This window comes from Arvicola amphibius, chromosome 9 (assembly GCF_903992535.2).
Source record: "Arvicola amphibius chromosome 9, mArvAmp1.2, whole genome shotgun sequence".
NCBI lineage: Eukaryota > Metazoa > Chordata > Mammalia > Rodentia > Cricetidae > Arvicola > Arvicola amphibius.
Genome location: NC_052055.2, coordinates 77,539,765 through 77,611,853, shown reverse-complemented (window position 1 = coordinate 77,611,853; position 72,089 = coordinate 77,539,765). Strand labels below are relative to the sequence as shown.

The 72,089-nt window shown below is 41.7% G+C and overlaps 1 protein-coding gene across 3 annotated transcripts; it reads right to left on the bottom strand.

Annotated features, from left to right (window-relative positions):
- Positions 1-40,813: 40,813 nt before the first annotated feature.
- Positions 40,814-67,785, bottom strand: Tfap2b (transcription factor AP-2 beta). Of its 3 annotated transcripts, XM_038343206.1 has the most exons (8): positions 67,705-67,785; positions 62,740-63,198; positions 57,994-58,054; positions 50,553-50,772; positions 48,581-48,699; positions 46,273-46,414; positions 43,179-43,435; positions 40,814-40,836 (listed from the first exon to the last, which is right to left on the bottom strand). In XM_038343206.1, the coding sequence occupies exons 1-8, from the start codon at positions 67,783-67,785 to the stop codon at positions 40,814-40,816; spliced, it is 1,362 nt and encodes a 453-aa protein (XP_038199134.1). The 3 variants fall into 3 exon arrangements, with proteins under 3 accessions (XP_038199134.1, XP_038199133.1, XP_038199136.1); XM_038343205.1 differs by lacking the exon at positions 40,814-40,836 and having other exon boundaries at positions 43,138-43,435; XM_038343208.1 differs by lacking the exons at positions 40,814-40,836; positions 67,705-67,785 and adding an exon at positions 64,445-64,471 and having other exon boundaries at positions 43,138-43,435.
- Positions 67,786-72,089: the final 4,304 nt, after the last annotated feature.

The window sequence follows — 72,089 nt, the reverse complement described above, 5'->3', positions numbered from 1 at the left end:
ATGAAGCAAAATGGTCTGTGTGGTACTAGAAATAAAAGAGTTGATAACGACGTAGTGTAGCTTTCTGCTATTATCTTAGTGCTTGTTTCAAATTGCTTGCATGGCGTGTTTGGATTGCGAGAAACTCCAAACCATTGATTTTAGATTTTAGATTACTGACCTACTCCACGGGGCAGGCAAGTGACAAAGACTGTTTTGTTTAGATGGCTTCTAAACACTTTATTCTTTGAATGGTTAGCTGTTATAAAGATCCAAAGACCCTTGATGAGATTATTATTTATTCCCTCGGGTTTAGTAGAGCAAACACCCTATCCCCAATTCAGCTCCTCCCACCATCCTAGCCTCTTCACCCTCTTAGTCTGCAGGAGGCTAGTGATAGTTCATTTTGGCAGGAAGAGCAATTTTCATTATCTTGCTTTCCGCCACTCTATCATTATCTGAGAGCAACCTCTCAAAGGTTGCAATCATTACAGTTCTTGAGATGAATAGAGCCTGCATCACAGGGAGAGAGATCAGGCGTAGCAGGTAAGAGCTCTGGCTGCTCCCCCAGAGGGCCAGAGTTCAGTTCCCAGCACTGGTGTCCACCAGCTCATCATCACCTATGACGCCAGCAGGAAGAGATCTGACACCATTTTCTGCCTTCCACACATACGTACTCACATAAAGATACACAAATAAAAATATTTGTTTTAGAAAAACCTGCCTTGGAAACAACCTTTCTTTTGAGGCCATGACATATTTAGAAAACATCAACTCCCTATTAAAATTGTAGAGAAGAAAGTAAACAAATGATAAAATTATAGCACGGCTTCTATCTTCTGCATTTTTGCAGACAACTGATACATTTTAGAAGAGTTAATGGAGGGAAAACTCCCACTTCTACAGTAGGAAAAACTATCATAAAAGCTACTTAGTGACCAGTGTTGCAGGACCCCGGACCGAGACAACGGTTATGACTTGGATTGCCCCAACATCCACCACATCTATGATCTGCTGGATTCATGAAAGGGCCTCATATACAAACCCAAAAGTTCAGGATTTTAACAACAGGATATTCAGGAAGAGCCCAGGGAGGCCCCAGCATCAATACTGTAGAAGAAACCAGACACCTCAAACCAGACCAATGGCTCTTTGGAAGAACACTTACAAATAATGATAGATGGGCAAATGGGGGTCAGGGAGAGTTATTTAGCATTATTGTATCAAGCAAGGTTTAAAAAAACATTTTCAGCTTGATTAATTAAAGTAACTTGTTGTATACATTATTATGTCAGTATTTTCTGTCTAAATTTTACCATTGGTATTCCTATTATACAAGGGCTTGGAGCAGAGGAAGGGTTCATGTTGACAGAGGTTTCTGTCCCATCCAGGCCCACGCCATTTCATCCCTAAGGAGCACACAGAGGTCTACATTAATCATAAACTGGATGGCCTTCTTATTAACTTCTTATTAACTCTTACATCCTACATTAACCCATAATTCTTGCCTGTGTCAGCCATGTGGCTTGGTACCTGTTATCAATGAGGCATTCTCATCTTGCTTCCTCTGCACATAAGTTACAACTGCAGACTGAGTCTTTCCTCTTCCCAGAATTCTCCTGTTCTTGTTGCCCAGCCTATACTTCCTTCCTGGTCATCCTGCCTATACTTCCTGCCTGACAACTGGCCAATCAGCAGTTTATTAAACCAATATAAAACCATTGTCTCACAACAGGTTCCCTCATTCATTATTTCAGCAAAGGTTTATTTAGAACCTGCGATGTGCTGGCACCAGATATATTTGCTGGATTTAAAATGTAGTGCTATGAACAGACAAATGAGCCATTCTCATATGGTGGGATACAGGAATGTGAATAAGTCAAAAGGTAGTACAAAATGCAATTTTTCTCTTTAAAGGGATTTTGCAAATTTGTTTCAAGCATACAAGTTGCTTTCTTGCCTCACACAGAATAGTTGCCCTTAGAGGTGCTATTTTGTCAATAAGAATTGGTTATGATTTTTCTTTTCTTGTCTATTGTGGATTAACACTGCAGTGAAATAAAAATGTAAACAAACAAATAAGCAAACCTGGGAACTGTTGAGAGCTAGATCACTCTCCTCCGCAGAAAGGTCCATGGTGGATATTCCTCCTCCACTTAGTTTCTGAGGTTCATCTCTTGCCACATTTTGCTCCTGGGGCTGGCTGAAGTTAGTGCTGTCATCTATTATGTTTGTCATCCTGCACCCCCAAAATACCCTCTACTTCCTGCATTCATTTATTGCAGCATGAAGTCTAAAACCCACAAATCTTTCTGTCTTCAATGGCCCTTTCCATAACACTGTGACCTGTACAGAATTAGAGCTAATAATACAAAAAAAGGATAAAAATCATAAAGCAGTTGTCTCGCTTCCAGATTTCACGTGACATTTTTAAAACTCAGATTAAATATTTTAAGCAGGGCCCTCTGTGGAAATAACGCTGCCTATGGCTCCAGCAGGAGACAGCCTTGGTACTAGTTTTGCTTCTAAAAGCAAAGATCCAAGGCAAATAATGGGTCCGTTCTGATGTTTGGTTCTCTCATCTCTAAGTGGAAAAAAACATGGATTGTAAGATCCGTAACATTAAAGTCAACTCCAATGTTCCATAAAGAATTTTAAACAAGATTGACTTTTTGTTCTTTCAGTGTTCAAATTCTGCATTTCTTCCAAACCCTATTAAGTACCCCTGTGGAAAAGAGTCCCTACATCATCAAAACATGACGACAACAACAACAACAACAACAAAAAGGAAATGGCACACTCTCCATTTTTCCAAAATAAAATTTCTGAATTCCAGAGAAATTTAGTAACTTTCCCAAGGATTTACAGTGACTCATCGTATCATTATCTTCTCAAATTCTAAAAAGGAAACCAAAATATTCCATAAACAAAAAAGGCATTTAGTTTTTATTTTGTTTTATTTTCTCTCATTGCCTCTGCTTCTGTTAATAATATGATATTCAGTATTACTTGGCAAAACATTAGCTGTATTTGGCTGTAAGACAAATAAAGTCCTCTTATTGGCCAAATTTCAGATTTAAAGAAATTAGCACTAATGGACCTCCTTGGAGGCACTGACGGATGCTCCAATGTCTCCATATTTGATAGTGACAGACACTGCTGGCAAACAGCAAAGCTGGAACAGAGGGATCTCAGTATTAACTCTTTGATCTTCCCTGCTAAAAACTAAGTATCTGAGCATCATTTGCTCTAAATACTTGGAAGTTACTCTGAGCAGGCTGACAAACCAAGTGCATACCATACAAAAAATGAGCAGATGTAGCCCCAGGCTGGGATAGGATTTGTCTTTCCAGTAGTACACTAACAAAGTTCAGATTCTTTTAAATGAAGAACCTGATGATCTCAGACTTTAGGATCATGGGATCTATAGAGGTAACATTGGCTGTTTGGCATAATTTTATGTCCCTTACTTGTATCCTGTCTTTGTAGACTTTCTAAAGTGAAGACAATGCGCTAACAAATAGCCAAGAACAGACTCTAGTTGTTGCTGTCTTGCTAGATGTCAATCACAGTGATGCTTGTCTGCCAGAAGATGTTCGAGCAAAATCAAATTCCAAATAAATATCTCCGTTACAATATTTCTCAGCCACGGTGAACAATGGGACATACAGAGAGTCAAATATTTTAATTCTTTGATGTTGCAAGCATATGGATCATTTAAAGTCTACATCTCTTTTATATCAATAACAGAAAACAATGAAAGTTAGAGGTTAACATGAGTTTTAAAAGACCTGCTTTAGAAAACAGTTTATTTTCATAGACTGGTAGGATGGTTCAATGGGCAAAACAACTCACTGCTCTTGCAGAAGATTGGGGTTCTGTTCCCAGTACCCACATGGAAGCTCACAACCATCTGTGACTCCATTTCCCAAGGGTCCAACAACAATGTCTTTTGGTCTATGCAGGCACATGATACACATTTATACATGCAGATTAAACACTTATATATGTGAAATAAATATAAATTTAATTATTTTATTTTCAAGAACAAAATTTAATGTAATTCTTTAATACTTTATAGTACTTGCAACTTGAAGTTATTTAAAGTGCTTTGTAAATGTAATGTATCTTAAAGTCCTAACAGCCCCATGTGGCTTCGTGGTCATCCTCATTTGGTGGGTGATAAGGAGACTAAGGTATAGTAAACGTAACTTTCAAGACACTTGCCAGGGCCTGGAATAGTTAGAATTTTTAAATCTCCTTTAGAATTCCAACAAAACCATGAGGTGAGCTGGAGTGTTCAAAATCTGATGCACTGGAAGTCACTCACAATCTCCTGACCCTCATTCCTTCAGCTCCAAAATTGTGCTCCTTATTGAACCCTTTTAAAATATCTGAGAGGAGGATTGGGGAGACAATTGGTTCAGTAGTTAAAAACATTGGCTGCTCTTCCAGAGGTTTGAGTTCAATTCTCAGCACCCACATGGCAGGTTACAACTGTCTGTAACTCCAGTTCCAGGGAACTGAACATCCATAGCAATTCACCAATGCGCGCGCGGGTGCACACACACACACACACACACATACACACAATATATATATATATATATACACACATATATGCATATATATGAAAGAACATTCTGGAAAATGTATTATTGTTTTTCGGAAGCAGTTGTACTAGCTTTCTTTAAATATATGAACACTACCTACCTATACAACCACAACTAGACAATGTTTGGGAACTAGAAAACCATGAGTAAATACAACTTCCTAAGTAGAGGAAGAGCTACTATTTTTGTAGTATTATAAATAAAATAAAACCCAGAACCTTGAACACACTAGGCAAGTGTTCTTCCACTAAGCTACATATCTAATTGAATAGCATCATAATTCATATAGTTACAGTAAGAAAAAGAGAAATCTACAACATCCATTCAATTAGCTATCCTTAATATAAAAAAATAGAAAAAAGAGTTCATTATCTTGGCACTCTGTACTACCCAATCATGCTGTACTTTAATTTTTCCTTTGTAAAGTGTATCCAAAATGCCTACCTCGCTGTGTTAGTATGAAGTAACTTAAGTAATATAAAGCACCCACCACGACTACTCCAACACTTTACAGTTTATAAACAAAGGCTTTCCATTTTGCAAATATTAGAAGAGAATTGTTAAGCTTTTTTTTTAGAATCAATCAGAAAATATTCATTTATTTATTTAAAAATAGTTTCCAGTACGTAAGTATATTCTAATAACTATAGCTATTTCAAACACAATGTACTAGAGTTTCATTAAAATTAAACATCCCCTAGATATTCATTTCAATACTTACAACTTTAACGTACAAACACCTTTGTAATACATAACACCTAATTTGATTATAGGCACTAAGATATGTCTTTTGAGTTTGCTCTATTACTAGAAATCAAAGATTTAACTTCTTTTTTAAAGTTATCAAGTCTTTATTTTTGAGTCTCTAACAAAACTATGAATGTCATTTCAGCTCTGTGAAGTGGAATGGAGGAAGTGAACTGACTTAACTCTTTTTTCTAGCTGCTTGACTTGCAATTAGAGTTGGAAGCAGCTGTCACTTGTCTCAATACCTAAGAGACTACACTTTGCTTCTCATAAGGATGGGTAGACTGAGTTCTGCTCACAGTCACTGTGCGTATTCTCAGACACTAACTCCAATAGCTCAACCCTTGCCTTCTCCATAATTCTTCCCTCTTTTTTTCTAACTCTCAAAGGTCAGAAGAAAAGATCCCTTGATTATTCCCAATAGCCTTACACATCATCACGGCACCAAAAACTATTGGGAAACTTCTATGTGCTCAATCCAGAATACTGTGGAGAGAACCACCACAACGCTTCAAATGGAAATCTATATTTTAGCTGTAAGAGAATACTTGGCCCATTTAAGTGTCTCTCAATAGTACAAGGGTATACATGGTTAAGGGCCACTACACAGTTGAGCTGCCTGGTTCCCAGTTCTACATTCACATCCCTAAAGTCCCTTCCAGTGATATCAGAAAGCATTCTTAGGTCACACTGCTAAACACTCCTCACTATAACATCAGGGACAATCCTCTGCACAGGAAGATGCTGCTGTACAATCCTTCATATTCTATCTAAATTCCTTTAATAATATAATCTCTCTGAGTTGCCCTAGGGTTTCCAATGTCTTCATTTGAACTCCATGATGAACCCCTCAAATTTGTTCCTGCTGCTAAATCTGTCAGTATTTTCAGACTCCTTGGAGGGTTATGCCACCTCACTTCAGAGTGAGATTTAACAGGAAGATAGCACACAGAGACCTGTTAAATAGATAATGATGTGCACAATCTTTGATTGTATATTCAATAAAGAATCCATTTTTAAAAAATAAGAAAATCCTAAATCTTAGAACCAAAATAGGTCCAAAGAAATTAACTAGAAACAAAACACTTAAGACTCTTAGTCTTCTTATTCAAAACTTGCTGAAGGCTTTTATAGATGTCAAATTATTTCTAGATTACTAACAATATATAAAACTGTACATGTTATGTAAGTAGTCTAGTTAAAATCAATAACAAAAAGACCATATTTACTCAGTATAGGTGCAATTTTCCCCAAATATTTTCTATTCAAAGTTGCTTGTGTCCAAGGATACAGGACCTGTATATACGAAGAACCAATTGTATATGACTCCTACAGATTCTTTGGTTGAATCTTGACTATTGCACATAAGACATGAAAAGAACAATTTCTTGTTTTCAAAACTCCCACCACACACAGAACCGAACTCTTCTACACACACACACACACACACACACACTCACACACACACACACAAAATTGGGCATTTAGCTAACATTGTTCAATAAGCCTAAGATATAACATTTCTGAAAAATGATTACATGTATAAAAATATTCTAAGTAAAAACACGGAGGGAAGTAATAAATTGCTGGGAGGATGAAAAGGACAATTATGAGAATAAGTTAATGTAGATCACAGAAATCATCTAAAAACCTTGAATTGAATGTGGAGTTGTAATGAAAATAATTAGAAAACAGAGAGAGCATGATTGAAACAGTGGCTTGAATTCACAGGAGGATATTCATTAGAATTTTTTCAACATAAAGATTTCTAAATAATTAAAATGCAACAGAATATAATTTTAACCATCCATGTTCTCATTTTTAGCTTATTTTACCAAGCTGTCATTGTGATCACCATAATTGATGTTTGCCATTTTAATATTAAAGTCTTCTCACTAATGGCATTAGATATAAATGACTTTGATTTGTGATTTTCCCCCAACACTGATTCTAGAATACATGGCATGATTATGTATGAAATGGGAATTGAAAATTCCCCTAATATCCATGAGCATGTATTTATGCAGTCTTTAAATTTTAGAATTGTGTAGGTTGCCTAAGCACTGGATTCAAACATTCAAATATAAATGATTACATATATATGATAATCTCCCATGTATGAAGAAATTGCACTGATTAAGAACTAGGGATAAGAGTGCAGAAGTTCAAGGTTGCAGGTTTTTGACATCCCATGGTTTACACAATGTGCAGATTTTAAAGGCTATGAAGCTGCTAGTTAGTTATGCAGTGGTTCAGACTTGGCATGCAATGTCACTAAAACCAAAAGATGTGCTTCGGGTTTGGAAATTGGTTTCTTGTGTCAGTTAAAACTCAGAAACACATTTTCTACTCCTTGGCAACCTCACTCTACCCCTCCCCCCGCACACATACACACAACAACTTTATAAAATCATTTTAACAAAATGGAACTATGTAGGTCAAGCTCAACTTTTTACAAAGTAATATGCCTTAAATGTAAGATGTTAGTAAATGGAAATATTGATATTCTACCCAGGCAAGCAGACGTGACAGCCTTCTCTTACATTATATTAGAAGCTAGAGAAAGAAGTCTTGCCCCCTGAAAACACTAAATTTAGTTCAGATTCAATTTAGCAGACATATAGCAAGTGCCTACTACTATTTATTAGGTGCTGAGTTGACAAACGTGAATAAAACACAGTTGTTGCCCTCAAGATGATCAGTGTGTCATGGAAACAAGAGCTATGGAACAATGTGGTAAGTATTGCAGATATGTACTGAGCATTATGGGACCAGAAAGGAAGGGTGGTATGTCTGTGCTTCCTCTTGAAGTAGTTACCCTTGAACCTTGCCTCAAAATGTGAGGAAAAAAATAGGAGGGAGGCCAGCCTTATGGGTAAAGGAGATACCCAAGACAATTGAAGTTTGGAGCTCTGCCAAGTGCAGGCTCTGGGATAGGAGTTGGCGGCTTAAAGGGTGAGTGGAAGAAGTTCTAAGCACAAATGCCCTTATCTGAATCCACTGATGCTACAAACACGGATGATAAGAAAGTCCTTCTGAATAGAAAATATCTACAAGGCTTCTGACAGTGTGAGAAGGAAAAAAACGAAACCTAACAGAGACTAAGAAAACATTGCTCCTTTGTAATTTTGGTCAGGCAAACTTGAACCAGTTGTAGAGAGAGATAAACAACCTTCCCGCTAACACCAACACACACCATCCACAGATGATTAAGGCTGCCTACAACATAAACAATGAAACCACAAATGCACTCCTAGAAAACGTCAAAAAATCATCAATATAATGATTAATCAAAATAATATATTTGATGGCTCAGTGGTTGAGAGCACTTTCTGCTCTTACAGAGGACCCATGTTTAGGTCCCAGCAACTACACGGGGACTCCCAATCATCTGTAACTCCAGTTCTAGGTGATCCAACACCCTCCTCTGCATATACTAATGTGGTAGATTTATATACATGAAGGGAGAGAAAGAGAGAGAAAGTGAGAGAACGAGGGAGCGAGAGAGAGAAGGAAAGAAAGAAAGGAAGGAAGGAAGGAAGGAAGAAAGAAAGAAAGAAAAAAAGAAAGAAAGAAAGAAGAAAAATTCAACATGATCAAGCCCTAGCCACCCCAGGGTTTTAAGCCAATGATGTACCCTGACGTATCCTTAATTTCACTCTCCCTTCATTCTTACTTCAAGCTCTTCTTCTGAACTCTAAGTGCCTGGGACAAAAGCATCTGTACAGACTGCTTCCGTTCAAACTTCTTCACAATCTCTGCCATCAAGAAAATTCAGTTCAGACTGCAAGATGGGCTGAAGGAGTTGAGGCCTGTGGACCCAACCTGAAGAACAGAATCTAAAAGCTTTAGGTTCTCCCTTCATCATATGAGTCTCAAAAAAAGAAAGAAAGAAAGAGGGGGGGGGAAGGAAGGAAGGAAGGAAGGAGGGAGGGAGGGAGGGAGGGAGGGGGGAAGGAAAGAAAGAAAGAAAAAAGGAAGGAAGAAGAAAGAAAGAAAGAAAGAAAGAAAGAAAGAAAGAAAGAAAAAAGAAAGAAAAGAAAGAAAGGGAAAAAACTGGCTAGAAAAGAAAGAGCAATTCAGTATTTCATACTTCCTGAGTTTTGGGGGACATTTTATTTCCCCTAGATGTTTCCCAGCTGTAAGATCCATGACTCTTTGTCCTTGCTTTCCTCACCTTGTCCACAGGAAGGGTAAAAAAATTACATAGCCAGCTCTAGCAGGACATAACAAGCAGTAAGGAAATACTTTGGGATCAATTGTTGGCCAGCGCAGTTGGGCTCCCAAGGATGTGACCATCTTTCCTTATTCTAGACGGCATTGTGTATCAGCTCTATGATGCACGCATGGAATTTCTTTCCCTTGTGAGTTTTACACTTTCCAATCTTTCCCTTCTGCTCTTTGGGCTCATTTCCCAAGTTTCCATAAATCCCTTGAGTCAGCGTTTTCTTTCAGGAGGGCGTACACCAAGAAAACATCTGCTGGCAAATCAGTACAGAGTGCATGTCGTGGACAGCTATCACCAAGATTTTGCCTGTTTCTCAGTTGGATTAAGTGATAAATCTCTTCTCAAGGGTCCAAACCTCCAGGGTAGGACCTGGCCAAGCTTACAAGATGTCATCATCCCTTTAAAACTCATCATCCAAAGCCAAAATGCTTACATTTCCACACCACATAGATGCCGATTTCAAAATCCCACATTACAGGACAATAGACTCATGTGGATGCTCCCCAGTCCTCAGGTATTTTAGAGGCACTCTACTGTCCAAGGTAAAAAAAATATGCTTATAATAAATAGCATCAGTTTTGAGGTACCTGACCACAATGAGGTCCTTCCCTCCCACCTATGACCAAATCAACTTCCTACCCAGCAGTCTATATTTAAAGAAAAGAATCAAGACACATAACTATGAAGAAAATTAACGTCATTTTATTCTACAGATAGTACAGATTGTTTGTTCTTCCATGTACTGTCATTGTTATTGTTTCCAGTGTGTGAAAGACAAATACAATTTCTAATTATGAGGCAGAAATGCAGAATATGGAATGGGGATGATGAAATAAGGGAAAGAAACAGCTTAGTCGGATTAGTGGGTTCCAAGTTGCCCTCCTGAGTGCCTAGCTGATGGACACCTGGAAATAATAGTCCATGCTTATTTAAAAGCCAAAAATGAATGGAATGGAACTGGTTAACTGCTACTCAGGAAGAGATTTATGGTCCTGAGGCAAGAAAACTAGAAGAAGCAGGTGCTGATAAGAAACAAAATGGGTGGGAGATGTTAGAGGCCTTGCCCACCAAGATAAGACTAACAGTTTAAGGATCAATCCATCGGCATTGCTAGTATACCGGTTGACTCAACAATTGTGCAAAGGCATAATCTATAAAATATATTTACTTTATTATGAGGGCATTTTTGCTGGAGTTAGTGTCAGTCAGAGAATTCTGGGATTGCTAAAGTGATATTGGCTTGAGTTCTGTAATTTATGAGCCTTTGTACTAAGTGATTGAGACGTACTCATTTGATCATTTTCAACATTCCCATAAAATAAACACTAAAAACCCATCTTTCAGGTGGAAAAACTGAAGCTCCAGCTTTTTAAATTATATTTATGTGTTTGAGGGGAATTCCATACATGTGTCACAGTGTATCTTGATCAGATTTACACATACCCACACTTCCCTCTCTAACTTCTCCCAGACCCCCTTATATTCCCCTGTCAACTTCACATCCTCTCTTGTTTACTTTATAACATGGAGTCCACCTAAAACTGCTTATGTATGTATAAGCAGCCTGAAGCTTAGATTTTAAATAAAGTTCAAAGTCCCAGTAATGAGTAAATGATGGAAACAGGTAGGTCTGTCTCTAAATTTGCTGCTCATCTGCAGCAAGTTGTCACCTTCATGCTTACACGGGGACAGATTAACATATCACCAAACAGATAGCATCACGTCTTTGACCTACAGAAAAGTGTTTTCGGTATTAGGAGGTCAAAAATACAGCAAGTACCAGCTATCATAATAAGATCTATTCACGTACAGTCCGTTGCTGACACCTGAATCTGGAGATGTATATACAATTCATCACATAAAAATTCACTGAACTAGTCTCACCAGCTTTTAAAGTAAGGGACTGTTAAGAATTATGAGGAGATTCTAAAAAGGAATAAAGAGCAAAGTCTGATATTGGAGGGAAGAGGAGAGAACACACAAAAAAGTGACATTTCCACACAGAGATTGAGCAGAGGGAGGATTTAAGTGCAAGGTCTTCAACGATTCTTTCTGACTCTAACACCATTCTCCAGAGAGCTATCTAGAGGACTCTGTGCTGCAAGCTAGTGTCTTTGGAGACAGCTCTGTGTCTTCTTTCCTACTTAGTTCCTTCTCATTCTAAAAATGTTATCAGCTTGTCTTTGAAATATCTGTGACATTAAAATGCAATTCTCTCTTTCCCTTTTCTTTCTCTCTGAACAACAGTCCATAATTGTTCCCTCCACCATCACCCATAAACTCCTACCATGTCTGCATGTATAATATATCACGCATGTGTTCAGCAGACCTTTTTCTGCAGAGTGAAAGCCTTGGAAATCTGACAACGTCTTCGGGTTTCTCTAACAGAATTTTAAGCACAGTGTCTTTTTTTCTTCCTCTGCCTTTAATATTGACCTCAGGCAACTGCTCTGGCTTTAAAGTCTACAAAATTATTATTCAATTTACATTTTTAGGGTAAGATAAATGCTAGTTTCTCAGAGGCATTGTGGCTGGATTTCTTGGGTTTCCTTATCCCCATTTCTCTTGCATGGTTACTTGAGAGAGTTTTAAAGTTTATGTTTTTTGAAGTTATGTCTCATGGACTGCCTCATCCATGGTGTAAAGCAAATGGCTGTGAATGACCACCGACATCACTGAGAGGAGTAACTTTGCTCAGGTGTCACACCACTCGGAAAAGCTGCAGATAGAGGAGAATTTATCACACCAATAATACAGAATGAAGTTATTTGCAAAGAAATATATTACCAGATAGATACCCAGCATGGATATGAGGGTGGATTAGCACTGCATGTCATTTAGAGAAAGAAAACTCCTCTATAATAGGAAAATTATTTTTATATCTCTTATCTCACCTGCTGCATTGCCCTTCTATTCTACTGATAATTTCATACACTTTTATGAAGAGCAATTCCAGACTCCATTATTGCTCCAAGCTTTGACATTCTCATAGAAAATGAAAAGCGGCCATAACCTTCCCTCCTGCTCATAAAGACCTAAAGGTAGATCCAACCAGAGGCTCTTCCACCTGAAGGTTCATCTTTTTAATTCTTTTACGTAAATCCCCTAGGCAGAAATAAAGAAGAAGTATTTCAAACCTGATTCCAAATATTTCTTGTGGAATCACTTCCTCCGAAGAACTGAACAGCTTGCCAATTAGCAAATCTGTAAATCTTCACAGAAACCCAGCAATCTATTCCCTGACAGACTGACTGACCAAAGCCACTGACTGTCACCTGAGTACATCTCAGACCACTAAAAAATTAACGTTCAAAAATAACAATAATAAAGGAAGCTGTTATTTATTAAAATGTCTTCACACAGAATCATCCACTGAGATGCACCATGGTCTAGCCCAGCTCCTTTACCTGACAGGTGAAGGGGCTAACTAACTCAAAAATCACATGACTACTTTGTAGGAGAGCTGACACTGAGACCAAACCGAAGGCTCTGAACCACTGACAGAGAATTTTTCTCACACTGAAGAAGGGTAATTTTGGATGTGCTATTTCATCATGCTCAAGTCTTAGACAGTTTATGTAGTGGTTTGTTTTCATAACAGCTTAGTGGACTTTGTCAACACCAACCATGGGGCAACTAGTGTCATTAAGTATAAGTATCGTGGCCCAGTTTGCTTGACAAAGAAATGAGAACTGTTGACAGAGGTTTCTTTCCCACCTAGTCCCGCAGCCGTTAAGTCCCAAAGAAGCACACAGAGGTCTACATTAATTATAAGCTGGTTAGCCTATTAGCTTGGGCTTCTTATTAACTCTTATAACTTACATTAGCCCATAATTCTTGTCTGTGTCAGCCATGTAGCATGGTACCTTTTATCAGTAAAGCATTCTCATCTTGCTTCCTCGGCATCTGGGTGATGACTGCAGACTGAGGTTTCCTATTCCCAGAATTCTCCTGTTCTTGTTGCTCCACTTCTACTTCCTGCCTGATTGCCCTGCCTATACTTCCTGCCTGACTACTGGCCATTCAGCATTTTATTAAAATAGTATAAGTGACAGGATAAAAGATCATTGTCCCATGGCAGATGACACCATTACCATGAGATCTAGTCTCTTTTCTCTTTTAAAATTCTCACATTGGTCTAGTATTAGAGTGTTTGCTTAGGATACATAAAGCTCTGGGTTTAATTCCCCAGCACTGAAAAATAAAAATCTCACGTTATGGAAGCGAAACTACAAATGAAAATTTAACAATACTCCATTTTCCTTACCCAGTCTTGTTCTCTATGCCGTTCTCTCCCTTCTCCCATCCTCACTGTCTTATTTATTCTTTTTATGTATCTCTCTCTCTCTCTCTCTCTCTCTCTCTCTCTCTCTCTCTCTCTCTCTCTCTCTCTCTCTGTGTGTGTGTGTGTGTGTGTGTGTGTGTGTGTGTGTGTGCATATGCATGCAGGTACTTTCAGAGGCCAGAGACATCAGATACCCTGGAGATGACATTGCTGTAGCCACTAGACATGGATTACGGGACACAAACACAGGTCTTCTGTGAGAGTAATACATGTTCTTAACTACTAAGCCATCACAGCCTCATTTTCATGCACAGTCTTTGACCTGAAGTAGGTATTCTCTTCTATTGACACAAGTTGAATTCTTATGAGAACTTCACTGGTGGGAAATTAAAAGCAAAACCTCCGCAAGAAAATGTGACTATTCTTAGATGTTTGAGCATGAGAATCGATCAGAATGGGCAAGCCTGGGCTAGAGAGAAGATTGGGTGATTAAGAGAACTGGCTGTTCTTCTGAAGGACATGATTTCACTTCTAGAACCCACATGGTGACTCACAATTATCTGTAACTCTAGTCACAGAGAACCAGATAACCTCATCTGGCCTCTATGGGCACAGAATACACATGTGGTATGCAGACCTACAGGCAGAATATCCACACACATAAAATTTTAAAAAGAATAAGAAAGGAAGAGAGCCCAAGCCTGTGCAAGTCTACTCAGTATCATGGAGGTCAACCATCCTTCGTTCAGTCTCAGAGTCTAGGAAGCCCATGTGAGATGCACCATAGTCTTCCTAAAATAAAGGCTGAGGAGAAAGAAAAACTTCTAAATAAGACAAGTTATATCATTTGATGCTGCCCGTGGAGGTTTAGAATGCTTGCTCTCAGCCTTCCTAATGCTGCAACCCTTTAACACATTTCTTCATGTTGTGGTAACACCCCAACCATAAAATTAGCTACTTCATAACTGTAATTTTGTTACTGTTATGAATCCTGATGTAAATTTCTGTGTTTTCCGACAGGCTTAGCAGACCCATGTGTAAGGGTTGTTCAATCCCAAAAGGGTCTTGACCCATAGCTTGAGGACAAACTGCTGATTTAGATGATAAAGCTAAAGGGACGCTTGCTAAATAAGTGTGAAATGTACACAAACTTTAGCACTAAACCTGCCCTTTAATCCAGAGAGTTACACAGCAGCTTTCAATCCAGAGCTGTCCTACAGTTTTGAGTGTCCATTGCTACCCACTCCAGGGATGTCTACCCTAGAAGGTAGCCCACTAGCTTACCCGGTTACTCTCAAACACACTTCTTCTTCTTCTTGTAATTTCCAGTGCTCTTATTTCATCTAGAAGTAACATTGAGCTAAAACTGTGTGGACCAAAGCTTTTCTGAGTTAGTGTCACCTCCAAGAACACATCTGTACATTCTAGAAAAGACCCTCTGTGTGGGTTCCAGGTTCAAACTGCTAACTCAAGGAGTGTTGTGTTGATTGTTCTGTAACAAGGAAGTGGAGAAACACCTCGCAAAAAATTAATACAAGGAACCATAACAATACAACTTCTTCGAGGGTTTGTTTGCCGAAAGTTGGGGGCAAAGTTTAGAACTGAAATTATCACCCTCCAGAGAAAGAATGGACTAATTAGTATGGCTTTGGATGGCATTAATTTTCTATGTGCTCTCTGTACTATAGCTTGCAAACATGAAAAATTTATTCTTACAAACCTGCTCAACATTCTGGTGGTACTTCAGACAGTCCATTATCTGCTTGTATTTGAAATATTGTTATTTTTATATATTGGTGTAGACAGAACTCATTATTGGCAGGAATTTTTTTTCTTCTCTAGGATAAGAAGTGCAAAGTATTTTATGACCACCACAGAAAAATATAATAAAATTAAATTGGCATATGGTAGAAATTGTATAACAAAAAACAAGAGAAAATAAACAGTGTTGTCCAAAATTCCATCCGTTTCACTCAGGTATATATTTTTAGACAAAAAGTATCTATTTGCACTCTCAAAGAGTTCCTGAATTAACCTTTGATGACAGACTTCAGAGGGGGAACCAACTGACTTTTAGGAGCAGTAGGTACTGAGATGCCATTTAATATGAACAGTAAAGCAGTCCCTTTTTTTTTAACAACATCCTTTCCTTTTAACTTAGTGCCAAATAAACACAACTCCTGGGATGAAGATTTAATGGGAGGGGGGAAAAGAAACGTTTCTCAACAAATAGCAGAAGCATATAAGACCTGTCAGGAGTTAAGATACATCTCTCCCACCAGATCAGTAATAAATAAATAGGACCCTAGATTTTTACTGTGTGGCAGTAAAATGGGCCACACAGGCCTTCTCTCCTGGAATCTGTAAGTGGTACTTTAAAATCCATACGTGCCTTTAACACCTGTAATGGCTTTAGGATGCTCAGGGGTGTCTAGAGGAAACGGCTCTCAGGATTTTCTTACACACACTGTTGAAAATAATTTCCTGGCTGCTAGCTACCATGACCCAGAGGACTGCTTCAGGGCCAAACACCAGGGGTATTATTCTCTCCTCATCTATTCTCTACATTGCCTTTTCTTTTTAATGTGTCTCATCAATTACCCCTATATAAATTCATCCTCCAGCACTAATGATTGATATAAATGTTCCCGGTCCATGATAACATAATATACAGCACTAACTTCATTTCATCTACAATTCTACATAGGTTTTGACTTGCATTAAGACCCCACATCACCTTAATTTTTCATATTGAATTCATTTCAAGAGCTGCACCCCAGGATCTCTGTCACATGACCTCTCATTTTCAGAACGATCTGTAAACACCGTGGCAATTTACAAACTATCTTGAGGAGAAGTTGCTGTGGGTTCGTGCCATTAATGCCAACACTGTGGAGGCAGCTCCTGTGTCTGCAGAGACCCCCAAGAAACCGCTCACAGCACAGGAAGGGGACTCCTTCCCTCTGCTCCAGCCCCCATGTCTGTGAACATTCCTCTGGATGGCTACGTTCTGACTGTTACTGGCTCAGAGCAAACTGCCATGAAGCAGCACTCACTCCCTGGTGGGGGCATAGACAATTGGACAGCCTTTAACAGTCAGAGAACAAGGCAGGACCGGGATTATTTGTTTGGAAGCAGGAAAAGTCCATGTTCCTCTTGAAGTCCCAATCTCCGTTTCTACTGTGCTATCCTGCTCTTTGGATATTATGACGGAATTTAAAATACCTTGTGGTTCTGTGCCCTCATCACTATTAACCTGTAGCTCAACTCTATACTTTCCAATATTCACAACAATGGATATGTCTAATGACTGCAAGCTGAGTCTACGATGTTCCTTACGGTAACTTCCAATGAGATCACTGGGAGTTAAGTGTGTCTCACATATTTAAGTGGTCCTGAAGCAGCTAAGTGGGGAAAGACTCTCAGGACACCCAGTGAACAGCTTTTGATCAAGGGCTTCTGATGTCATGAGGGTTGTTGACAGTACAATACAGGAAAAACATGAAAGTAAATTACTTTGAGGTAGTGGAAGAGACATTCTTTAACTAGAACCGAGTCTGAAGTTTGTTCTGTTTCTCATGCCTAAAACCCCTCAGAATGTTTAAAATCTCTCTCTTGCTACAGTAAAATAAACACATTTATTTCTTAGCAACTATTCAATAACCAAGTGCAAAATGGTATCTGAACTACACTCCTAGGATTAGAGTGAATTCATATAGCATAAAGAAGAAAACAAATAGTTTAAAGCCATAAAGACTACGAGGGAAAGGCTTTGTACTTCAAATGTAGACTCTGATGAAGAACCCAGAGGGGCAAAGAATCCTATGGAATTCATGTGCAAATATGAAGAAAGAAATATGATAAGAGCTACATGGACCAATGCCAGCTGGATGATATCAGTGTGGGCAGGAACATGTAAATACCAGATTGTAACAGAACAAGCAAGCACCCTAGTGACTAAGAGAAGCACCCTCCTAGACTCATCTGCTGCTTCCTCTAGATGATAGTCTAAATTGACAAATAGCATAGACCAATATTTGGGTCACTGTACCCAAATATCTCTTAGAGTTTATCTACAGCTGTGATTTTGCAATACACATGTGGATTTCATTGTTCTTATTGCTTAGCACCCACCTTTATTTTAAATAATTTCCATACATTTACTCTTTGATGTGTGGTGGTACAGGGCCTTGAAGATGCTAAGTAAGCAGTCTAGCACTGAGTCCCATTGGCAGTCTGTATGCTCATTTTCAAGCAGTTCTGTTTGCTTAACATATAATAGGCAGTATGCCACATAGCAAAGGCTATGCATTTAATTTCCTTTATGTTTACAATTTCATAGATGCAGTTTTCCATCACAGAAACCAGATATATTTCTTTTTATATGTATCAGATTGAAAGGGTTTAAATAGTAAATCAGGTACAATTTAATTATATACCATATAAAGACTTTAAATAGGAAAGGGATGTTAAACATTATTGTTTCATCTTATAAAATGGTGAATTTTAAGCAAATTGACATTTCTACAATCATAATTATATTTCCTATACTCTTGAATCATCTAAGCTTAATAAGGAATATAGGACTTGATAGCATTCTTAATTAAATTCTAAACAAATTCTCATTTGTTAATAAATACATTTATTCTTTTGAAATTATTCTGTCCCTACCTCAGAATTAGTCCTCCTGGAAAAATTCATCATCCCACCATGGAAAGAAGAGGGGGTAGAAATACAGGACTCAATTCTTCTGTAAAGATTTAAAATCCTAGAAAAAAATACATGATAACAGTGATACATTTTATCTTGTTTTACAAATTATTGAATAATAGTATTATAAATAAAAGCTACAAATGTCCCCTTGTGCCTCCACTGCTTTAACCAAAAATTATACTAAAAGGTAGCACAGTTGGGCTCATGAGCAGTTTTCCTGTGTCTTCAAGTACGAGGCACATCTATAGTTCCCAATGGGGGAGGGATGAACAATCTACACCAATGAAACTCAGATAGTAGATGGGAGGCATAAGGGATGAGCTGACTGTGACTTCTAAGAACCTCCTGCTGACACTGAAAAGACCGATGGACAACCAAAGGTTGCAGTTATGAGTCACCACTTCGCCACCCACTCTGTTCCAAAGAAGGCAATAGTTTAACTTCCACCTTGCACTCAATATGGAACCTCTTTTTTGTTGGCTGTTTCTTTTTCTCTAGGTGCCTGTGATAGTGTGATAGTTGTACGCTTGCCTTCTGCATAGATCTCATGGGTGATCTCAGTCTTGGCTGTAGTCACAAATGCATAACTTCACCTGGATCCTTCACACCCCGTAAGTCCACACTTTGATGAAATCCTTTCTTTCCTTTCAAGACAGTGTGCCCATTTCCCAGTGTGCGACTTGCTTCTGGTTAGCTGAATTCTGGAAGTGAACTTCAAGCGGATGCTGAAAGGGTGGATTCATCTCCTGTCAAGCCAACACACATGTAATACTTCTTTTCATACAAATGTTGTTTTCAGCTCACATGTGCCTCCCTATTCTATAGCTCTTTTGAACTAAGGCTGCACTAAACTTAGAGGGGTTTACCCTGTATCTGCTCCTCGTAGACAATGTTTACTCTGCAATCCTATGCAGAGACTTCTCTTCTCTTTACCGGAGGTCAGTTTCACCAGTGCAGCTTATCAAGTGCTCTTATGTAAGTAAATATTTAAATCCCAAATGTATTATTGGGTCATTTGAGCCCAACCTTTTTATTGCTCCTACTGACTTGGGGGCTTGAGTGATGTGTTCCTGAAGTCTTTATTTCTAGTCAGATAAAATTCTTTTGAGTAACCTTGCTGAAGGTTGACTGGCGTGGGTGGCTTCTCATGATCATGTTTACCTTTTGTTCAGCCTAAAACACTTCATAATCAGAAAACTCTGCTCTTCTTCTCCCATAGCAAGTTTAACCATTCGATAAACCTATATGGTGTTGGAAAACATCTTCGGATGTGAACTTGGTATCAAAATATACTACACAGCCATTTTTTCTTACCATTATAGGAATGGCCTAAACATGACCACAATAAAGCAAATTACAATCCCATTTAATAATTTCTAAAAAGAGAATACTACACCAAATATTTCCAAATTATATATTTGTTTTTAATGGATAGGTTGCTTGGTTTTTGGTTTGTTTTTTTTTTTTCAGACAAGGTTTTTCTGTGTAGCCTTTGCAGTACTGGAAATCATTCTGTAGAGCAGGCTGGCCTCCAACTTATAGATAATTGCCTATCTCTGTGTCTAGAGTGCTGAGATTAAAGACAGGTGCCACCACAGCCCGCTACTACTTTCTAATACAGTCACCGTTTTCCTAGCTATCTTTTATGTCAATTTGAGAAGCTAGAGTCATCATATAGAAAGAAACTTCAGTTGAGACTGGCCTTCAGTCTGTAGGTCAGTCTGCAGAGCCTCTCTCTCTCTCTCTCTCTGTCTCTCTCTCTCTCTCTCCCTCTCTCTGTCTCTCTCTCTCGCTCGCTCGCTCGCTCGCTCTCTGTCTCTCTCTCTGTCTCTCTCTCTGTCTCTCTCTGTCTCTCTCTCTCTCTGTTGTTGTTGTTGTTGTTTGATTTTTGAGACAAGATTTTTCTGTAGCTTTGGAGCCTGTCCTGGAGCTCACTCTGTATACCACGTTGTCCTTGAACTCACAGAGATCTGCCTGTTTCTGCCGCCCAAGTGCTGGGATTAAAGGTGTGTGCCACCACCGCCTGGCCTGCTGGAGTGCATGTTCTTAATTAGTGACTGATATGTGAGGGCCCAGACCATTATAGTTGGAGCAACCCTTGAGCCGATGGTTCTGGGTTCTGTAAGAAACAGAATGAGCAAGCCACTAAGCATCACCTCTCAATGGCCTCTGCATCAGCTCTTGCCTCCATGTTCCTGCCCTGCTTGAGTTCCTGTGCTGAGTTCTGTGGATGATCAATGGTGATGTGAAAGAAGTCAAACAATCCCTTCCTTCCTCTTGCTGCTTCTGGTCATGATGATTTATCAAAGCAATAGTAACCTTACCTAAGACAGTCATGTTTTAAGTTCACCAATTTCCCCAAAGAATCCATTGATCATAAATTAAACTTAGTCCCACTTCTGTTTAGTCACTAATCTGAATTGAATTCTTAACTAATCTTTATTTTTCGTGGCATTGGTACTCTTTGAAAGGCATAAACAAGTTCTCCATTATGTTTCTAACTGTGGGTTCATACAATGTTTCCTTGTGATTAACTTTGGAGGTATATGAGTTTCTGCATTGATAAAATTCCTGCTTTGGCAATTAAGTAATCAGTGGAGTTGTGCCTTGAGCTGATAAAAATAACCTGCCTTTCGTCTAGTTGAACTCAATAGTTTTAGGCTCCATTCATAACTCTTGCTCAAATCAATTATTTTAACAGTGTTTTTTAACTCTCCCATTCTTCTTTATACATATTATCTGGCATCCTGCTATTAAAAAGAGCTTCACTCTAACATGTATTCTTTAATTGATTGATTTTTTTCAGTACAGAGTTATTTATTCTTATATTTGCCACTAGTTATAAGCTATTCTTATTCTCCTGACTCATTTAAATTAGAAAAGAGTCTAAGATTTGGCCAGTGTGTATACCTTGAGTTAGTTATCTTTTTAACTAAGTCTCTTCTAACTAAGTGTGATGGTGTACCCATTTAACCCCTGATTCCAGCACTCAGAAAGCTGAGATAAACAGGTCACTATGAGCTAAAAGTTCAGCCTGGTCTACATAGTAGTCCCATGCTACTCAGAGAGAGAGAGAGAGAGAGAGAGAGAGAGAGAGAGAGAGAGAGAGAGAGAGAGAGAGAGAGAAACACCCTTGATTAAAGAGAAATTGCCAGTCTTTCTTATTGTAGTATTTTCTCAGAGCATTAAAATGCTAATATGCCCCCTTGATTTTCCAAGAGAACATTTTATTAATGGCTTTAAGTAATTATTTTCCTTCTGAAGGAGCCTGTGGTGGGACCAGTTTTTGCAAGTAATTTTTTATGAATGATAAATCCATTAACTCTGAAAGAATGTCTTATTTATAACTTAAGCCAAGTTCTGACTTTAAAAATGAAGGAAAAAAATAAGAAATGTCGACCTAAATCAAAGATGCTTTGTTAGTCAGCTACTTTTTTAAAAGAAAGAAAGAAAGAAAGAAGGAAAGAAAGAAAGAAAACAACTACAGAAATATTTCTAAATGTCTACTCATTGGCCTATTAATAATATCATCTGATTTCCAGGGATAACATCTCTGTAAAGACATTGTCATGAACATTTCCTTGTCATTATCTTCAGCTGAGTAGATATCAATTGTGTCTACAGATAAGATTGTTTTAATAAAATAACTAAGCAGATATTAAGAAGGGCAACGAGTTCTAGTTGGTGAATTCTTTTTCCTGGGTCCATGAACAGAGAGTCTGAAATATCCCTATGCAGTCAATTCCCTTGGGCTAAGTCTGACTCACATATTCTACATCAAGAGGTTTTAACTATATCTACTTAGGACGGGGCTCAGAAAACTGCATTTTTATTGGAATCCCAATTGATTCCAATACAGGTGAGCCCTGGCCAACCCTTGGTAAAGAGTATTTTGCAGATGCATACCCTCTTCTTACAGAGAGTGGTGTTTCGATTTCCAGGGGCAGCTGTTCTAGGGAGCTTAAAACAACAGAAAGTTATTCCTTTGTAGCTCTAAAATCAGAGTGTTGGCAGGGTCCATTCCTTCTGGAAGTTCTAGGGAAGACTGAATTCACTGTGCAGCTGTGTACTGATTGGCAGCAGTCTCTGACATATGTCCCACTAAAAACACATCATTTCAATCCCTGCCCATTTTTTAATACCCACTTTATCTCTCTTGATCACTTCTTCCTTCTTTTATGATATGTATGCATGTTTTGCCTGCATGAGTGTAGTACACTGTGTGCATGCCTGGTGACCATGGAGAAGGCATTGGCTCCCCTGCAACTGGACTTCTAGATGGTGCAGGGAACCAAATCCAGGTCCTCTATAAGAGCAACAGATACTCTTAAACACTGAGTCATCTTTCTAGCCCCTTCCTGCCTCTGTCTTATATGACTTCCCCATATCTTCGTGTGTTATTATATCTGTTCCTCATAACCATACACACGTTTGAGATTAGGGGAGCAGACATTGCTGGCAATTGAACTCAGGACCTCGAATATGCTAAGAGAATGTTTGATTCACCACAGGACCATAACACCAGGTGTTAAAGTTTAGGGCTCACTCTTATCCAGCATGATAAGCTCATCTTATATCAGATGTGTCTTCAGTAACATTGATACCAAATTAGAGCTCATTCAGGGCCACGAATTAACACACATCTTTCAACCCACAATTACACTAACCATGGAAAGGTCATTTGTTTTCTTCTATTTTCCTTCATGTACAAACTTCGCCAAGTTATTTTCTCTTCCTCTTCTCTTACATACAAAACACAAAACTGGGTTCTTGATTGTTGGCTTCTTTATCCTGCCAGGGTCTCACTATGTAGCCCTGGCTACTCTGGAATGCTGTATGTAGACCAGGCTGGCCTTGAATTCACAGAGCTCTCCCTTCCTCTACTTCCTGAGTGCATGAACTAAAAGTGTACCCTACATGTCTGACTACTTATTAATTTTTAATTTAATTAGTTTTAATTTCATAGGAAGTGCTATTTAATGAGTGAAAAAAATCCAGGTTCCTAGTAAATTAGCATTTATAGCAGTACGATCAAATCCTTTTCCATATAGTAACTTTATTTATCATCAATGCAACCCTAGAAGGCAAGTAAAATTTTATTTGAAGATTTATGCCTTGGTTTTGGCATATTTGAGAAATGCATAAGCCTAGCATGTAATGACTTTGTTTTCTTGATTTGAGAATAGCAACAGGACCACCCTTTCTGAAATTCCCATCACTGCTGAGCTGATGTCACCAGACTATATGGTTGACTGGTTTTAGAGAAGAAAAAAGTAAAAGACATAAAATAAAAGCTTATATCTGTGGAAACACATATGTACAAAAAAAGTAAAGGATAGAAGAAGGAAATGTATGGGAGAGGATGAAGAAGGGAAAAGGGAGAGGAAGGTAGAAGGGAAAAGAAAAAAATTGAACCAACCTAGCTCCAAACTGTACATTATTTTTAAATGTCTCGTTAACCTTCCCACCTAAGGACTAGTTGGTTTGGGGTTTTGTTTGTTTTCAGACAAGTCTCATGTCTCCCAGGCTGGCGTCAAAGCTCACCGTGTGTCTGTGGACAACCTTGAACTTGTGATGTTTCTACCTCGACTTTTGGAGTCCTGAGATTGCACAGACAAGCAACATTTGTGGTTGTCTACAATGCCAAGTATTGAAACCAAAGAAGGTTTCATGAACAGTAGGCCAACCAAGTAAGCTGTAGTCCAGACCCTGATCACTTCTAAAAACACTCACACTGTGCTGCTTTACCTGTGAACTTGTGCTGTGAACATTTAATTTGTGATAGAGAACCAGAAACCTTAGCCTCACTCAAGAAGTCTGGGGGCAAGAAGTAAAGCAGACACTTAGGAAGAAGGGAAAAAAAAAAAAAAGCTCTCCTGCCTCAAGATCTTATTAAATAATTGTTTGATTTCATCTAAATAAAATGATTTTAAAGTCCCAAATATTAATTAAGTTCCCCACAGAAAGAGGTATTATTAATGTTTTTGTTGAAATGTTCACTCTTTAAACAATGCAATCTTTAATTTCTTCCTTTTGCTCTCTTTCTTCTTTTCCTTTTCTTTCTTATATTCTCTCCATTCAGATTTTTTTCTCAAAAATCATCTGAAGTATTCTCCATCTTCCTACACTAGATGACTAACTGCAAGAAAGAGTTACAGAGCATGGCTGCACATTCCATAACCCCAGCACTTGGCAGGCAGATTTCTGTGAATTCGGGGTCAGTCTGGTCTCCATAGAAAATTTGAGGCCAACCAGTGATACATGGGAAGACTCTCTTTCAAAAAAACCAAAGGAATAAAAAATAAAAATAAAAAATAAGAAAAAAAAAGCAAGTGTTGTTTGCAACAGCTCAGACCCCCTGTTTCCTGAGTCCTCACCTTTGACCTGGATTCTCACACATTTCCGCATATGTGCACACACACACACACACACACACACACACACACACCTCTATAATCTAATTGATTTTTTCTGTTTCCCACGTAGGTCACTGTAGTCAAATGGGTAAGTGCATTTTCTATTACAATTTAAAAGACTTTAGTCTAGTAAAATGCCTCTTGGCAACGAAAGGCCCTTCGGAGTGCCAGTTTAAAACCTTATTTAAATGTTTGTCCCTGAATTTTTTCTCAACCTTTTTTAATTCCATTGATCCTATGCACTTCATAATATTTCAAAGAATTGGCTGTGAAGCATTAAGTGAGGGGAAAATAAGTGAGGAAGGTCCGTGAGACGGCTCAGCATATAAAGGTGCTTGCCACCAAGCCTGAGCCCCCTCCATCACCAGAACCCACATGGTGAAGAGAGTCCACTCCAGCCATTTATCCTCCGACTTCCACACGAACACTGTGGCAAATGTGGGTCCCCACCAACACACACATTGATTAATTGGCTGATTAACTAATTAAAAAAAAAAAGCCAAGACACCCTCCTAAGCTGTTGAAAGTTAAAACAAATATAAACATTCTTGTCACTACATTTTTCCACAGAAGATTTTCCAGTCCACGTAAGGCCCAACCAAACATGTGTGCTCATGCATGGACCACGAAAATTCCAATTAGAAGAAAATGGCTGTCTCTCAACTGGAATAACAAAAGTTCAAATTACTAAAAGGATACTGTACTCTTCCCCCCTGCTGTATGTTCTAAGAGTCCTACATCTGGAAACTGAAGACTTAGTTGACTCAAGGACACCTTTAAAGACACAGAAAGGACCATGGATAATAACATGCATATATGTGTGTGTGTGTGCGCACACACAATCTTGATTTCAGCTATTAAGAATGTGTCCGTGGGACTGTGAAACAGAGTACTATGGCATCTGAAATTCCTACCAGTAGGTATGAGCTTTATTCACACAAAGGACTGTTCTAACGCTGCTTCTGGTCTCCCTGCCAGCCCCGCTGTCTCTCAATGTCTGGTGTTAAGCTGATTGTTTTTCTTTCCTAAACAAAGCCCCAAATGCATCTCCTGTGCCTTGCTTTCTCTGATGTACTATTGTGCAGGGATCGACTGGATAGACAAGCTGTGGGAAAGACATGTGGGTATTGAATACAAAGAGGCAGCCGGTCCACGTGCGGGTGGTGGAAGCGAGGCCGTCTCCACACTCTGCAGGAGATGGAACAAAACTGTGTTTTGTCCAAAATTTAAAAACCTGACCTGCAGGTCCTTTGATGAGGAAAGGATTTCCTGCAAAGGAGACATCTCGATTCTCTCCTTGCTTCTGCTGCCACGGTGTTTAACCACTCTTTGCTAATCCCTGTTTCTTTGCTGCAACTTGCTAAGCAATTAAGTGTGGACAGTATTTTACCCTGCCTTTTTGTGACGAATACTTTGAGGAGGAGGGAAGTTTATGATTTCCCAAGCTGATACAGTTATCTGATTTTCATAGGGTTTAAAGGTCCCTCTATTTCTTCAAGAAGTTTTAATAAGCATATAGAAATAGCCAGCTGGCTAATCCTAAGACTATCCCTCCTCCCTGTGCATTTCACAGAAAGATCCTGTGGTCAGGAAATATAAAGCGTCCCGTGCACTGGCCAGTTAGGATTATCGCCTCATATGGCAGAGTTTTCTCCGGCTGTCTTTCTTTTTTTCTTTCTTTTTTTTTGTGGTATTGTCAATATCCAGCCATCCCTCTTATGGGTGTTGAAGTCACCTTCGCCCATCTCACCAGGGAGAACTCCAAACCTGGCTGCACTAATAAGGGAATCTGGAATTGAGACATTACATGCAAATCCATCAGTGTGATTAAACCAAGCACCCACACTATGCGTGCTCCGTCATTTTAAAGAGCCTGACTGCTAAAACGACTTCATATTTTTATTCCTCTTGGCACCCTCATAAAAGAACTGGAGGAAACAGAATTTCTCTTCCATGGCTGCAGACAGACTAAGACAAAACCATGTGAAACAGCTATAAAATAATTTGAAACCTCTTAAATTCACAGATAAATCAACAGCTCTTTAGAATATTTGTAAACATACAAATATAGATTAATAAGGTTGTGTGTATATGGGAAAGCAGATATAGGAAACAAAGCCTATTAAGTTGCAAATAAAGTAAAAGTTCATTAATTCCAACTCACTCAGACTGGAACTTCTGATCTTCCAACGGTGTGGCTAAAGTCTGGCTGTCCTGTATCAATGGAGAAGACCTGCTGAACAAGCTACCAGTGTCGACAAAAATGACAGGGAAACGATACAAACTGAGAAAACTCACCACTTCTTATGCCCTCACACTTGGGTAGCAGCACCCCATTACACACAAATATCTGCAGGTATACTTACAAAGTGTTTTCAGGCATAGACACTTTAAAAACCTCAAGTAGGGGTCCTAAGTTATTGAAATGTACTGTATATTTTGTACTGTAAAAAGAAAAGTTGCATATTTTTAAAATACTCTACAGTTTAATTTCTGCACAAATGAATGCCTGACTTTGTCTAGTTAATCAGATTAACACAATATTGAAATGTATATCATGCTTATCATGTGCTAATGTGTTCATCCTGTTTTTGATATTCAAGGGCTTTGAAAAATTGTATGTGCAAATTTGATTGCTATGTGTAGATATGTATCTACATCTAAAATATAAGCACAGTGCTTTTGGCTGTGGCATGAGCATGTCTTTCATCCCAGTTTTGAGTTTGATACCTGTCTGGTCTACAGAGCAAGTTTCAGGACAGCCAGGGCTACACAGCGAAACCCTATCTTGAAAAAACCAACAAATAATAGTAATAAGTACAGCAGCTTAGAACTTAAAAAAAAATCAGCTACTACTTCACACATTGAAACAGGCTCAACTTCTAGCTTTTCCCACCTATAAAATCAAGAGGGATAGATACAATTATACTCATCTGGCATGTCAGATTTGTTGCAAAAAATAAAACCAAATGACTTTTAGGCTAATAAATGTGCTTTATAAAGTGGGATTCAAATATATAATTGTTTTCCCTTTGATGGATAATTATCCTTAGGAAGGAAATGAAGCATATCCAGGTACACAGTTCAAGTTCACTATTAACTGAAGAATGTACTATGTTCTAAGCAAATAAGGTAAGTTAAATTGAAGACATCTATAAATATCTATTCATTCTATTTACCATCTTCAGTTCAGAGCTGGAAATTAAAACCATTACATATGTTGAAAATCTATATGAATATAATAGATTTCAGTGCTTTTGAAGTTTTATTTTGCAGTCACTAGGTAAAGTTTAAATAAAAATTTCACATCAGGAGCAATGGTGCATGCCTTTAATACTAGCACTCTGGAGGCAGAGGCAGGCTGATTTCTGTGAGTTTGAGGAAAGTCTGTTCTACACGGAGAGTTCCAGGATAAGCAACATAATGGTGAGTCCCTATATCAATAACAACAACAAAATTCATGAAAGGGCAAAGTTTAGGAAACACTGGACAAAAGATTATCCTAACTTCACCTACAAACCCAAGAGCTAGCTACAGCGTAACATGGTGGCAGAAAGGATGGAGATACTCAATAATAGTTCTATGTTGATGCCTTTTGTTGAACTGTTGACCAACCCTGACTAAAATTGCTAATACCAAACCAGGTGGTAATGATGTGGTGGTGGTGGCGGCAGTAGCACATGCCTATAATACCAGGACTAGAGAGGCAAAGGTAGGAGGATAGTTAGAGGCTAGCATGACCTAAAGAGCTAGTTCCAGGACACCAGGGCTACACAGAGAAAACTTGTCAAAAAAGAAAGAAAGGGAGAGAGGAAGAGAGGAAGAGAGGAAGAGGAAGGAAAGAAGGAGGGAGGAAGAAAGGGAAAGAAGGAAGGAAGTGAAAACAGACCATTCTTTTGTTTTCTGGCCACCCAAACCAAAATAAACACACAGAAACTATATTAATCACAACACTGTTTGGCCTATTAGCTCAGGCTTCTTATTAACTTACATCTTAACCCATTTCTGTTAATCTACATATCACCACGAGGTTGTGGCCTACTGGTACAGTTCCAGTGTCTTTTTCCTTTGGCAGCTCCATGGCGTCTCCCAGACTCTGCCTTATTTCTCCCTGAATTCATTTAGTTTTCCTGCCTAGCTCTATTCTGCCCTGTCATAGGCCAAAGCAACTTTTTTATTAACCAATGGTAATTAAACATATTCAAAGCATACAAAGGGAAATCCCACATCAAGGAAGGAAGGACCACAAATATTGGAACGGTATCTTTGCCCTAATGGTTAAAATTCTTGTTTAGTAGTGTATGCCTGTATTCCTGACTTTAGTGACTTCAAGAATTTAGGACAGAACAACTCTGTTAAAGAAACAAATATTTCATCTATGCTATCTTCTATGTAAATTAAGACATAGTCTTTATAATTCAAGTTTATAATATGAAATGGTTATAGAGACAAACTTGTATAAAATAATAGAAACAGTGGGGTACATGGGTGTTATAGAATGAAATACTCTCAAAACATAGTGTTCCTTTTGCCCTCTTGGTGTTGAGAGGAATCACCTAGGAATTTTTTAAAGCATACTTGGGTCTCAGATCAAATAAGTCACAGGAAAGGACTTGAACAATAGTATTTTCAGAGTCCCCATAGGGGATTCTAATATGTAGAAAAAGTTCAAATACTATGGGCAGAAAAGTTAAATAAATAACTACATCAGGAGGTAAAGAAGGTAGAAAATAAAATTTTCTCTGATGAAAGGGATATTTACACAGGAGCTATCAGCCCTTGGAATCACTGATTTGAAAATGTGCTCATTTTTCTGCACCAAGTTTTCCAAAGACCATCTCTTCTCCAGAGACTGTGAGAGCTGAGAGTTGGCTCTTTCCAGCCTTTGGAGCTCTAAGTTCCAAGAACTTAAAATGGTATTAGGGGGTCTTCAGAGTGTAGATCAGACTGCAGTTAAGGAAAAGATTCCATGTCACAATCTACAGCCAGGCTGAGAGCAAAGGAAGACTCAGGCTTTGTGGTTCTCAAGTGGATGAACTGAAGGATGTCATCTGCTCTTCTGCACTTCAGGAATCCTCTTAATCCACCCAGGAGTGTGGAATTCCAGAAGGACCCATAGGATTCAAGAACTCAAGGCATTATGTTTACCTGTCTGAAGTTTCTCACAGAATTACCATGTTCTTATTTTTATTTGTAATAATAACTAAATAATAAAAATAAATCGAATAGCCTTAGGGAGGGTGACAACAGTGTTTTCATCTCATTACCCTGACCCTTCAAATCCCAAAGGGGTTGGAGAAACAGTTATCACCCTCTTCTTCATAACACCCAAAACTGTGGCACTGATACTATTCTTTTTATCCTACTGCACTGTTTTATGAGGTCAGCATTTTTAAAATTTTATCATTCAGAAGTACTGAAATATATGTAAAAGAATGACACCTCTATCTAAAATATAATCCAACCCTAAAATCTACTATAGAGAAAGGAACCCTTGAGAGTCACTGATAGTTAACACTGAACGTCAACATGACAGGACATAGAATCAACCACAAGTGGAGCATCTGGGCACATCTCTAAGGGATTATCTAGATTAATTGATGTGGGCAGATCACCTTAGCTGTGGGCTGAGGTCTTGACTGGACGAAAGAAGAAAGCAAAGAAAGTACTGGTGTTCATCCTGACTGTGAATTCGGTGTGCGCAGTTGCCTCAAGTCCCTGTCACATTGAGGTCTACATCATGATGGAGCTGACCGTCAAACCCTTCCTTGCCTTAAGTTGTTTCTGTCAGTATTTTACACATCAAGGATACAAGAAGCTAATACAGAACTAAACCCCAATTGCAGTTCTGCCAGGAGAAATGTCTATAGGGTTAGACATCTTTTCTTTACATATATGCAAAATTAAGAGGTCAGACTGACCTGTTGGTCATGGCGCATGCCTTTAAACCCAGCACTCTGGAGGCAGAGGCAGGCAGATCTCTTGAGTTCGAGGCCAGCCTGGTCTACAAAGGTGTTCCAGGAGAGCCAGGGTTACACAGAGAAACCTTGTCTCAAAAAAACAAAACAAAACAAAAGTCAACAATAAAAGAGTTCAAACTGGTTAATAGTAAATAAATGCCTTCCATGGGCACCTGAAAGTCAATATGTTAGCAATAGTTCCAGATGCATTCAAAACAAATAAGAGAGCATTGTAGGTTAAGAAGTTGAACCTCTCCATTGCATTTCCAAACTTTATCTACAGATTCCAACACTTAGCTTCACTTTAAATGGGGCTGAGAATTGGGCAAGGTGCTGAAGTTCATGTGCATGCTTAATCATCACCACAGAAAAGATAGTAAATAGAAGTCACTTGGAGTTTGATCTGACCACCCTCCCCTTTTAGATAGGGCCTTTTATGAGTCAATCATTTTATGTGTCACCATTATCCTGAATACATTTTGCAGAATAATGGAAAATTATTGATATTTGACTTTGAATTGTATTAGTTCCCAGAAACTTTCCCCTGCAATGCTATTACTGATCTGAAAAATAAGGAAATAGTTGCAGTTCATATGTGTTATTCCTCTTTCTGTATAAGCTATATAGATAAAAAAAGAACATGTTGGCAGGCAGTGGAGGGCAAAATAAAAGATACCACATAAATTGCTGATTTAGATTTGATTCTATATTCAAGTTTAATCAATGGATTTAAAAAGACACTCAGATGGAGAGTGAGAAACGTTCAGTCTTAAAATCCACATAATTACAAGCTCGCCATGAATGTGCCTAGCAAGCAGATTCAACCACACGTCTACAGGTTAGCTGAAGTCCAAGGGGATTCTGGACCACACTTGCCTATGTAAATTCAGAAAAGGGACTACTGGAGGAGTGTATACTGCTTCCTCCTTCCAGGTATTTTCCCATAAGCCCTTCCCTAAGATTAATGAGGATTTTAACAGTTATCTATGTCTTCATAAATCCCTGCTATTTTCTTTGTATGATCAGATACCTTTGGCCCCAAAGAATTTTCAGGAAATTGAAAGGCAATATAGCGTTTGATTGGCATCATGAATTATTTTATTAAACCAACCCAGGATATAGATGATGGCAGGTCCAAAAGAGAGTTAAAATCATACTCATCTTCCCCATAGCTGAAAAGGGCCACAAAGGACCTAGCTGATTAGAAGGTTAGAAATTATGTTTTCAAGTTCCCGTCAGGAGGCATGTTTGTTTCTTGCTGTGTAAGTTCGCTCCTGAGTTCTTCAATGGCCTGTTTTGAAAGGGAGCCATTGAAACAAATGCCTCTGTCTTAAGGACTTAAAAAAATAATTGAAAACAATGTAGGGCTATAAATGTCTGTGCCCACAGCCAAGATAAAAAATGCAAAGTCTGGGCCACCTTGCCTTTAATTTTCTAACTGCTGTTTTGTAAGGCTGTGTCATGCTTCTCAGTTCAAACACGCTTTGCCTCTTTATTATTCATGGACCTTTTTCTCAGTCAGTGGTGTTGAATAATAAAACAGCCCAGGATCAAATGGGCCAATTCTCCACGCCTGACACCAACTGCTACTGTTCACTGGGCTCTGCCAAGCGTTGCCTCTGATAATGAGTGGGATTTGGTTAAACAGTAAATTAATGAATAATGAAATATCCAGGTTGATCAGTTAGAGAGCACGCTTGCTTTGCCTTGGGCTAAATGCTTGAGGCAGAAATTACTCTCAAACGGCACTTGCCTGGCTGCTGGTCTGGATAACTATTTTACAGCCTATTGCTTGACAGAATGCTGGGGAGGAGGGGGAGTCAATGGGGAAGAGGAAAAGAAGGACAGAGTTATTAACAGGATGGGGGAGGGAAGAGGAAGAATAACCTAGTTATCACCTTGTAGGCTTCTAAAGTGCATGTGTAAGAACAAAGTCACAAATATGATCTGGAGAAGTCAAAAGTCCAAAATTCCCAACACATGTTTAACATCCAGAGGAAATGATGAGTGGAAACAGCCTTCTTTGTGTGCTTATGCACATATGTGATTAGAAGTAGAGCCATTCAACTATTGAAATGAAAATTCTTGTCTTTGTGTATATATTAGAGTGGTAACATGCAGAGCAGTCATCCAGTATCCAGGTGACAGGAAAACTAGATGCTCAAAAGGGTCCACACTTCTACAAATTAACTTGGCTTTGCCAAATGTCCTTCATTAGGAAAGGTGCCTCATTGCAACTGAGATTCTAGAGATTTATAAACACAGAAATGGATATTTTGTCCTGTTTCAGCTGCATCCATGAGTTTTGAACTCTAAAGTAATGACATGCTTGCCTAACGAAGCAACTTGGCTCCATGGAGATCAGACGGTTGCCCTTTACAAGAAACAAGCTTTGAATCATCAAAGGACCACAGTCAAGTACTGAAAGGACATTGTGTCCTGAGAAAACGTAGGACTTTGTCACTTTCAACATTTGTTTTGGACATAAATTTTTCTAATTGGTTATCTCTGGAATATCTTATTCTTTCAGATCTCTGACCCTTTAAAATCGGTTCAAGATTAGTGGACTTTTTCAGTTTTATATACTGAAGAGTTAAATACATTTCAAAAAATTGGTTAGCATGTAGTGAGTGTTTATATATTATCTAGGTAGTTAGTACTGGTTTGGTTTTGTGGGGTGGGGAGAGAGGGGGGGGGTTGTGCCTATCCCAAAGTTGTTGAAGAAATGGGAAAGTGTCTTTGGACATTAATTGAGCAGCCCTCACAAGCAAAAGTAAACCCAGAATCAGTCAGGAAAGGGGTAGATGCTGTCTTCCTTCCTTCCCTGGCATAGAAGTAACAAATAAATGTTTTGAAAAGAAATAAATACATCCAGCAACTAATAAAAACAAGGAAAGGAGCAACAAGACCAGCTTGAAGTTGTATCCCATAAGCCCCTTCCTTCCATTCCTGCAGCAGTGAAGGGAATCACAGGGGATGATACTCCTCTAGATTCAGTCTGCAAAGCAGTGTCATCCACAGAGACTTAACCTCTGCACTAGCTACCCAACCCCCTTCCAAGAAAAACTAAAATGCTCTAATTGTCTTTATTACTTTCAGACATTGGCCACCAAACACAGATGTTCAGTATTGAGAATTAAAGGAAGGGTAAAAGGTCACGAGGACCCTGATCAGTTTGATCCTTCTTTGGACCATGTAGCCCCATCGTCTTGACTGGCATCTAACACTGAAAAAGAAAAGAATATTTAGATAGACCATAAAAGCAAATGACTCACCCAGAGGGCCCATTGTGTTGGATGGACTCATGCCTGTGGCTCCTTACCCTGCATCCCTAAAAACAGTGAAAGTATATTAAACCAATCACCAGCATAGTCAGCCTTACATCTGCTTCAGACCTTGAAAGTTCCCTATCCTTAGGAATCCATAGCCACAAGAATTCTATCAGGAAAGAAAGAGGGTTAAAGTATAAGAAATTTAAACATGAAGTAAGCAGAGGCAGGTGAATCCCTCTGAGTTCGAAGCCAGCCTGGTCTACAGAGTAAGTTCCGGGACAGCCAAGGTTAAACAGAGATGCTTTGTCTCAAAAACTCAAAAAGAAAAAGGAAAGGAGGGAGGAGAGAGGGAGAGAGGGAGGAAAAAATTTAAAGGACAAATTAAAAACAAGAGCCTTAACACATGGCACTGTGAGGACAAAGAAAATTCACTTGGGTAAACACTGCTTTGGTTGTGCTGGCTCGGTGTTTACTAGGGGTCTTCAGTTCCAAGACTGAGCTCATGTGTAGCATACAACTACAGCCCCAAACAGCTTGATCTCCAAGGCATGCCACTCATCTGGCCACCTGGCAAAACCATTTATCAGGGATAATGTGTACACAGAGTCTATTCTTGTCAAAGTGGATACTCTGCTCTCCAAGTGAGCTCAGTCACAAAGTGTTTCTTCTGTATTTGTTGATGACTATCAGCTCAAGGAGGGCTGGAGTTTGGTTGGTTTTATGCTTCAGCCAATGACTTGGATTTCCCCACTCCGGCCCCAGCTCCCAGACACATTACACTTCTACCCGCAAGAACAGGGCAATTTGCAATTTTTTAAGCCTTTGCTGTATATTCCATTTCTGTAGAAATTCAATTACAGATTGCATTATGCCCCCCCCCCCGAATAGCCATTAGTCCTTTTGTGCACTGAGGTGGTAATGGAGGTTTGGGATATGTCGGAATCCTGGGCTCTGAACCTCCAGGCCGGCAGGGCTTGATCACACAAGCCAGTAGTAGACCAGCTGGGGAAGAGTTTCCACCCGGAAGAATAGTATGATTCTCTCTTCACTCCCAGAGAATGTCCTGTCCCCACTTCTCTGTATCCCACCGCTCACATGCCAGGGTGTTTTTCGCCCAGATCAGTTAGGTCGTTTGTCTGCTCAAGTGGAAAAATTCTGACATCCCACCACCACGACCGTCACATATTCTACACTTGTGCGCCCTGGCTATTTCCTCCTCCTTCTTAATCAAATGGCTAGTGAGCACGACTTGGCTAATGACATCTGACAACCACATCCTTGAAGTGTTTGTTAATATCTGAGAGCAGGCACGCCTGGGATGTTAACTGGTAGGCCCGGGGAAGGTCACGCTTTGGTAAGGCCATCAACCATTATGTGGATTTTCTAAAAAAGTTTTTTTTTGTTTTGTTTTTTTGGTTTTTCGAGACAAGGTTTCTCTGTGGCTTTGGAGCCTGTCCTGGAACTAGCTCTTGTAGACCAGGCTGGTCTCGAACTCACAGAGATCCGCCTGCCTCTGCCTCCCGAGTGCTGGGATTAAAGGCGTGCGCCACCACCGCCCGGCTGGATTTTCTAAAATTTAAAGAGCATTTTTTTTTTTAATGCAGAGGCCTCTCTGGGCAGCAGGTGTGACTGTTCCCCGCCATGACCTCCCCACGCCTCTTGCTAGAGTAGCTCCAGACTGTGACTGTGACCCTTCAGAGAGAATAAACAGAAACCAATAATCTCTGAACAAGTAGACGATCGCCTGGAACCAGCCAGAGTCAAAGACATTAAAGTTCTGTGACAAAACTACTCCCTCAATCTGTGACTAAGAAGCTTTGGGGAGAAAGAACGCAAGGAAAAGAAAGGAAGTAGGGGTGCTGCCCACGCTGCAGCAGTTCGTAACGCCAGCGCCTATTGATCCCTAGGGCGCGAAGGAGAAACCCTGGCAAGAGGCACCGAGTCAGCCTGGCTGCTGGGGATCCGCCCTAGAGCGTTTCGGAGTCCGTGGCAGTGCGCGTGCGTGGGCGTCCGAGCGTGCGCGCTCCTGACACTCTGTCCGACGTCCAGGAGTGTTCACAGATACTGGCTGCAAGCGCTCAGTGAACTGGCTCCACGCGGTCTGGGGCACGCACACGCGGTGCTCGCGCTTGCAGCCGCTTCCCAAGACGCATCACTTCTTTGGTACCCAGTCTCTAAATTGCAGTTTTCGATGATGTGAAGGGGAAAAGCCGGAGGGACTGCACCAATCTGTAACCTTGGGGAGAGCCAGAGAGAGATCCAAACCAGAAAAGTGGACTCCAGAAGACATATGACGGATCTCATCTTGAGCGAGCCCTTCGGGTTATTTATGAGGCCTGATTTTAAAGTAGTGGCTGCCAGAGACGTGAAAAAAGAGCTCACCCCAAGCTATGAGAGGAAATACAGTCGCAAGAATGCTGTTTATGACGATATAAATCAACGAGAGGCTTGTGAAGGGAGATATGGAGAGGGCAAGTTTGGGATAGAAACAAGGAAACAAAGTCACGGAGAAGAAATGGCTTTCTCCCTCCCAGTTCTACCCCTCTCCCAGCCTGTGTCTAACACATTGAGGGATGGGGAGAAAGAAAGGAAGAGATCATACAGTCCTGGTTGGGGTCAGCTAGAGTCTTCCCTGAGATTACAGTGGGATCATTAAAGGGCCAAGAAATACATGTAAATAAGCAACTTGGAAGATTTATGGGGAAGACTTCAATTTTATAGGATCGTATTGATAGAGCTCCCCTGGCTCGATTATAAATAGATTAATTGGAAACTAAAATTAATGGACTTGGTGCGCTGCACGTTTAATTTCTTAGTCTTCAACTAGACAGACAACCATCCCCCCTGCCCCCGAAAAGGCAGCTAAGGGGTCTTGGAGCTGTATGAGCTTTCTGGAAAGGAGGAGACCCACAAGGGCCATCAACCAGCCTGGTGGTCCCAGGGAATGATGCAGGATCAGTTGTTTTCAAATAAAAGAAAAACATCTCAATTTTCTAAACCGTTAAGCTTCTACCTTAATCAGGACCTTAAGCCAGTGGTGGGTTTCCGGATGGGGATGTAAGTTTTGTGGCTGTTCTGGTGAGCTCCAGACAGAGGGGAGAGGCAGTGACTCACTCCACCTCTGGAGCCACTTAAAGTTCCCTCTCAGGGATGCTCTAAGTCTTAAGAGCTCCTCCACCCACAGTTCTTCCCTTACTTCCTCTAAGGTCTTGGACCACAGTTATGGTTTCAGCTTCCAACCGTCCCTTCTCTCTCTTCATCCTTTTCTTTTCCTACAGTTACGGCCTCTATAGATCTGGAGTTTTGCTTATAAAGGTCATTGGCTTCTTACCAAAAAGTGATTGGCGAGTCATAATGGTCCAAGTTTACCTGTGGGATAATAGATTATAGTAGTCTGTTTATCCAGGTCTGGTGTTCACCTGCTGCAGGAAAACTTGTCATAGGGTATAAAAATGGCCCACAACTCTCTTTATATAAGCCCGGTGCTAGCCATCCCCACACTCTGCAAAGCAAATGAAAAGGATATCCAATGTTAATACAACCGACCAAGAGATTAAGGCACATTCAAAAGTTTTCTTTCAATTTCTATAGATCACACATACCTACAATGACACTTCCTGTGGATTCCTGTTTTGTTTTCATCCTTATGTCTTCCCTTCTTCTATTTTCTTTTCTTCTAGTCTACAATTTTACAGTTTTAGCCATAGAAACCCTCTTCCCCTAAATTAGTAAATACTACAAGGATTATAAAACCTCACATAAAACAGATTGTACCATCTCTTCTGTACAAGACTGATTTGGAAATTTGAAAATTTATGGAAGGTATACTATTTATTATTCAAACATCAAATGTTTGCTAAACACTTATGTAATCTAAGTGCAGGATGTCCCATTTCTGTATGTGTGCACTGGCTGCTGTTTCTGCTTTTTATGGTTAAGTTAGACAATAATGGTGTTGGAAAGGACAAATAAAGTCTGTAAAGCCCCAAAAGAGGCAGTGACTTGCACAAAATATAGAATATCTTGGATGACTTTGCTTTCCTGGCCTCCAGGAAGATACCCCTTCCTTGGGACAAAATACAGATTGAGAAATGTAGTCGCTGAAGGTTATGAAGCTAAGCCAAAGTCTATTAATCCATATGAGAACAGCTTGCTGCTTTGAGGCAGCCTCAGAACCCAAGAAAAGAAACAGCTTACTAAGTCATATACAAGTCTTCGAAACCAAGGAAACTTTGTCATCATTTATTTGCAAAAGCCCTTATACTGATGGAGTGAGGAAGGAATACATCCTGAAATTGACCACTTAGTCCCTTCAAAGCCCAGGTATCCAAATGAAGGAACCAGCACCCAGTTTTGCAGTGTGTACCAATACCACCTGGGAACACATCCAACCTCCCACTGTAGCATTTTTGACCTGAACTCAGAATCTTTTTTGTCACCCAGAGAGTAAATAGATCACTCCTTTTCTTTTAAGGGTAAAATAAACAATATGATACAGGTAACATGAACTTTTATTACAAATATGATTTGAACTAGTATTCATTTGAAAATTTAAAAGTAAAAAAGAAAGCACCTCTTACTGGAAACAAAAGTGTTCATTTTTCTGATAAGCATAATTTATTGTATTTCTGTTGTAACAAAAACACTATGTACTTCCGTTGTGGCGGCAAAAGGAAGAAATCTTTTTGCTATATCTCTTTGCTGTCTGCAGAATAAAACACTGTCCATGTTTAAGAAACTGAAGATGAGAACACAACAAAAACACAACAATCTTTTTATTTATGTAAATCAGGTTAACACTGGACAATAAACCAATTTCTACCCAATACCATAACAGCTTGTCTATAAAGAACAGAAAAATTCAGATAGGATTCTACCTAGGGTCAAGCGGTTTTTCGTTTTTTTTTTTTAAACCACCCATTCACAGAGGTATAGATTCACAGATAAATAATCCCAAACTACTTGCCCATCATATTTACACATTCCCATTAAATTAAGCATAAATAAATATATACAAACTTAACACGGATACCCTCGAGAGTGCTCTCAAGAAGAGGCCGTTGGCATTCCTTGACTGAGTGGTAGAAACAATGGTAGTGAGTTAGAGACAACTCAAAAGGGGAGTCGTTTGACATTTAAAGAAGAAATGGTGTTCATTCCTTTTTTCTTAAAGAAAATGAACAAATTTCAATACTTCTCGTTTCTTTCACCAATAATCTTAATAGACATCAGCAAAGGAGGGAAACCTTGTCAGAACTCTTGAGGCAGTGCGGATGGTTTAAGGTCATTTCCTTTCCACATAATGTATTGCAAGTACAGGATATCAGGTGTGATTCAACCCAAGGGAAGAACTATGCAGATAAGTTAGGGGGTTGGGATTTTCCATTCGACCAGCGTTTTCATAGGATGTGAAATCATTGCTCAAGAGAAAGTGGTTTCCTCGGCCAATGAAAACAAAAGTCGGATCTTTGAAAGCCCCTGGGGTGGGAGGGGGGGGTCTTTATATGGGGGTGGAGCAAAGCAAGGCTGAGGAGGTAGGGGAGAAGGAAGAAAATGCAAGAGAAGTCGATGAAAGCTGAGAGAAGAAAGTTGCTTCCTTGTTGGGATGGAAGTTAAATGTCCTTGGAGATGGACCCCTCACCTGGAAGCAAACTCCCTGAAATCCAGAAGGAAAGTAGAGTAGGAGGGATTGGCTAAGCCGGGCCTGGAAGCAGCTCCAGGGAACCAGGCTGCCTCAGGCTTACTCTTCGGTCTTTAGTTATTTTGGTTTGTCACCCCAGGACTTTAGTAGGGGCAGAAAACGTCTACAGAGTGCAGGGGGAGAGGAGGGGACTGCAAGTCACCTGTTTGGTTTGAAAACAAAACTCAAAGGATCTGGCCTTAAACGTTTTCCTTGACTTAAAAGGCAAACTCTTGTGTTAATCCTACTGTTTATTGATTTATAAGCCCAAGGAAACCAAATCTTTTAATAACTCAATTATCAGATAAACGTAGCTGGCCTGGCTAAGGAAAGCAAGGAGTTGGAAGTCCGACATGAAAAAAAGAAGAAAGAAGGCCAAAAACTGAGTACTCACTCGGAAGGTCGGAAGGCCGCCAGGGAGTGGGTGGGGGAGGTCTATCTTCCTGAACCTTCCCAGATGCTCACACAGAACTGGGCATCTAAGAGAGCCTACCTACCCAAATATGACAGTTCTTATTTCGTGCCCACACTTCAGGAGAGGGAGGGTACAGATCAGTTTCCTTCCTGGCAGAAAAGAACACGGGGAAGTTTCAAATTCTGTGAAATTTTCCAGGCCACAATGTCTCTAGAGTGAGACCCGAAGTGGCTGTTAGTGGCAAAAGGACTTTATGGATCTCTGGGACCTCCTCCCCTCCCCCGCAGCAGCCAGTGGGGCACCGACCCTTTACCTACTCAGGGACTGGCCTTTCTCGGTTGCCTTAGCCCTTAGGGTGAGACCGAGAGCAGGATGGGCCCGTGTGACTGGCGACCCCAGCAGCTGCTGATTCTATGTCCTCAACACCACTGGGCTCCAGTGGCCCCCATGTTCCCGGGACCCGCACAGTAGTAAGAGCAAGGCGCATCCATCGCGTCTCTCGGTGTCACACGCGTGGGGCGCGTTGCCCTGCAAGGAAAGGAGACGATGTTTTTTCAGTGTGTTTTCTGCTGGCCTTGTGCAATCAGAATTCAACTAAGGCAAGCATCAGGCCCTCGGACAAAGGGGGCCGGCTTCTAAACTGGGGAAAGATTAGAGTCTATAGTTCACACAATGTCTTTTGCCCTGCCCTCTATACTCCTTTCGGCTTGTCTAGGACTGTGTCCTGAAAACTCACAGGACAGAGAAGCAGCTAGAAATAGGAGATGGTATGTTGTCTGACCTCATTTGTTTCTCACTAACCTAAAACCCACTGAGAGACTTTCCTTTCCCTCAAACAAAACCTTCTGAGCCAAGCTCTCAGAAGGTCCCTAAAACTCGAGCCTCCTTCCCTTGCTTTAAGGTGGATTGGAGAGGGATGGGGAAAGTGGCTGTCCAGGACATTTGGGGTGGGGAGAACTATCTGTAAATCACAGAAAATAACGGAGCTTTTATCCCAATGGATTTTGCAAAGATCCGGCCTAGGCTGTTGAAAAAGAAACAAGTTTACCCACACTAAACGAGTGTGTACCTATCTCACCAGCCAAATGCTCGGAGGATTTCACTGCTCTTGCTAAAAGTGCAGACTTATTTCCTGGTAATGCTAAGATATCATATGGGTGAAAAGTTGGGGTGAGAGAAGTAAGATACATTAAATGCTTGTGTCCTCATTGACTGGGAATATTCCAAGTATATCCAGACAAAAATTTGAGGCTGAAACACAAGCTCTTTCTTTCACTTTGCGTGGTGGTGGTGTTTGGGGTGGTGGTGGTGATGGTGGTGTCTGTGGTGGTGGTTGGTGTGGTGGTGGGTGTTGTGCATTTTGTGCCAAAATAAATGTATGTCTGAGAAGGAACACTTTTATTCAGAAAGCTCACGGTCATTTGTAGACTGTCTTCCCCAAATACATCCGTATAGCTGCTTCTTTCTCCATTAGAACAACGATCCCCCCTCCCCAAAGAACCCAAGAAAATGCAGTTCGTTTTTCAGCGAAGACAATACTGTTAGAATACAGGTTCCCAAGAAAGCTTACTCCCTTAAAAGGCATTCTGCAGTGACCCACCCCTGAGGGAATTCCTGTGTTGAAGTGTGTAGGCAAGAAGACTCAACGCTGCCCCCCACCCTCCAAGCTGGCCACTTCCTAGATGATTTCCTTTGAGCTTCTTTAAAGAAGTGAACCTGCCCAATTCTGACACACAGGCTTTGACTTTAAAAGGATCGGATTTTTTTTTTTCTCAGTACCTTATAGATTGTGTAGGAAGCCCAAGTCTTCTTTGAAGAAGCTCATAAACCATGCGGGTAAAGCTTTGGGAAACAGAAGAAAATGAAATGGTACATACCCCTCCGAAGGAATTACATACTAATCAAAGTATTCGTGTTTTGTTTTCTTTCTTTCTTTTTAAACTCTACTTCTAGATGACACAAGTATAACGAATGTGATATTCTCTGTGAACAGGTGCTGGCAAGTCTGGGAACTAGTAACGTTTTCTGAAAGGAACCATGATGAATCAACTTATCGGTCTGGTTTCCTCTGCCGCGGGAGTCTCGACTCTCAAGACCGGATCAAAAGCTAGGGCCTTCTCCCCACCCCCACCCCCCCCCCCGCGCCACCCCCACCCCCTCCACGCCTCCCTAATTAAACACCCGGAGGGGTGGGGTGGGGAGTTAGGCACGGGGGAGTTAGGAACGAGGCGAGGTCTGGACACCAAAAGGACTAACACGACTGCCAAAGAAATAATCACAGCGGGGATCCCCCAGCAGATTCCCGGAACCGAATGTTGGGGGGGGGGGGGGAGGGAAGCAGCCTTAAGAAGGGTGAGGAGGAGCGCGCGGACTGCGAGAGTTTCCTTTAAAAAAAATTAAAAATTTAAAAGTTCGTGCGTCTCAGTCAACCAGCTCTCAAAGCATTGACACCAACGTTTCTCCAATTTTCTTCCAATAAGTTAGCGTGTTCTCACGTTTAGTCTCATGTTTATTTTCCAAAAGGGGGGGGTTCATAGTTTTCTTTTATTATCTGTATTACTAAACTCGAAAGAACCGAAGTGGAAAATCCGGACGGTTGTCTCCATGTGTATCTTGAAATAGACACCGAGAGCCAGTTTGTCGCTCCGTTGATGCCTCAGTTTATTTTTTTAAAGTTACTTAACTTTCTTTTTTTTTAAATTTTGATTGTATGTGTATTCTACCTAATATAATTCTTCCAAAGCCAATCCAATATGTTAAAGCTAAAATTATTTTTTTCTGTTTTCCTTTTGTATTTAAAACATTTTCCTTCTCTTTAATTTTTTTTTTTCATTTCCTGTGTTTTTCCTCCTTGTCGCCAGTTTTACTACCTGGGCCTTCCCCAGACGTGTGCCTGTTAGTGGTGTTGTTCAAGAACATCTTGTCCATGCCTTTGAGCGCTTCGGTGAGATAGTTCTGCAGGGCCGTGAGCGCAGCGCAAATGGCCGGGGCGCCGAAGCCGTGCGTGATGAGACTGAAGTGCGTGAGGCAGCTTTGGATGCCCGGCTCCAGGATGGGGCTGGGCCGGCTGTTCCCGATCGGTGTCCGGTCCTGCGCCAGCAGATCCGTGAACTCTTTACAAAGTTGCCTGCGGATGGTGAGGGAGGAAGAGAAAAAAACACCCTCAGAGTCCTGAAACCCAGGCGTACTCTCACACAAGCCCAGAGGCCTTGGGTCTGTGGGCAGCAAGGCTGATTTAGGAGATTCGGCTGTTTCTTTCCCTAGAGCGCTCCCTCGACCCAGCAGTTGGCTCTGCAAGGGACCCGGTGAGAGGAATGCACCCCTTCCACCACCCTCATGCCTTCCCTCTCCCTTCCCGGACCACCTGTATTCTGCTTTAGGAAATTCGCTAGGCATTTTGGCTTTTGATTTCGAATAGTCAATAATTTTTGGCTGATACGTGACATTTCCTTTAATTATTTCCCCTCCTTGCCTTTCCAACCTTTAGGGCGCTCGTGCCACACACACACACACACACACACACACACACACACACACACACACACACACAAAAAAAAAAAAAAACCTGAAATATTTAAAAGCCCTCAGCCATAAGCCTGTCCCTGACACCGAAGCAGATTGCTGGAACTTTGCATGGCCCAGGGCAAAAACCTGTTTATTCTAGAAGAGAATGCTGATTCCATTCGAAGCAAAACCCCTTTACCTGCAGCATTTTGGAAGACAGCTATCTCTTCACTTCTTTAAAAAAAAGTGTCCCACCTTTTTTTTTTTTTGCAAATATAAGTTTCTAAAAATCTTTGTGTAACAAGATTGTTGTCAATATAAAAAGATTTCTGCATAGTTTAAATAAAATTTAAAGGTAGATGGTTAAAACACAAGGGAGGGTAGATTTTTATTTGTTGAAGGTTTCTAGGTTTTTATTTCCTCAAGGCACCTACAATTTAGAGAAATCTCCTTGCCTTAGGAACCCTGTGCGCCTGACTATGGACTGTGCTTATTTGAGAGAGTTTTAATATAGGAAATGGACGGGAGGCATTTAGCCCTGAAGGTCAAATAGCTTGGCTCTGCTGGCAAGCTGAAGCCTGGCATCCCAGAAGCCAAAGCCATTCTCAGATTGGCATACTTCTCTTGACCACCTGCCTTCGCCCAGCCTGTGGTTCTGTGGGATGTCAAGAGAAGCAGACCTATATATCATAGTGGACTCAGACAGCCCAGAAATGGTTGATAGGACACGAAGGCCTAACTATCAGGTAAACAGGGCAGATTTCTGTGTTTGAAAGACCCTTGGGACACCCTTCCCCAGGGTGCTGCTATGTTGCCCAGGGCCGTCAATAAACCTAATAGGGAATCCCTTTTCCATCCACTGACAGCTACGGAAAGATTGACAGACATTCTCAAGGCAGGCTTGGAGCAGGGGATAGAGAGCACTGATAGAGGCTCTGCCTACCCTCTAAGGTCTTCATTCAGAACACATCCACAGATCCCCACAGCAAGTGACTTTGCTCACCCAATAGGGCTGGCCTCAGTGAGTTTCACGTGCACAGCTCCAGGCTCTGAAACACCTCCCTTCCATCTGGGTCCAGACACAAATAAAGTGGAAAAGCTCCCAAGGTGGTTCTGACACCCTAGGCTACAAAGTAGTGGCCTTAAAAAAATCCTAAGGCTTCCTGGTGGGTGGGTGGGTGGGAGGTGCCAAACCACCCCTTTAGGAAACTAGGAGGTTCTTTGGATCTTGTTACCTGCTTCAGACCTGTTAGGCTTTGTTGTTGTTTGTTTGTTTGTTTGTTTTTTCCCTAAAGTTCACTGTTTCATTTATAAAATACAGCTGGTCCTGACTCGCAGGTCCCTGAGCAAGAGGGTAAGAGCATATACTCACGAACAAAATACTATTACATGGCTAGATGGCCCATTAGCAGAAATCCTTCTAAAAACGAGGGCATGTGCCAGGTTTTGATCATTGGGAAAGATGATTAAAGTCGTTCCTTAAGTTTGTACTCATTTCCAAAGTGCCGAAAAAAGAAATTTTGTAGTGCGGAGAACAAATGTTTTAAGAGTCGAGGATTTAAAATCTACACAGCCCAAACCAGGCTCTGTAAGCAATTAAACTTCTGGGACATTAATATTTTTTGACCCTGCGGAAAGGGACAATCAAATTCCAATCACGTCTCAAAAACATCTGGACAAATTTGAGCAAATGATTTTTCAGCCTTCCATATATTTCTTTAAATTACGCTGTCAACGGAACAAACCGCGTCCTGGAACGCTAAATAAATGAGCGCTGCTGTTTAGACCGCGCCTGCGAGAGAAACGTGCTGCTGCACGCAGTGCCGCCCACTGCAGGCCTGAGCTGGTCATAAAACACCAACAATATGACACCGAAGCCAAAGACAGGAGTAAATCAAATAAATAGAAAACCCACTGTAAATGTTCAAATGAGCTCTAGACCTAAATTTAGCCAGAGATTTACTGTTTTCCCCTCTGGAGCTGTAGTAAATTTTACAAGTCCGTGGAAGATGACAAACAGCAACGTTGGAAATGGAGTAATTAGAGCTGTGGGTAGAGACGGGCACACGTGGGTGACATATAGACACCCTGAGCGAACACACATGGCTGTCCTCCTGATGGCAAGGGAGACCACTGCAAAGCCCAGACAGAAATATTCTCCTAGGGGTCTGGGAAGAGATTGGGGGAAATCTACCTGACACTCCTGGTGTCAGGAGGAAACAGTTAAAAACCTGCTTTCTGCTTTCTCTTTGTATACCGGGACTGGGACAAGCCTTAACCCTCAAGATTTCCTCATCAACACAGACGCACACGCACACGCACACGCACAGGCACCCTTCCTGACAAGGCACTTTGAACCTAAACCAGAGAGGCTGCACAGCTCCCCGCTTCACAGTTTCCTTAGTGGAGTTGGGTCAGGGAGGGAGCCCAGGAGCAGGGCCCAAGGACCTGGGAACTCACTTGGTGGCCAGAAGCATATTCTTTCTGGAGTGCAGGTCACTGGGGTCCGTGTGCTGTCTGTTCAAATACTCGGACACGGCTTTAGCAGGAAACTCTGTTTCGCAAATATACCCAAAGTCCCGAGCTAAGTGAACAGCTTCCCCTATGAGGAGAGCAGCAGAGCGTCAACACCCAGGTCATGAACACCTTAGGACAGATACAGAACACACTCAAACCCAAGACCGATAAAGTACAATTAAAGAGAAAAGGACAAGCCTTACTCATCAGCCTCTGCCTACACCAGGCTCTAGACAGACACTGCACTCCACCCCTCCCCCTCGAGAGACGCAGGGGTCCTCCTGAAACTCACGCACTTGGGGGCAGGGGCTCATGAGCCACCTTATAGTTGAATCTAGACATTTGGCAAGTTCTATTTAAAGCACCAGTTATACCTTTTTAAAATGAAATGTGGAAGTGGCACCATCTTCCTACAATTCTATTAGGCAAAGTGTCTCATATTTATAACTAACATGCATAAACAAATCCATGCATATAAACTTTGCTGAATATTAATAACTGCATGTGACATGTGCTTGAAGAGTATTTCTATTCAGCAGCAAAATAATTATTCAGTCTCCAATTCACCCTGCACTTTTCTGCCTGTCTCCAGGTTTTTCTCTTTCAGAGCTTGCTGTCATCCTCTTCCTCTTTCAAAACCTGTTCCTGCACAAATACATAACTGCAGGCACCAGGGCACACTAGGCCTTCTGGAGCTTAGGAGGAAGACCCTTTGCAATAAAGCACTACTACCTCTTAGGGCACAGCCTTGGGGATTGAGGAAAGATCACAAACACAGAAAAAAAAAGAGGGGGGATGTTGAATTATCTCACAGATACATTATTTTGAGGGAATGTGACTCGCTTTTAGTGATATCATAATAACAAAAGACTTCAAGCATAATGCTTACAAGGATTCATAGTACCAAAAACTGTGCACCAAACATTATCATTTTGGTGTGATTTCCAGTTTCTTCCCTTTCCATATCAAAGTATCTATCTCATGTTAAGATCACCTGGACTGTTTCGAAAATGGGGATTGTGATATTAATGATTCCCTAAAAGCAAAATGGGATATTCACAGGCAGAGAAGAGTCAACCACTAACAAGTGGGATTTAAAAATGTGGTGACTTAAGGCCTCTAGTGGTAGAGTTTGAGCCAAAAACCCTTGGCCTTAAAGATGGTGCTATGTGGTGCCTGCAACTCTTTGAGCACTTCATGGCCATTGTTTTGATAACATAAGGTGATATCCTGCAAGAACCAATTCCCTACAAGAGCCCTAATATCACACCTACTAAAATAAGGACGAGAAACAAACAAACAGAAACAGGACACAGGAAGACTCCAGAGAAAATTATCCACCACCTTCCACGTTGTCCCCTTGGCTGTGTTTCTTGTTGCCCCCTCTACTCATTCACCAGCAGTCGGTCCTCTAGGCAGCATAGATGATCTTAATTATTACTGGCCATAGATTTCAACTGAAAACCCAAACTGACGTGCAAATGAGAAGTTTCTTAGTAAAATTGTGGCCATTTAACTCACAACCAATGAATTTGCCTTGAAGATTCAACTTGCCTCTCGATACTTTCTCCTAGCGCCTCTCCCCCACCCCACCCCACCCCCCGTCGCCCCTCGGTTTTCTCGTAAGCATTTCTGGACTTACTAAGGTCTCAATATCTCTTTAAGTCCTACAAGTTGGGTGACAGAAACCTGGAATGGTCATGAGTTTTACAATAGCCATTAAGATTCATGAACTCTACATGTTTTCTTATGTCTTTTAATTTTTATTACATTTCTTGGGGGGTGAGAGTGTAGAGGTGGGAGGGAAACCAGGGAAGACCTCCTCCCATCTTGTGGGACCTGGGGGTGGATGCCAGGTGGTCAGGGTTGAAAGCAAGTGCCTTTCCCCTCACCAGGTTCTTATCAGCAAACACTTTTGCAGCTCACAGAGATATTATAACAGGAGCTCAAGCTGAGGATGCTTCAGCCACTATGGCCAGGGAAATGACCCTTTCTCTGACTTGGAGATTGGGCCTGATCCCTGTTTGGAGCACAGGAACTTTTATATCCCTTGTTTTCGCTTCCCTGCCACTGCTAGCCTCCTCTAAGTAAAAAGACCTCTGATCGTCTTTCCTGCAATCCCTTGACATCCAACTCATGAGGGCACAGCAATCACAATGATTTCCAGTTAATCATGAAGCATGCAAAATGTCAGCCTCCAGCCGACAGTTAAGCTCAGCTACTTGGCGAAATGGCTCCGAGTCTTGCTTACCTTCCACCAGGGAGGTGAGTAAGGTGACATTTGCTGCTTTGCGCCTGCCCGCAGGTAAATTCAAACCGATTTTTTCTAGCCTTTCTCTCAAGGATCTCCCCCCATTTTTCGATTTGGCTCTGCAATTGCAAGAATTAACATTCTGATTAACCTCAGAGTGTTCCTGAAACAAAGTTTAGACTTAGCAATCTAGAGCCCAGTGGAGCTTGAAGGGGTTTTAACTTGAGGTTAGCACTGCTGCACCCCTTCCTTTCAGTTATTCGCTAAGAGTTTGCTGAGGCTTGCTTAATTCCTGCAATACTGAGCATAGAAAGTAAGTCTTTCTAAAAAAAAAAAAAATCTTGTGTGTGTGTGTGGGGGGGGGATACCAGATGGGAATGATTAGAATGTAGAGTAATAGGTGCAGAAAAAGTAAATATTGTTCATAAGCATGCAGAGATCCACTGGCCATGGAGACGGTGAGGAGAGCAGAATCCAGGCAAGCTTTAAAAAAAAAAAAAAGAAAAGAAAAGAAAAGAGGAAAGAAAGAAAGAAAAAAGAAAGGGCTGGTTTCCAGAAACAGGTAGACTTCTAAAGGAGGAACCAAAACCCAACAGCATAATGGAGACATTTTAGAAGAGGAGAGAGGATTGACGTTGGTAATCATGTAATGTTTGTTACGATAGCAACAATACCAACACTTTTGAGTTTGCTAATATGATAAACATTTTGTCTTCACTATCTCAATTCATAAATTTTATACACTCATGTTCAGGAATTGAAGTAAAACATCCCCACTCTGGAAGCTGGGGTATGCTGGTACACACCCAGCACTTGGGAGGCTAAGACAGGCACATCTCTGAGTTCCAGGTTAGCCTGGTCTACAGAGTGAGTTCTTGATTCTAGGACTGCCAGAGAAACCTTGTCTCAAAAATCAATGATGATGATGATGATGATGATGATGATGATAAACAACTATCATCCTGACTCTGAACTGAAAAGACTAACTTGAAAATAAGCAAGGACAGCGGAAGCAGATTCACAGTAAGACCATTATGGGTCACAACAACAGCATTAGCTTCCCTCTAGGCTCCCATGTCCTCTAAGGGCTGAATAAAAAGAAAAGGAAAGTGATTACCAAGCATGAAGCATGTTGCTGTGCTTCTCAACCAGTCACTTTTAGGAAAGAACGGGATAGTGAACATGTGAAGCAGGTTGACTTCAGAAAGTTCTGTCTCATACAAAGTCACTTAACCCGGGGCAGTGCCGAGGGTCCAGATGTTGGCACAATAACCATTTCTTTCTCTACTTTCACCAGGAGCCTATCCATGGGTTGCAGTTTTGGAGAGCAATGGCATGGCCCCCAGGAAATGACTACTTTTCATTACAAAGAGTATTAATGTTGTGAGATGTGATGCTATTGCAGGAAGGGTCACTGAGTAGAAAAGGGTTTTACAAAATGGGAAGCACAGTATACTAGTTCATTGATCAGGAGACCCACTTAGCCACTCTCCATCTGTATTTTTAAACCAGGGAAAGGGAGAGTGTACGGAAAGCGTGATGAAAACCGCCTTTTCTGTTTCAGGTGAGATGGGGAAGATAGGTTCAGGTTTGAACTCAGGCTAATGCCCCAGATATGAACTCACTTAGTTGGGAGTTTCGCTCTGGCGAGAAAGTGAAAGGTTTCTAACGCTAAATTAGCTAGCAGGGCTGCGCATGCGCAAATAGGTCTGCGATGGGTGGGGCTTGCGTTTGAGAACTTAGCTCTTGGAAGGCTGTTCACCCCGCTAGTAGCTTCGACAGCTTTCCAGTGGCGTCACACAGAGCTGGGCTTAGATTCCGGGTTGCTAGGCAACTGCATCGGACTTTCTCCCTCGGTTTCCACAGCACCCTTCTCCCCGTGTGTGTGTGTGTGTGTGTGTGTGTGTGTGTGTGTGTGTGTGTGTGTGTGTGTGGTTGGTTTGTTGTTGTTGTTTATTTTATTTTGTTTTACCTTCTGAGGACGCCGCCAAGGAGAGACGCGTTGAGGCATTCAGGGGGCGAGAGCCGTCTCTGAACTTCTCCCACGGTCACTTTGTATTTTGAAGTTGAGCTGAGCAGAGATAAACGGCCTGGAACTGAGCAAAATACCTCGCCGGTGTTGACTGACATTCCTCCCAAGAAGCCATCTTTATTCATCATTAGAGAAGTGACAGATTTGGGAGGGACAGGAACTAGGGAGAGATGGAGAGAGGGGGAAAATGTTGCCGTAAAGGTGACTGAGCTTCAACCCTCCTGACTGATAGGACGAGGCATCTGGGAAGGCCACGTGGCAGCCACCAAGTGGAAACTGTAGAGGGGGGGAGTCAGCTACTCCAGTTGTTCCCAGCTGCATTGCCTTCCCAGGGCTGGGAACTGACCCAAATGTCACCATTCCTGTGGAAACTTACCCCAGATGACAGTTCACATGAGTGTCGCTTGCCATAGCCCTGTTCACCACACGTATCAGGGAAACACGCAACCTCGACCTTGAATCACGCGTGAATCCAGGCAAAGCCTATTCGGTCGCCTGCTTCTAGTGTGACCTTGGATACTTCGCAGACTCCTGATCTCAGTTTCCTCATCAGGCCTCCCAGGATAACACTGTCTCATTAGGTACTTGAGAGTGAAGATTAATTTCGCCGTTCTCTGAGATCAAATTTTAATGTCCGTGATCTTTATAGCAATTCCTCCTTTCTGACTGGACCCACACCTGTGGCCATCACTAAAGATGGGGGTGGGGAGGGGAGGTGGGCAAAGAGCTGCTTTTCCCGTGATAATGTAACCTATTTTTACCCTGGCATAAAAACCACAGCGAGATTCATTTAGAAACGTACCCAAATGCTCATCTCCAGTGAGAGCAATTCAGCAGCGACATGAATATTGTTTACAAATTAAAGCACCGGCCCGTGATTGTTTGAGTAGTGATGATTTACAACAGGTGCCCTGATCAATCAACCAATCACTGTAATTCGTGTGAGCGGTGGCGGTCTTGCTTTGCCCCGGTTATTTTGTTTCAGCAAGTAATTGATAACAAACCACACTCCAGGTATGTTTTATGCAGCAGCTAATAAGAGCTGACAGCTGGTTGCCACTGCTACCCTGGTGCATTCAGCCTGTATTTAGGCTTAATTGTGTTTCCCGTGTCATCTGCATGTCAGGAAGAGGCTGAGCCAGGTGGAAGGCTGGGGAACACTGTCCTGGCAGGCGTGCCCTTTGGACTTCTCCTGATTTGTACTACTTCTTCCAAGCTCCTTTCTTATAAGGAGAATTCATGGAAACATATATCTAGTATCGAAAGAAAGGTAACCTGCCCCGCTTGTCTAATCACGTCCACGTCACACTCTATAAATCTGGGCTGAAAAGAGGCATGCTACCACATGAGGTCTAGGATTTTATGAGAAAAGATGTCTAACTTCTCTTCTGCGGGACAGGTAGAGAAGGCTGTGTTTCTCTTTCAGTTGACTTTTTACGTCACAGATTTCAGCATTCAGACCCCATGGTTATTGAGAGAGTTCCAAAAGTTAGGTGCTTATTAATTTAATTTGGTGTATCCCAAAACCTTGTGAAAAGCAGCTTCCTTAAGGGAGTGGATTTAGACACTAAAGCACTCCCTTTGACACTTCTTGATAAACACATTGGAATTTCCGGACCTGTTGTGGATGCCCAAGACCTGGTCTAGTTGGAGGAATAAGGTTAGAATACAGTTCATCTTCTGCGCTGTCATGGGGTGGAGGGGCAAGGGCCAAAGCAGTTTTGATTTTCTGGACACCCTCCTCATAGTTTCTCTAGGGACTGCTTCCCATTTGAGAATAAAGCAGCAAAATGTCAAAGTGTTTTCATCAAACCTGAGTGACCCTTAGAATTCATAAGTCTCTTTGTAATTGGGTGATTGGGATGGAGTCATTCTGCCACTTGATTTTTGTACACAGCATGCACCTATATTTTAATCTATTCTCATAGCATTCCTGATGCCTATATTTCAGATTCATATTCGAGTCATCATATACAATCTTATACTGGTGCTCAGTGGTAGGACATCAGTTTGGGAAAAGCTTCTCCTAAAAGTAGATAGGCTTTTGAAGTTTTAACAAGAGAACTATAGCAATAAATTATGTCAAAGGTCTCACCTTTGATACTTGGCAGCATTTTTATCTTTGACATTGCTTAGAATATTTTCGTAACAAAACAAGTCCAGTAAACCAACAGCTGATGTTATGCACAATGACCAGTATCTCTTACACAGTACTTTCCCTGGTTTTCTATTTCCCGGATACCAAATTTCTTGAAAACTTAGGCCTTCAGGAAGACATTATACCCAGTTCTTTAACTGTCCTATTGCTGATTGCCCAAGTCAGCTGATAGGAGCTGTTTCCCTGAAAGACAGTCAGGGACTCCCTCCCCTGGACTGTACCTCTCTGCATATATATGTATATATATATATGTATATATATATACATACATAAATGTGCACATCTGCTTATGTGGCACACATACACCTTAGGGAGATCGCCACCCCCATGAAGAAATAAGAGCTCACAAGGTGAACAGAAGTGTTTTCAATTATGTTTCCATTTTCTATCAAAATCATGTTCTTACATTCTATCCTCAGGTTTTAACACCAAATCACGCCCCAACCCCAGCTCAGCATGGATTTCTTAGACCACACCCTATATATTTCTCTTCCTGGCTTTCCTTCCCGATAGCTTCCAGCACATCTCACCTTCCCCTTGTCCCTCACACCTGCTTAGCTCCGCTGATTAACCCTGTTTTTTATTCCCTCCATCTTTCCCCTTCTGCTCTTCTCCAGCTTATCAATAAACCCAGAAAGCAACAGGGCCCAGTTGATTTGTTAGTAAATGAGCACACTATTCCTGCTCAGGGAGCCCAGAGATGCCTGAGACAGGTTTAGAGCGACAGCAGGAAATGCTAAGGAAATGGAGCATAGAAAGACTCAGCATGAAGCTTTAGGTCCTGCGCATGTTTACAATTTTCTGTGCAAACATTAGAAAGTGGGTATTCCCTCTCTTCACCTCCTAGTTTGATGGTAAGGTCTAGATCGATCTCTCTCTCTCTCTCTCTCTCTCTCTCTCTCTCTCTCTCTCTCTCTCTCTCTCTCCTTTCCTTTTCCCATGAATTATTCCAGAAAAGAAAAATATCATGAATGGATTAGTATCTCTTTGCTGTGAGTGAAGTTTTAAGGAAAAGGAAGGGAAATTAGAGGAAGTCTTGTTCAGTACTAGACTATATAGAGATTAGTGGGCTAGTACTTAATTTCTCTCTCTCTCTCTTTTTTTTAAAGCAACTTCAGGGTGAAATTGCGAATTGGAGAAACTGTATTTGGGAAGACCTGTATTAGAAAGAGGGGAAGAAATGAACCTGCCTCACACATTAAAGGTGTGTGTCCCCCTCAGGAAAAAAAAAAAAACTGACAACTTTGAGAGCTACATTGGGAAGCAACCAGGGGATCAAGTACCCTAAAAGTAAAATCACTTCTCATGATCTGGAAACTACTGGTCAAATTTGCATCCTCTTAAGTCTCCTTCTTGTGTACATTTTATTTAACAAGTTCAGCAGGTGTATACAGGTGGCACCAAAATTGTGGCGAGAAGACACACACACACACACACACACACACACTCCCCAATATCCAATGTTGGCATTCCTTAATGGCAGAATCTGAGATCCTGAAATCTGAATGGATCTCATAGTGTTTTTAGAGTGCCATCCGACCTTGAGAAAGTCATTTATCTTCTCAGTCTGTGCACTTGCACATTCCCACACTTGGGGCAATGGAAAGGAATGCCTTGTCTGACCTTTCCAGTTTTGGAATTCTATGACTTCTGATCCTCCCTTCTCTCTCTCTCTCTCTCTCTCTCTCTCTCTCTCTCTCCTCACTCTCTCTCCTCTTCTCTCTATTCCCTCTCTCTGGTCTCTCTTTCCTCCTCTTTCTCACTCTCTCTCTCTCTCTCTCTCTCTCTCTCTCTCTCTCTCTCTCAAAAAAAAAACTGAAGTTCTTGAGAGGAAACACAACTTTCCTGGGCTCAGACTCTCGATGAGGTGTTCCTTCTAGGCAATAAGGTAGAATCTCAAAGGAGTCTGCTAGAATTGAGATTTGGCAATTTTATATTCCTCCTCTCCAAGAAAACCCACACCAAAGTATTTGTGTGGGGAAGGGACCAGAACTAATGAAGAAAACATGGGAGAGAGTGGAGGTTGAACTAAAAGTAACCCAACAGGATATCCATAAGACCAACAAAAATGGCCCACAGACACAGAATTTGAACCTTGGACTCAAGCCTCAATAACCTTTCCAAGAAATTCTGACATCTTTTCTGCTGTCTAATGTGTCAAACAGATTGCATGTTGGTCGCTGATTCCAAGTCCCCTTTCTTCAAGCCTAGGTAAGTCCTTTAAGTTAAGCCATAAGAAGATGGCAATGATCATTTATGTTAGCTGGGCACTCCCCCCACCCCTCCCCACCCAAATTCCTAATCTTAATGGAACTGAGAGTTCAGAATGATTTTTTAATGTCTCGTTGGATTTTTAGACTGTTAATGTACCGAATCTTTCTCATTATTACTTTATTGATTGCTCATTGACCAGCCCCCTTCAAATCGTATTAACCACCCTCTGCCGGTTTAGATTAGGAGAGTTTAAAAAGCACCTTTCATTACTCCCCCCTCCCCAACTCCTGCCACAGAGTTGAGATTCGGCAGCTTAATGGGAGCTCTAATGGGGCAGCTAAGAAGAGAGGGGCCACGGTCTCTGCCGATTGCATTAATAGCTCAAAGGGGGCCAATACAGAAAATTAGCCGTAAACGAGCTCTGGAGATCTTCAAATGAAAGAGCCATTTATCACGCTGGCTACCTTCACTCCACTCGTTTGCTCTCTCTACTGGGAACAACTCATTTCCTCTTAACTAAATTACTTCAGAAATGTCAGCTAAGCCCACACAGCAAACATAACAAGAGAGGGAGTCTATAATGTATGAGGTGATGTCAACAGGGAAGAAAAATTAGATGGATTAAATTTTAGGAGTGGCCATGACACAACTGGCCAGAAAGACACAAAGATAGATAAATACATCTTTTATGCCTAGGTTGTTAGGCTCAATAAACATAGGAGCAAAGATGTGTAAATGTAGACCAGTTTCTGGCCTTTTACTAATGAAGCAGAATTTTCTAAAAACTGTCTAAATGCCCATTAGAAAATAAATTAAGCAACCAAGTCCCCTGCTAGTTGCTGAAATTTAGAATATTCAGTTCAGGAAACTTTCTCACCTCTCCACAGAATTAATCTCACTGAAGCATCCCTCATGGGGATGAGACTATGCAAAGACGAGAGATGAGAGGCTGGGGAGGAGCTAATGAACCCATAACTTTATTTTAAGTGGTTCCTGGTGAGTTAGAAAAATAAATCAAACATTTGTTCATTTTTTGCCCATGGCTTTAAAAAGATAAAAATGTGATATTAGGATCTCTTCTTCGTGTAATAAAGCAAACATTTCAAGTATCAAATAATAGAACCAACCTAACGTTCGTATCGTATTTATACTACTCACCCCAAATCAATTAACATGAGTAGGGTGGTTACCTTAGTGTTTTAAGCCGTGAATGCTTTTTTAAAAGCTTTGGGGTAAAACATGCAGCAGTCTCAGAAAAACAGAGCAAGCAACTTCAGTCACCGGTCTCCTTTATCTCTGGAAACAACCTCATGCATAAATATTCATGTTTCTCTGGCAAACATATTTAAACACTGCAACCAATGCTTCCCACATCTAAGAAAATTGTGAATCCCATTTTGCTGGGCAAGCTAAGTTCCAAATATTTTTATTGGCCTGACTATTAATAACATTTCTGATTGGTCATCTGCTGGGCATGTCCCTCTGCCAGCAAATTGATGTTGCTAGGATACTGAACCCTGAGCTAAGCTGTTCTAGCTTTCCACGGAAAGGGAGGGGGAATTAAAATAACAATGACAAAAGGGAACTGGAAAGCTCCTCCCTCACCCACCCCAATCAACCAGCAATTAACCAAAAGGGAAGACTGCAGAGGAACCAGAGAAAGTGAGCCGTCTGCCTGACTGCCAGCCCGAGCTCACACCCTGAGAGTACCAGCTGAAGGTGGCATTGCCTAACGAAGAGATGGAGAAATAATGGGCAACATTTTAAAGCCTATTTTAAAAATCACTCCAAAACCAAAAGGCATCACTCAGCTACTGTTTTCCCTGTGTACCTCACAAAGCTACATATCCATGACTTTCTAGAGGGAGAAAATTCAGCATCCTCTTAACCTTTTTGGGATCCTTACTCCACAAGCTGCCAACTACTACTCCAATTTGAGGCTGGATGGATTGCTTTCTAAATTATCGTTTTCTTTAATTATTTTTGTGAGTGTTAAGTGGCTCAAGTGAATCATAAATGACTGAAGTTGGGGACTGTTGACTCCAAACATAAGGACCATCTCCCTCTAACCTCAATAAGAAAGGACTATAGTCATTAAAGCTGTGTTTTCCAATACCAATCCGTATGATAATTAAAGACCTCACTGTGTACGCATTCGAACTCTTAAATTTGTGGCTCGCGAGTGACATTCAGGCCTTGAAGCAGCTACTCTAATCGTCAGACATTCTCTCAGTGACTGTCAGAGAAGAGCAGGGGAAAAAAATTAAGCAGCTGCAATACGCCTGAAATGAGTTATTGTAATTACACTTAATTAGTTTAATTAGTTAATTATTTTGCTTACAGCTGTACAAGAGACTGCAAACATTTGTTAATATCACATGCCCTTTAACAGTATGGGGTGATGCCACAGTCAATCATGAGTGCGTATGCAGGAAGATCTAGATGCATGCATAGTCTGTCTCAGCCTCTCAGGGGGAGCATATTTAGCAAAGCATTTGGCACAATTAAAAATAATAATAATAAAAAAGAAACAACTCATAAGACATAGAGAACTGGTACCAAAATTACCACCAAAAAAAAAAAATATCAAACCAAAAACAACAAGGGGGGAAAGCGACCCCCATGGCACAGACTTTAACATAGCTAAATCCAGTTATCAACCAAGTAACAATAGAACATTTTTGAAACCAGTGCTTCCCAGCTGTTTCTACACATCGTAATGGCTCAGACATATAAGATGCATTTAGAATGGCTACCTGATGTATTATGAAAATAAATGGCAATTGTCAATATAGCTCTATTTCTCCAATCCTGGTTTCTAACTGAGTTTCCATTCTGCTTGGTCCCATTTCCTTTTTTCCCAGCATACCCTTTTACCTAGTCTGATAGTCATTAAACTGATTACAACAGACATTGTTTTGTGATATAAAATGACGAATACCCCCAAAGTGAAAGCTCAGCATAAAGCCATTGAAATCTTTGCTTACTTTTGGAAGGAAAATTCCATACCTTTTTTAATGACTGACTGGTCCAATAGGTTCATGCCGCTGTTATTGGCATCTTCAACTGACTGTGAAGATAAAAACATCACCATTCAAATTGACTGGATATTAAAGAATTGCATACATAAATCATGTCATTCTAAACGGGAGTTTCTATTATTTCCATCTATATTAATTCACAAAGGAGGTTTTATTATTATCCTTATTATCTCCAAATCGACATAGAAATGAAATTCACTGAAATGGTAAATTCTCTCAGTAGGAAAAAAAGGAAAGCAGAACATATGAGGGACAGCTGGGATGCAGTGTTGGTTTTGTTATTATCTGAAACACAGATATCACACAGGCATATAAACTTTTAGATTACTTGCCCATATGAACTGTGAAAAGCTGGCAACAACTGAAAGATTTTTCACCAATATAAGTTAAGAGCAATTTCGGTTTTTCCTTCTATCCCAGTGTATTTAACCCCAGAGCCATTTTTACAAATACATAACAGTTTACATTATGGGATTTTAATTAAAGTCTGAGCAATTTGGAATGGAATGCAAACAGCAATACAAAACCCTCCGGGACCTCACACCCACTGCAGTCCACACACACGTTTCTGTGTTTCTGTGAGCTCTGAGCTTCTTGGTAGAAGATGACAGTCCCTGCATAGTCCATACACACCCTCCCACCATGCTGGTGAAGCCGCCCAGCAAGGTGCACACCTGTTAGGAAGGCAGTAACTATAGATACAGGCACACAGATACACATGCAGTCAAAAGAACTGGATCCTTCTAGTCAACACCTTGGTAATCACAAGCAATATCAATCTTCATTTTCATCCCAGTGAGGGGAAGTTTCAGCTCAGAATTGGCAGCACTTCTGAGAGAATAGTTGTTGGAGTGAGTTCCTAGCTGTCAGGATGCCTGGGAACCGGCCTTCTAGCTGTGCATTGCAGGGTGTCAAAAAGCAAAGATTCCACCCTCCCCACTTCCAAAGACAATACCCACTGTCTTTCCGAATCCCACGACTGCTTCCCTTGATCCTTTGGAACTTAAGTCTGGACCAATTTGTCACCCAATCTGTAAATAAGTGTAAAAAGAAGATCTTGGGAATGAGGTGTTTCCCCAGCACTTCCTACCCATTCAGGATGCTTCCTTGAACAGGGTGTGTGTCCATCACAAGAAAAAAAAAAAGCCTGCTGCAACTGAGCAAGTGTGACCTGAGAAGAGAGAAGGACTAGCCAGCGGGTGGGGGAAGGGTATGCTCATTTCTTTCTTTTCATTTTTACTAGACACATTGCTGCTCGTAGAAAGCTAAGGGTGGGGCGTTTCTTCTTCTGAACTGTTTCCTACATTGTAGATCTCCATACACACCTTAATAGTGAAGAGTCGCCTTAAAAATATTTCATGAAACTTGTTCATAAGTTTGCTGGGAACGCTGTCACACACACAGGCACGGTCACACTCACATCGCCCTTTTCTAAACTCGTGAGTCTGTTGCCAATGGCTCCGGCTCCATCCAGGCAGGACAGAAATAGTTGCCTGTGTTTGTGGGAGCAAAAGTCATCACATACGGTCCTGGACCCATAAGCCCCCACACCTCTCGCTCATGTTGGTGCTCAAATATGTATCTACGCCTCATCAGCGACGTGGGGTAGTTGTGGTAGTTAATGAGAAGGCTCTTGTCTGATTTTCTATCTAATTACGGCCGCCTGCTGGGTTTTTGTACAGGATATTCACGCAGCATGCTGGCGCTTAATCGTCACAGGGAGGATCGTAAAGATTTAATTAGGACTGCATGCGGAAGCGCAGAAAAACAACTCAGACTCATAATTACTAGACTTCTTTAGTTAAAAGTGATACCAGGGATTGCTTTAAGACACAAGGGTGTGTTTGAGCATAGTGTAGTGTGTGTGTGTGTGTGTGTGTGTGTGTGTGTGTGTGTGTGTGTGCAGGGTTCACTTAAAAGCTTTACATGTTGATACTCATGGGTGGTAGAGGTGATGGGAGGTTAGAGAGCCAAGCTGTGAAGAACGCCCACACGGCAACTAAACAAATCCACAACTAGATGTCCCCTCGTTCATTTTTTCTGTAGTCATTTCCCCCTGAGTTTTTAACACTGCCCCCCTTCCCAATGGGTGAAATGTAGCATACCCGGAACCCAGACAGCGATCTGCTAGTTTAATAGCCCCTGTGAGTAAATTGAAATAGAAATTGACAGGGTTTTATAGTTTCATTTAAAAAAATATTAGAAGCATTTGGTTAATTAGCTCCCCCTCTTTTCTCTCACAGGGCGGCAGCCTTGTGAGTGTGCCCTTAGGTCACATGAAATGCCCCCAATGCTGGACCTGTGCATAGGGCCCATGTAGCGCCCTCTGGCTCTGTCTGGTCCCTGGCTTCCAGTGTCCTCAATGCACTTATCCCAGACCCTTGAGACAGAACAAATGACATGGAGAACCAGGCCAAACTACTCTGCTCTCACTTCTCGGGGGTCCAGAAGGGTCTAGTTACCCCCTTGGGTCTGTTGCTTGGTGTCTGAAGACCTGGCAGCTTCCATAACTTTTAGCCTCTGCACTCTAGACCCTGAGCTTGGCAGTAAACCCTTTTCCGGGGGAGGGGAAGCTGATCTACTGCATTTCTGCATCTAAAGCACAAACCTTCTCATCCTTTCCCTTTACCCTAGACTCAGGAGGCCTGCTACTGGGACCACACTGGACCAGGGCCACTGAGGGACCAGCCTCACACAATTAGTTCACAACCGAGACTCGCATAGGCGGTATTTCCCCATCCTTTTCATACTTAGGGTTGTGAAGGTCCCACAGGCCTCTTCACAGTACCAGGCTATCAGCTGGAGGAAGGACAGGGGAGTCAGGCGCACTTTGTACCCCCACCGTCTCTGAGCAAACTGCACCAACTCAGGCTGGTGCTGGGCTCACTTAAACACTTTGAATCTATCCAGTTGCTTTAACTATGTTATTCCCCCAAAAGCACTTCCCTTGACCTTGTTTGTCCCCTCCCTTTGCATTTTGCGAGACACTCAAAACCCTTTAAAGTTCTGACTCAAAGAAAGCATTCTAAAACCAAAGAATTCCCCTTCTCCCATTTTGGAGAGATATTTCAGGGTCCAGTTGCCTGAGTCCCTTGGCCTGCAGGGTAGTGGTAGTAGGTTGTGTTCTCATCCACAGTTACAGTAATGGGGATGTATAGTATAGTGGGTGATGCTAGCATCCCCAGGGTAATGGGGGTGTGAGGTTGATCTACCTTCATTATCCAGCACTTTGAACCATACTCAGAAAGGTTAATTTAAAAACTCCCCCATGCCTATTACTCCAAAGCATTAAAAAAAAACAATTCAATATTTCTTTTCTTACATGGTATTCTAAAATGAGCAATACTTCCAGACAGGCACAGCTCAGTAAAACCAACAAAAACCATCAGTTGTGGTACTGTGGGTGAATCCAGCCACAGACCAGGTGGTTTCTTCCTTTTTAATAACAAGGTTTCTCTGAAACAATGAACCATCACAGACCACACAGAGATGCTGTTTGATTCTGTTACCACATTTTGACTATACATATGCGTATATGTATACATACATACATACATAAATACATACATACATATTCACAGCAAAGTGAAGAGGAAGGACTTGGCTACCTTCTCTTTCCCGTTTCACTTTTTTCTTTGCCTCAGAAATAAGTCTACAATGATGCATAACAAATTTAACTATGCCAATAAGATCCAAACATCAATTAAATGCCTTACGACAATATTTATCTTTTCTGGAGACCCTTTAAATTGGGGGAGAGTGTGTGTGAAGCAGAACTGTTCAGAATCACGCTGACAGTATTTAGGAATCTTTTCTTTGATGTTTCTTTGTTTAGTTAAGCCAAGGTTTCTCATCCAAGTTGGCCTCCATTGTGTAGGCTGCAGATGGGATACCCGGTGGGTAAGGGGTTTGTTCTGAACCTTTTGTTTTAAGAAGTAAACACATGCTGGCTCTTCAGAGGGGACAGTAGTATTGGGGAGGGGTGACAAGTGTCAGGAGAGGGCTGAAGGGGAAGGTGGGAAACACTGCTTTACAGTCAATTAAGTGGCCTTCAGATGATAGTTCCAAACATGCTAACAGTCCTTAAGGACTCCCAGAACCCAGTCGCAACTTTCTGAGCTTGTTCCGGCAAAAATCCCATTGTCAGGTGCCGGCTCTAGAATTCTGGAGAGAAGGGCTCTGAAGCTTTTGGAAATTCAAAGCAAAAGGGTCTTAAACAAACACAGCTAACCACCCTCTCCAAAGCGACGTAGTTCTTAGCAGGCTTTGCAAAAGGGGAGAACACCTGGAGTCTTCAGGGGCCCTTGAGCCTTCTTGCTTAGAACTCTGTTCTCTAGACAGCCAGCATTTTAGCCAACGAAGCCACCGGGACAGGCTCACTCTGGGGTAAACCTAGTGCCAACTTCTTCACACAAAGCAACAGAGAATGCACATGTCCAGTAGCTGAGTCAAGATGAAAACATTCGCCTTGACGGCAATGACTGTAAACTATCACGAACGTATTTCCTCCTTCAAGATTTAATTTCCAGCCGTCCTGTCATTCACAACTGCCACCTCCTAGTCACACACTCAAATACACACTTTTGTCCTGTCCGGTCTGTCCGGTTCTAAAGATGACAACCCCCACCCCCACTCCCAGAAGACCAGGCCGCCCTCCCCTCCCGCATTCTTCTTTTATTATCTTTTATGTTTGTTTTTGTTTGTTCGGAATTACCTGCACATCTTCCATGCCGGGATGCCCAAGACCGTGCAACGAGAGGCTGTCGCCCATGCCGGCGTCCAGGCCGTGGTGTGCCGAATGTAGCAGCACGTCTGGCCGCCGGACAGAGTGGTAGTCCCTTCGGGGATCAAGGCCCGAAAGCTGGGGCAAGGCTGCCCGGGGCTGGGGCAGTAGAGAGCCGGCTTCTGAACCCACTTCTTGGCGCTGTCGCTGCCCCCAGGGATGCTGCTGGGGCTGATGGAGAGGGTTCAGGGAGTAGGGGTCGTTGACGTGGGAGTAGGGGTCTTGACTCTGGTGGTAGGGTAGTGGCTGGTAGGGGGGTGGGAAGTAGGGTGGCTGGAAGTCCGATGATGGCGTGTGGGACAGCGGCGGGGCGCTCGAGTAAGGGCCTTGGGACACAGAGCCCAGCTGAGAGAGTCTCGAGCTATGGCTTGGGACGCCATCGTGCCGGTCCTGGGAGTAGAGAAGAGAGAAGGAGGAGAAGGAGAAGGAGAAGAAGGAGGGAGGGAGAGAGAGAGAGAGAGAGAGGAGAGGAGAGGAGAGGAGAGGAGAGAGAGAGAGAGAGAGAGGAGAGGGATAGGAGAGGAGGAGGAGAAGAGAGAGGAGGATAGAGGAGAGAGTTCGGTTTCTGTACAACTTTCCCCGGATAAGGGAAGGGAAGCAAGAGGCTAAACCTGAGACCCAAGCTGACTCAGGGCCACATGGTAAAATGTCAACAGTCCCACCCGGGAAGCTTCAGGGGACTTAACTACAACAGAAATCGGAAGTTCACCCACTACCAGGCCTAAGAGCCATCTTTGGAGAGAGCAAAGCAGGCAAAAGGGAGAGGAGAGAAGGAACGGTGTGGAGATAGCTCAAAGCCTTGAGTTAAGAATGTAGGACCCAAGGGTGGTGCTTGCTCTCCTAAGTGTTTCTTGCTCCCACCTCTTCAAGAAATCCAAAGTCCACCAAGCAAACCTTTCCAATAGCTGTGGTACTGCTCTGGTTGAAAAAAAAAAAAAAAAAAAAAACCCACTTCTGCCTTCACAGGCAGGTAGCTGGCAGGCCCCGGGGCTCACACAAGCAGGAGATTCCCAGAGCGGTGAGGCATCTGCCTGATCAGAGCTTCCAGCCACCCCTCCCTCCCCAAGAGGAATTAAATAACTTAGAGTTTGATTGAAACGGATCTCCTCTGCAATCACACCCTAAGCCCATGTTAAATTGAGTTGTGGTTTGCAGGAGTTATTTCTGAGCTTGCTCGCCATATCGCATGCTATTATACTCAGGGTGTTAAAATAAGGAACTGAAGTTGGAAAGTGAAGAGATAACCCCCACATCTTTTTTTCCCCCTCCTCTCCCGGGTGGAAGCCAAGTGCGAGGAGGAGGAAGTGCAGGACACTTTAAGTTTCTCCCCATCCTTTGTGGTAAAAGTCCCCCTGGTCCTTTCTGTAGAAGCAGCCACCTAAATTTCCAAACTGCCTTGACAAATAAAAAGTTTTTCGGCTCAGCCTCACCCCCTCCCAGCTGACTCTCAGACAAGGAACACACAATGCAGAGGGAAGCAGCTGCAGCCTCGTCCAATTATGGTGCTAAATTACCAAGCCAAAGGCACTCAAAGGAAGACAGAGAGACAGAGGGAGACAAACACACAGATGCAGAGACAGAGAGACAGTGAGAGGAGAAGGCATGCACTTCTGGTACAACGGGAATCCGAACTCACCATGGATGAATAGGTGTGGACTAACATCTGGAAAAAAAAGCCTGGTTACTGCTCAAAATCAAACAATGAAATTTCAAAAATCAAAAAGTCCAGCAGAGAAGCAAGCTGGACACAGGAGCTGAGCTTGAGGTGTTTCCAGGGCAAGCCATCCAAAAAAAAAAAAAAAAAAAATCCCCCTCCAAGAAGATTGGAGGTGCCTGTCACAGACAAGCAGAGCTGTTCATCTGTCTCTCACCGTCTTTTTGGCCTCTTTTCTTCTGCGGGTTCTTTGGGGCTCCAGAAACAGTCCTCTTCCACCCGAAGCTGGGCTCAGACTGCTCGGGCGCCCCTTCCTCCCTCCGCTTGCCTACACCGCCTCATAATAATTGATATTCATGACTATTAATATTACACGAGTACTTTAAAGGGAGAATGGAGGGCAAATGGAGCGTGAAGCAGCAGCGAGCTCAGAGCTCCTCCACTATTGTAAATGACGTTCATTCAGTGGAGAATTACTAGATGTAATCAGACGAGGGGGCTGGCGGAGGCAGACTGGGGGAAAAGTTTAGCAGGAAAGAGGCAGAACTTCAATTAACTGAGCTGGGACGCTCGCTCTCGTCAGGCAACCTCCTCTCTTTGGATTCGGCAGTGTGGGGGAGCAGTACTGGGGGGCTCCCAGAGAATGTAGGTGTTCTGGTATACAGAGGGAGACTTTCCCAACAGGGAGGAGGTGGCCCTAAGTGCTTGGTGTGCAGATGAGAACGCAAACTAGAAAGGCTTTGCCTGGTCATCTGGAGGGAAAAGAAAAGTAAATAGATGGGCCTGTTTGTTTACTGAGAGCTACACACAGACTTTTTCTGAATGTAGATTTAGCTTTTCCCCCCCCTAAGACCTAGGAGAAATGGGGGCGGTGTTGAACACAGTGCTGTTGCCTTTTCCTTTTCGGTGTTTACAGCCTGCATTTTTTTTTTAACCGAAATTTAAAATATATGCAATCGGTCTCTTCAAGCACACTAAACGTATCCTTTCCAGGCAAAGCCAGGAGTAAGAGAAAATCTTTTGGGATGTTTCAGGAACCCGTTCAACTGGCCTGACTGCCGATTCGGTTAAACTTCAACTGTAGCCCAGACTGAAATAGGCTCCTTCCACCACGCCTTGTGTGGGTTCTCCCGGCTTTTCAGCTGAAAATTTAGGCAGCCTAGAGTAATGCACTCTCTCCTCCCTCCCCTCAGTTTTCTCTCCTCTCCTTCCTCTCCTACCCCGTTTTCGTCGTTCCCTCACCCTCCCTCCTTTTCTCTCCCTCACCCCCTCTCCTCTCTTCTCTCCCTCCCCTTTCTCCTCTTCCTTCCCACTTTTACTCTACCCCGCTCCTTCCCGTCTCCCCCTCCTTTTCCACTTAGTCGTTTATTTTTCATAAGCAAGGAACCAGCATCCCTCTGATTACTTTAATTCCTCTGCCTATACCCAGAGCTACTTCCACGGCTGCCCCAGCTCCAACAGCGGCACGTTTACCGTGGCTGATCTGTTCTTTAGAAGAGTTTAGCGACCTGGACTAGCATAATCCCGCCTGTTAGGAAAGAAAGGCAGGCCAGAGCAAAGCAAACCCTGCCAGGTCGGGCCGATATGGCCCCTCGGTACAGTCAGTACACAACTATAAAGGGGAGACGAAACCTGGAGTCACCCGGAGAAAGAATCTCTCTCTCCTCTCCTATCTTCTCCTCTCCTATCTTCTCCTCTCCTATCTTCTCCTCTCCTCTCCTCTCCTCTCCTCTCCTCTCCTCTCCTCTCCTCTCCTCTCCTCTCCTCTCCTCTCCTCTCCTCTCCTCTCCTCTCCTCTCCTCTCCTCTCCTCCCCTCTCTCTATCTCCTCATTTTCTTTCTCTTCCTTTCCTTCTTTTTTCCCCCTCTCTGTTTTTCTCGTTCTCTCTCACTTTCTCATTGACCTTCAAACGAGGTCTTCGAAATGGTGGGACTGGGACACACTAGACACTGACTCGAGGCGCTTTTTCCCGGTTCCCTAAGGAGTCCCGGTCACTCGGGCGGACCCGGTCAGCGGGATGGGGAAGAAGCTGGCGACTGCTTCCAGACTCCTCTTAGTTGGGCAAGGCCAAACGCTGCCGAGCTGTTGTTCCTAGTCCCCACGGGGCTCCCGGCTCAGGGCCCCGGTTTCTTTCCTGACGGTTCGTGAGCATGAGTTGCCCACCTCCGTCCTGTGGTCCAGCCCAGTGCTGCCGGTGCCAGGGAATCGGGTTTCATCGCCTCTGCCTTCTGCTCTCCAACTTTTCCTGGTAGTCTCCCGCTTCTGCCTCCCTGCTTCGCTAACTCCCTTTCGCTTTCTTTTCATTTTCGGATTTCGGGAAAGCTTTACTCCGATGCTCCAGAACCGTTCTTCCCTCCCTCGACGTCCACTTTGAGTCTTACTTCCCTTTCCTCTTTCTCTTTAGCTTAACTGGGGGATCTCCCCAGGTCCGGGACTGTGGCATTTCCTCCTGCATCCGTCCCGGCCCCTGCCTCCTTGCCTCTCCAGTGAGCTGCAGGGGCGCCCGGCGACGCGACAACCTCGCTCGACGCGGACTCCAGAAGCGAACGGTGGAGTCCGGGGAGGAGGAGGTCGAAGCCCAGGAGGGGCGCGCTCTCCTGGGCACTGGTAGCCGGGTGCACGAAGTGTAGGCAGACTTCGTTAAAAAATGCCCACACGCTGGCGGCTGCCATCTCTGCTTGGACCCACTGACCCGCAAAGAAGCAAAACACAAGAAAACAAAAATAGCAAACCGTGCCCTCTCCCCGTACTGTACTCTGTCTTTTCGTACATCCATTCTTTCCCCTCTTGCCCTAGATGTTTACCCTATACCTGGATCCGTTAGTTACCGATTTCAGAAAATTTATTTTTTTTTTAAATCCAAAGCCCGAGTTGGAGTGAAGCTTGAAAACCCGCTTCTCTCCCGAACTCAAAATGAGGGGAGAATTCTTTTCTCTGTCTACTTAAATTCAGTGGTTCCACGTTCCCCACCAGAGCCTATAAGGGGGAGGAGAGAACCGGAGAGAAAGAAAAAGAAGAAAAGAAAAATAGCTCCAAAATTAAAGTTGCCAGATTCCAACCTTAAAAGTCCCCGTCAGAAGAGCAAAGTCTACTAGAGGCAGCCTTAGAAAACTTAAAGAAACCTCAGAAACCCGGCCCGAAATCTGCTAGGAAATAGCTTAAAAATATGTCAACTGGGGTGTCAAGAAGCTCCAGTTTTCTATGTACGAAGCTCTAAAATGCATCTGGGGGTGTCCGCTCACCTCATAGATGTCTTCGTACTTGACATTCTCCACGAGTTTCCAGAGCATGATGGCAGCCTGGTCTCTAGGAGGTGAGTGCATTCATGTGAGGAGCAGATGTCTGGCTTCTCAGGACTCCGCTGTCTGTAATGATCCATCTATAATTGGAAATGGGGGATACACACCAAATCCGACGCTCCTCTCCCATCGCAACTTATATCTGTTGTCTCAAACAATAGGCTGGAGAAGTAAGCCTCAGCAGACAGAAAAAACATTATTGCACACAGGACTTAGATACAACGCGCGCGCACACACACATACACACACACACATACACACACGCACATACATATTATAAAAATCATAAACACGAATTTACACGCAGATACCCACATTTAGTTACATAAACACCTCTGGGTCGCAGAATTCATAGTCTAAAGGGGTATTTAAAGGGAAGATAGCTTTCAAAGCAAGTAATATAAGTAGATACATTAAAAAAATCTCTATTTTGAAAATGGTGAAATCATCGAAGCAAACAACTAAAGTCTTATAACAATTGATAATGAGAAACCAGGGGCATCAGCCCCCTCATTTTCTACATAGTTTTTTTTAAAGGGACCATTATTGAAATTTTAAAACACAAATGTCCCATTCCTGTGTGCTCAGTAGAGTATTAGAAAAAAACCTAGATTCTTTGATTTTAAGAGCTATTTTTCCCATATGATAGCTGTGCAAAATTTATAACCTACAGTATCATTGTAGAACAATAACAACAACAAAAACTATTTGCCACATGATTTCTGATATTTTTGTTCATTTTGCCTAACACATTTGGTAACTTGACTATCTTGTGGACCCTGCAGTCTATATGGCTTGTAGCTCTGGAATGCTTGTGTGTTTTCACTGGATCCTATGTGTCTTTCTGTTTGCCTGGGGTTTGCATTTTATCAAGTTTTCATTTTTTTCTTTTCTTTTCTTTTTTTTTTCAAATGTTGGAAACAACAAAGGCCACAATGCTAATTCTGAGACTTTTAACAGAGGGGTAGGACATTTTACGTTTGTTTCTGTTGTCTGTAATTTGTGATTTTTAACCTGATAGATTAAAAAAAAAAACTGGAGAAGCAGAATCTTCGAGAAGGTTTAAGCTTTATACTCTTTAAGGAGATAGTGGGAAATGTACCAGTGTTAATTTGATTTTGTCAACTTGGTTTTGGGGGTAGATGTTCTTTTGAATATGTGGTTTGTGCAGCTTAGTTTATTTCTTAAGTGTAAATAATAGCAAGAACAAAATTAAGCTAACCTCAAAGGAATGCCTTGTAAGACTCCGAGTTTTTTGTTTGTTTGTTTGTTTTCACTAGAAATTCTGTACTCACGAGCTCTCTCCCTCGACCCCACCTTCCCAGCCCCTCTGTTGTTTTCCTTCTCTCTTTCTGGGTCCGGAAGGTTCCCTGGAGCCAGAAGGGAGGCATCGAAGAAGATCTTGGCCCCTAGGGCAGAAAATAGATGACAGAAGGGAATGAGGAGGGTTGCAGTAATTTGGGGTGGAAGTTATTAAACCTGATGAGAGTGAATCTGTAAAGGGCGTTTGTCTTTAAACCCAGGTATCCTGTGCACTTTAGGGCTCCGTCAGGGTCCGAGGCTCCGCAGAGGGCTCCCAGCTGCCTAGGAAGACAGCGATTTCCTAATAGACAAACTGAGGACTCCTACCTCGCACAATGAACAGTTCTGCAAATCGATTATCGTTACTGTTGTTATCATCATTATTAATTTGCCGTAAGGTTAATGAAAGAAACGCAGGGTGCTTCAGATAGAGCTTGAGAAACACGTCCTTTTCCTATTCCCTGTTGTATTTTTTCCGCCTTCTTCCTTTCCTCCTTCTCCACACCCGTCGTCCCTTCTCCCTTCCTCTCCCCCTTTTTCTTTCTTTCTCTTTTCCCTTTCATTATTTCCTCTTTTCCCCTTCTCCTTAAAAAAATTGGCATCTTAAACCACAAAACCAGGCTAGTCTTCCAGCGTCAGCAGACACATTCACCTTTCACCATCAGAGTTGGTCAGGAGAGAGGAAATAGTTCTTCTTGATGTTATTGTGTGGCTCACACACCCCTCTAGAACTGAAGTCAGTCTTTGGTTGGTACTTTGAAAAATTGGTATTATAGATTTGGAAATAAATATTCTCAATACACAAACTTATTAACAATAATGCTCAGATCCCTTTCAAATCATCAAAAACTCTTCATTACAGACACCCCCCCCCCAATATCCAAACCAAACAATATTTGGAAAAAGGTCTTTTTTCTTCTAAATATGTTGATGCTTTAAATCACTTTCTGACATATCTTTGATTAATTTTAAATAAAATCGAAGGTTTAATAAAATAGAAACCAAACTAAAGGTATAATTTTACATATGAAACTATTTAAATAGATAATATGATGTGTTAGTTTGATTATTTTGTAGCCTCATTTAGGTAGAATTGCACATTTTCATTTGTGTTTTATTTTATCCTAATATTAGATAATTTTAAAAGTAGGAATGTACTTAGTGTTTGTTAAAAATTATCAAAGATCTTTACAGAAAATTCAAAATAAGTCCGATTTTATTAAGAATAAAACAAACTTAAAATGTTTGCACACATGCATACATACGTGATAACTACCCAAAGAAATATATAATGCTAGTAGAAACCCTTATTAATTTGCAATGTGGCATTTTGTAAAAGAAAAAAAATCCCAGTAATTTCACGAGAAACCTTTCCCTGGGCGCATTCCCTCTTTTATTGAACGGGCAACAGCGCCCTCTGTAGGAATTTTGAAGACTCAAACGCCGAATAGCAGCTTAATTTCTTTTTTCTTTTCTTTCCCTTTCTTTCTTTCTTTCTTTCTTTCTTTCTTTCTTTCTTTCTTTCTTTCTTTCTTTCTTTCTTTCTTTCTTTCTTCTATTCTCCTCCCTGCCTCCCTCCCTCCCTCCCTCTTTCTTTCTTTCTTTCTTTCTTTCTTTCTTTCTTTCTTTTTCTTTCTTTCTTTCTTTTGCAATTTCCCCCCTTCTTGGTTCTTGAAAACGTGTTAGCACTAAGAGCATTTTGAAAATACAACTCTTAGCAATCCGATAGCTTTAGAAATACTCTAAAAAGTTTGAGCACTCCAAAAATGTACAAATTAAAAACTAAACATCGGAGAAAATTTTTTATAAATGGAGACCTTTCGCTTTTGATTTTGCGTCATCTCTATTCATACCTCTCAGAGAAAGATTCTCTCACAAATTCAGCCAAACGCAGATGGAAAGGCGAGGCAGGGTTTTGAATTTCTAAGGGGCATTGGGTAAAATAGGCATTTTCAACATTTTATTTCTTTTTCTGGACATGCACTCTCAGCTGGGTAGGAGCGCTCTGGAGACAACCTACGAGGGCACACCTACACCTCCCCACTTAACGCATATTTAGTGCAGTTTATTACTGCCAGGAGGTGCGTTATTAACCCCACCCCCTTTCAGGCACAGTTAAAGGAAATGGTGTCCATTAAGCATTAAGAGCCAGGGCTGCTAAGCAGACTCACTTAGCATGGCGACCTCTGCTGGCAGTTGTTGGAATAGGTTTGAGACTTAAAAATGTATGTTAAAATGATGACCAATTTTAGCACTCTCGCTCCTTTTTTCCTTCAGCAAATCTGATTGCTGTTTATCTGAGTCCCTTTTACTACAACCGATCCTTGCATTGGTCTTTTGTAGGATGCCTACTGGACCTTTTGATTTATTTTTTCATTGGGCTTTTCTTTCTCATCTTCTCCAAATATAGTAAAAGAAGAAAATCTACCACTTTAAGACTAGGACAATTGGGATAAGATTAATCCCTGACATCTCTCATTCCAGAATGAAGCATATTCAATATCCCGAAGTCCCATGTATTGAGCTATGACTTGGGGATTGTTGCAGTTCAACTGATGAACAATACCAAAATTTACCTGTAAAAAACTTTGCACACAGTTTAATTTCTTTTCTTTTCTTTTTTCTTTTTTTTGGTTTTTCGAGACAGGGTTTCCCTGTAGTTTCTAGAGCCTGTCCTGGAACTAGCTCTTGTAGACCAGGCTGGCCTCGAACTCAGAGATCCGCCTGCCTCTGCCTCCCGAGTGCTGGGATTAAAGGCGTGCGCCACCACCGCCTGGCTTAATTTCTTGTTATAGTCTCAAAATACTGACATGAGTCTTGGGAAAGTTTTTCAGAATTATTTTTGCCATGGATTTACAAGTAGACAAAGGAACAAAATACAAAAGAGAGAGAAGAGGGAGGGAGGAAGGAAGGAAGGCAAAGAAGGGAGGAAATAAGGAATAATGGAATGAAGGGAGGGAGGGAAGGAGGAAAGAAACAGAAAAGAGCCAGGTGTGTTGAAGCATAGCTTCAATCCGAACATTCAG

What these genes read in the sequence shown, in the direction of transcription:
- Tfap2b (XM_038343205.1), bottom strand. Translation starts at nt 67,785, where the DNA reads ATGCACTCACCTCCTAGAGACCAGGCTGCCATCATGCTCTGGAAACTC. An exon ending in ACTCACCTCCCTGGTGGAAG is followed by an intron (nt 46,415 to 48,580) that starts GTAAGCAAGACT and finishes CTCTCCTCATAG; the next exon opens with GGGAAGCTGTTCACTTAGCT. An exon ending in AATATGCTTCTGGCCACCAA is followed by an intron (nt 43,436 to 46,272) that starts GTGAGTTCCCAG and finishes CACCATCCGCAG; the next exon opens with GCAACTTTGTAAAGAGTTCA.